General features: G+C 50.5%; 1 protein-coding gene across 1 annotated transcript; it reads left to right on the forward strand.

Annotated features, from left to right (window-relative positions):
* The first annotated feature begins 13261 nt into the window (after nucleotides 1-13261).
* LMCD1 (LIM and cysteine rich domains 1) lies at nucleotides 13262-59208 on the forward strand. Its single transcript, XM_089665916.1, has 6 exons — nucleotides 13262-13317; nucleotides 31156-31244; nucleotides 37736-37991; nucleotides 50349-50654; nucleotides 52295-52510; nucleotides 53552-59208. The coding sequence occupies exons 1-6, from the start codon at nucleotides 13291-13293 to the stop codon at nucleotides 53711-53713; spliced, it is 1056 nt and encodes a 351-aa protein (XP_089522042.1). The 5' UTR covers nucleotides 13262-13290; the 3' UTR covers nucleotides 53714-59208.
* Nucleotides 59209-60948: the final 1740 nt, after the last annotated feature.

The following is a 60948-nucleotide window of genomic DNA, read 5'->3' on the forward strand; positions in this document are numbered from 1 at the left end:
CCGGATTGCCCTGACTACGCTGCCTTCTCCTGCATTTGACCCGGATTGCCCTGACTACTCTGCCTTCTCCTGCATTTGACTCGGATTGTCCTGACTACTCTGCCTTCTCCTGCATTTGACCCGGATTGTCCTGACTACGCTGCCTTCTCCTGCATTTGACTCGGATTGCCCTGACTACGCTGCCTTCTCCTGCATTTGACCCGGATTGTCCTGACTACGCTGCCTTCTCCTGCATTTGACTCAGATTGCCCTGACTACGCTGCCTTCTCCTGCATTTGACTCGGATTGTCCTGACTACTCTGCCTTCTCCTGCATTTGACCCTGATTGCCCTGACTACTCTGCCTTCTCCTGCATTTGACTCGGATTGCCCTGACTACGCTGCCTTCTCCTGCATTTGACCCGGATTGTCCTGACTACTCTGCCTTCTCCTGCATTTGACTCGGATTGTCCTGACAACTCTGCCTTCTCCTGCATTTGACTCGGATTGTCCTGACTACTCTGCCTTCTCCTGCATTTGACTCGGATTGTCCTGACTACGCTGCCTTCTCCTGCATTTGACCCGGATTGTCCTGACTATGCTGCCTTCTCCTGCATTTGACCCGGATTGCCCTGACTACGCTGCCTTCTCCTGCATTTGACTCGGATTGCCCTGACTACTCTGCCTTCTCCTGCATTTGACCCGGATTGTCCTGACTACGCTGCCTTCTCCTGCATTTGACTCGGATTGTCCTGACTACGCTGCCTTCTCCTGCATTTGACTTGGATTGTCCTGACTACGCTGCCTTCTCCTGCATTTGACCCGGATTGTCCTGACTACGCTGCCTTCTCCTGCATTTGACCCGGATTGTCCTGACTACGCTGCCTTCTCCTGCATTTGACTCGGATTGTCCTGACTACGCTGCCTTCTCCTGCATTTGACTCGGATTGCCCTGACTACTCTGCCTTCTCCTGCATTTGACTCGGATTGTCCTGACTACTCGGCCTTCTCCTGCATTTGACCCTGATTGCCCTGACTACTCTGCCTTCTCCTGCATTTGACTCGGATTGCCCTGACTACTCTGCCTTCTCCTGCATTTGACCCGGATTGTCCTGACTACGCTGCCTTCTCCTGCATTTGACTCGGATTGCCCTGACTACGCTGCCTTCTCCTGTGTTTGACCCGGATTGTCCTGACTACGCTGCCTTCTCCTGCATTTGACTCGGATTGTCCTGACTACTCTGCCTTCTCCTGCATTTGACCCTGATTGCCCTGACTACTCTGCCTTCTCCTGCATTTGACTCGGATTGCCCTGACTACGCTGCCTTCTCCTGCATTTGACTCGGATTGCCCTGACTACTCTGCCTTCTCCTGCATTTGACTCGGATTGTCCTGACTACTCTGCCTTCTCCTGCATTTGACTCGGATTGCCCTGACTACGCTGCCTTCTCCTGCATTTGACTCGGATTGTCCTGACTACTCTGCCTTCTCCTGCATTTGACCCTGATTGCCCTGACTACTCTGCCTTCTCCTGCATTTGACTCGGATTGCCCTGACTACGCTGCCTTCTCCTGCATTTGACTCGGATTGTCCTGACAACTCTGCCTTCTCCTGCATTTGACTCGGATTGCCCTGACTACTCTGCCTTCTCCTGCATTTGACTCGGATTGTCCTGACTACTCTGCCTTCTCCTGCATTTGACTCGGATTGTCCTGACTACTCTGCCTTCTCCTGCATTTGACTCGGATTGTCCTGACTACGCTGCCTTCTCCTGCATTTGACTCGGATTGCCCTGACTACGCTGCCTTCTCCTGCATTTGACCCGGATTGTCCTGACTACGCTGCCTTCTCCTGCATTTGACCCGGATTGTCCTGACTACGCAGCCTTCTCCTGCATTTGACTCGGATTGCCCTGACTACTCTGCCTTCTCCTGCATTTGACCCGGATTGTCCTGACTACGCAGCCTTCTCCTGCATTTGACTTGGATTGCCCTGACTACTCTGCCTTCTCCTGCATTTGACTCGGATTGTCCTGACTACGCTGCCTTCTCCTGCATTTGACCCGGATTGCCCTGACTACGCTTTCTTCTCCTGCATTTGACTCGGATTGCCCTGACTACTCTTCCTTCTCCTGCATTTGACCCGGATTGTCCTGACTACGCTGCCTTCTCCTGCATTTGACTCGGATTGTCCTGACTACGCTGCCTTCTCCTGCATTTGACTTGGATTGTCCTGACTACGCTGCCTTCTCCTGCATTTGACCCGGATTGTCCTGACTACGCTGCCTTCTCCTGCATTTGACCCGGATTGTCCTGACTACGCTGCCTTCTCCTGCATTTGACTCGGATTGTCCTGACTACGCTGCCTTCTCCTGCATTTGACTCGGATTGCCCTGACTACTCTGCCTTCTCCTGCATTTGACTCGGATTGTCCTGACTACTCTGCCTTCTCCTGCATTTGACCCTGATTGCCCTGACTACTCTGCCTTCTCCTGCATTTGACTCGGATTGCCCTGACTACGCTGCCTTCTCCTGCATTTGACCCGGATTGTCCTGACTACTCTGCCTTCTCCTGCATTTGACCCGGATTGTCCTGACTACGCTGCCTTCTCCTGCATTTGACTCAGATTGCCCTGACTACGCTGCCTTCTCCTGTGTTTGACCCGGATTGTCCTGACTACGCTGCCTTCTCCTGCATTTGACTCGGATTGTCCTGACTACTCTGCCTTCTCCTGCATTTGACCCTGATTGCCCTGACTACTCTGCCTTCTCCTGCATTTGACTCGGATTGCCCTGACTACGCTGCCTTCTCCTGCATTTGACCCGGATTGTCCTGACTACTCTGCCTTCTCCTGCATTTGACTCGGATTGTCCTGACTACTCTGCCTTCTCCTGCATTTGACTCGGATTGTCCTGACTACGCTGCCTTCTCCTGCATTTGACTCGGATTGCCCTGACTACGCTGCCTTCTCCTGCATTTGACTCGGATTGCCCTGACTACGCTGCCTTCTCCTGTGTTTGACCCGGATTGTCCTGACTACTCTGCCTTCTCCTGCATTTGACCCTGATTGCCCTGACTACTCTGCCTTCTCCTGCATTTGACTCGGATTGTCCTGACTACTCTGCCTTCTCCTGCATTTGACTCGGATTGTCCTGACTACTCTGCCTTCTCCTGCATTTGACTCGGATTGTCCTGACTACTCTGCCTTCTCCTGCATTTGACTCGGATTGCCCTGACTACGCTGCCTTCTCCTGCATTTGACCCGGATTGTCCTGACTACGCAGCCTTCTCCTGCATTTGACTCGGATTGCCCTGACTACTCTGCCTTCTCCTGCATTTGACCCGGATTGTCCTGACTACGCTGCCTTCTCCTGCATTTGACTCGGATTGCCCTGACTACGCTGCCTTCTCCTGCATTTGACTCGGATTGTCCTGACTACGCTGCCTTCTCCTGCATTTGACCCTGATTGACCCTGACTACGCAGCCTTCTCCTGCATTTGACCCTGATTGACCCTGACTACGCAGCCTTCTCCTGCATTTGACTTGGATTGTCCTGACTACGCTGCCTTCTCCTGCATTTGACTCGGATTGCCCTGACTACGCTGCCTTCTCCTGCATTTGACTTGGATTGTCCTGACTACTCTGCCTTCTCCTGCATTTGACTTGGATTGTCCTGACTACTCTGCCTTCTCCTGCATTTGACTTGGATTGTCCCTGACTACGCTGCCTTCTCCTGCATTTGACCCGGATTGTCCCTGACTACGCTGCCTTCTCCTGCATTTGACTCGGATTGTCCTGACTACGCTGCCTTCTCCTGCATTTGACTCGGATTGTCCTGACTACGCTGCCTTCTCCTGCATTTGACCCGGATTGCCCTGACTACTCTGCCTTCTCCTGCATTTGACTCGGATTGTCCTGACTACGCTGCCTTCTCCTGCATTTGACCCTGATTGACCCTGACTACGCAGCCTTCTCCTGCATTTGACCCTGATTGACCCTGACTACGCAGCCTTCTCCTGCATTTGACTCGGATTGTCCTGACTACGCTGCCTTCTCCTGCATTTGACTCGGATTGCCCTGACTACGCTGCCTTCTCCTGCATTTGACTTGGATTGTCCTGACTACTCTGCCTTCTCCTGCATTTGACTTGGATTGTCCTGACTACTCTGCCTTCTCCTGCATTTGACTCGGATTGTCCTGACTACTCTGCCTTCTCCTGCATTTGACTCGGATTGCCCTGACTACTCTGCCTTCTCCACTCCTGATCCTCGGCTTGTTTGACCTATCTGCGGACTGACTTATCCTGCTGACCTGCGTGTGACCTGACTACCCTTGGCTTGCCGATTCTGTACCTCGCTTACCCCACGGGACTGCTGCTCGTGACCCATCCTGCTAGGTCCCGCCGTCCTCCTCACATCTGGCTCTCCCAGTACCTATACATCCCCGGAGGTTGCCTCTGCCACTGGTGGGCCTGCTCGGAGGTCGTGACCTGGCCCTGGTCTGTTACAAGTCCATCCCCACCATCAGGGGCCCTGGTGAAAGCACAGACCGGGACTTAGATTCCATGCTTCGGGTAGGTCTGTCCAGTGGACTGCCAGAGGCACCACCTGGCAGATCATAACAATTAGTTGCAGAGAGATGAAAATACTTCCTTCTGATTGGACACTCTGTGGGCTACATCTGCATGTAAAAACCGTATTTGTGGACTATGTAGAATCCCAGAGAAACGCAGAAAACGGTTATGTGGCACTGGATTGCGACAGCTGAACATTGATTGGTACTGTCGCGATCGGACTGATAAAATTTAATCCCCGACTTGGTGATTCAAACCGCTCCTGGTCCAATCGACTTTGGGCATTTTATCACCCAGAACATTCTGTGGGCGGGTACAGGAACACCCCCCAGGGTTGATTGGCCAAGGACTAATGTCCCGCCTACGTCCATCTTCCCATAAATTGAGGACTTGAGGTATGGTCGTGGTGATTTGTAAGGAGCCGGTCCTATTGACTGACGGATTGCTGACTTTCTCTGACTTGCTCCAGTCACAGGATAGATCTCGGTAAACGTTTTCTGTTTTGTTTCCCTTTTTATTTTATAGTGAAGTAATTTGTGTGTCTTCTCGTATTTCTTGTAACTTTTTATACTTTGTACATATTTTATGCTCCGCCCACTTTCATGGATATTAAATCTTAAAATTAATTAGTGACTTCTGTGTATTTAAGCTCGGGCTCATATCTCCGGAGAGATTGGATTGGAGAGATTAGATTGCAGAGATTGGATTGGAGAGATTAGATTGGAGAGATTGGATTGGAGAAATCAGATTGGAGAGATTAGATTGGATTGGATTTTAGTGCCTTTATACACTCGGTCAAGCTCATTGCCAATCTGTATGCAATTGCTCTGTGTGTGGGCAGATTGAGTGCAGATTGTAAAAGGTAACAGATCGGCCAGACGGAGATCTGTGTGTGTGTGGTGTCCCAGCAGACCGTTCTGTGGATAAACTGTTGGGTGGTGGCAGGCTACCGTTTGTGATGTGTCTGGTGTGGGGGTGTGTGTGGGGGAGGGGTGTGTCTGGTGTGGGGGGGTGTGGACAGTGGAAGGGTGATAACATCGGGGTTCAAGCTGTAGGTAGCTGGAGGGACTCTAGAAGGGTGTGATTACTAAGCTGCTCCTCAACTCTAATCAGTGCAGCAGATTGTATGTAAGATTTGTATCTGCCAGTGTGTGGTCAGCCCTCTGGATTGGAGTGGAGTCTCCCCCCGGTGGTGGGCAGAGGTAGTGCGGGCTGAGGACGGATATCACGGCTGATCTTATATACGGTTTTATATATTAGAAGTTAAGGCCCCCTTATTCCCTCTTACCCCAAGTCATGGCCGCACGTGCGTGCCTCGGTTAGCTAGTCGCTGTGGGCGTGGCTTGTGGGGTGAACCGTGACAACTCCAAAGCCCCGAAACTCCAAAGCCCCGAGGAGTGGCTTCCTCAGGATCCGGAGACGTCAGGGGGGTCCGGAGGAAACCTCTAATCCTGAGACCAGGACACTGTGCAGGTGGGTTCCGGGCTCCTCCCACCTTAGGAATCCAGGTGTATGTAAGGGAGGAGCCAGAGGGGGGGGTGTGTTCTGACAGAGGTGGAGTCCAAGCCTGAGGACCAGAGCTGCGGGGGGCAGTGTTGGCAAGGGAGTGGTCTGGAGGGGACAGAGGGGGGCAGACAGGGGAGGGGGGGACAGAGGGGGGGCAGTGTTGGTGGGGAAGTGGTCCGGGGGGGGGACAGGGGGGGATGGGGGGACAGGGGGGGCAGTGTTGGCGGGAAAGTGGTCAGGGGGGATGGGGGGGACAGAGGAGGGGCAGTGTTGGCGGGGAAGTGGTCTTGGGGGGGCAGTGTTGGCGGGGAAGTGGTCTGGGGGGGGACAGGGAGGGCAGTGTTGGCGGGGAAGTGGTCTGGGGGGGGCAGATGGGGACAGGGGGGGGCAGTCTTGGATGGGAAGTGGTCTGGGGGGATGGGCGGGGCATGTGGGGAATGGGGGGGGCCTGAGCAGAATGCTGCAAGCCAGGAGGCAGCTGTTTGTGTGTTGATGGTGGAACCCCCTGCCTGGGAATCACACATTGTGCGGACACACATAGCACCAACAAGCCCGCCAACGGTCATTTCTGGCGCAGACTCCCTGCTGAGTGCCACCCTGAGCTCAGACATGGCAGCCGGGAGCGTTCACCTGCGTCACATGTAATACATTCTGAGAATAAAGGAAGGTGAAATGCGCAGAAATGCCCAAAACACGCAGGGAAAAAACCGCAGCTGCAAACATCATGTAGTGTCACAGAGAATACAGTGTGCATGTGACCTCAGTGACCCCATTGACACTTTAGTGACAGTTCAGTGACAGTTCATTGACAGTTCAGTGATCTCAGTGACCCCATTGACACTTTAGTGACAGTTCAGTGACAGTTCAATGACAGTTCAGTGATTTCGGTGACACCTTAATGACAGTTCAGTGATCTCAGTGACACCTCAGTGACAGTTCAGTGACAGTTCAGTGACCTCAGTGACAGTTCAGTGACCTCAGTGACAGTTCAGTAATCTCAGTGACAGTTCAGTGACACCTCAGTGACAGTTCAGTGACCTCAGTGACAGTTCAGTAATCTCAGTGACAGTTCAGTGACACCTCAGTGACAGTTCAGTAATCTCAGTGACAGTTAAGTGATCTCAGTGACAGTTCAGTGACACCTCAGTGACAGTTCAGTGACCTCAGTGACAGTTCAGTAATCTCAGTGACAGTTCAGTGACACCTCAGTGACAGTTCAGTGACCTCAGTGACAGTTCAGTAATCTCAGTGACAGTTAAGTGATCTCAGTGACAGTTCAGTGACAGTTGTGACATTCCGGCAGAAGTTGGGGTCGTCTCACCCGGAGCGATGAATGAGATTTCAAAGATTGGAACCATTCCCAGAATTCCAGACAGAAGATCCGGAGCTGGAATTAGCCGAGACGTTCCGGATTCCCCGAAGACCCCGGTGTGATCCGTTGGACTTGCGCCAGTCCGGCCGGTTGTGAGGTGTCGGAGGACGATTGTCTGCGTCTTTCCCGGGAACATTTATTGTCGTCTCTCCGATCTCTCGGCTGGACACATTGTACCTCTGAGGACTCGGCTCCGCGGGGTCAGGGCTCCGCACCAGATGGTGACAAGGGCCCCCCCGGCTGGCCTCCCCCTGGCACTGACGTCGGGTATTTGTTGGCCGGAACGCGCTCTAATTATAGCCGCAGAATTCAGAAAATATCCAAAAGAAACATTCCTCCCGGATTACCCAAAACAACAAAAATATTTCTCAGCACCTCTGCTGCAAACAAAGACGTAACCATGGCGATAGAGGAGGGCGTCGTCTCTGGGGGAATTCGGATGAAAAATCTGGAACATTTTTAGAGTATCAGTGACAGTTCGGTGACAGTTCAGTGATGTTTCAGTGACAGTTCAGTGTCAGTTCAGTGACAGTTCAGTGACATTCAGTGACAGTACAGTGACGGTTCAGTGACATTCAGTGACAATTTAGTGACGGTTCAGTGACAGTTCGGTGACAGTTCAGTGATGGTTCAGTGACAGTTCAGTGACGGTTCAGTGACATTCAGTGACAGTTTAGTGACGGTTCAGTGACAGTTAGTGACGGTTCAGTGACAGTTCGGTGACGGTTTAGTGACGGTTCAGTGACAGTTCAGTGATGGTTCAGTGACATTCAGTGTCAGTTCAGTGACAGTTCAGTGACAGTTCAGTGACGGTTCAGTGACATTCAGTGTCAGTTCAGTGACATTCAGTGACAGTTCAGTGACAGTTCAGTGACGGTTCAGTGACATTCAGTGTCAGTTCAGTGTCAGTTCAGTGACATTCAGTCCGCTTCATCTAATGAAATAAGAACTGTCTGTGATGCCCAGAAATCATGTGGTCAGCTGACTGGGAAGATGCAGGATTATCACTAGACGGCCAACCAGATTGTCTGACACCATTCACTGCAATGGCTGCTAGAAAAGGTGTCACAGAGAATACAGTGTGCATGTGACCTCAGTGACCCCAGTGACACCTTAGTGACAGTTCAGTGACTTCAGGGAGTTCAGTGACAGCATAGGAAGGGACCTCAGGGGGGTAAATGAAGGGGCCCTGGGGGGGTATATGAAGGAGCCTTGGGGGGGTTGGGGTGTATTTGAAGGGGCCCTAGGGGGTGGGGGGCATTTGAAAGGGCCGTGGGGGGTATATGAAGGGGCCCTGGGGTTTGGGGGGTATATGAAGGGGCCCTGGGGGGTATATGAAGGAGCCCTAGAGGGGTATATGAAGGGGCCCCGGGGTTTGGGGGGAATATGAAGAAGCCCTGGGAGGGTGTATGAAGGGGCCCCGGGGGTGGGGGGTATATGAAGAGGCCCCGGGGGGTATATGAGGGGGCCAGAAGTACAGGAGGCTCCGCCTACAGAAGGTGCTTCATTCGGAGGATCTCCATATTTGCAGTGTAATGAATGAAGTCTCCGGAATCTGGGGGGGATGGATTTTTTTACCGGGGGGAAATTAAAGGGGAACTCCGACTTTTCTGCGTGTCGTCTATAATCTACACGGCTGGCAGGACGAGGACTTTGTAATATATGGAAATGAAAAGGTTAACTCCGCCCAGCTGAGATGTGGCATGGAGGCTCCTCCCCCCATGTTGGAGGGCCCCCCATATTATTATACAGCATCGATATAACGCCAGCAGTTTGCTCAGCACTTCACAATATAAAGGGGGCAGTACAGGGACTATACAGGGGACTGGGAGGGCCTTGCTCATGAAGCTTACAATCTAAAGGGAGGAGGTGTCATGGCTGACTGGAAGGTTATATGAACAATGTCAGAGTGAGCCTGTCCCAAGTCTGTCCTCATTAACATACAATGGAAGAAGCCCCGCCCTTAAACCTTTAACCCTTGGTTAGGACAGACCGTGTTACAACTGATAATGAAGACGGGGTTAATGATGGCCGACAGCTGCCCCTCCCCCTCATATACAAAGAGAACTTTGCGGGATTTTTCCCTCCCGGAGGCTCCAGGACAGAGAATCCGGAATGAGGAGCGAAGAGCGACTTTTATACATCGATCCTTCGGGTTCTGCTCTGTGATTGGGGGACAGGGAACAGACGTGCAGGAGGTGTGTCCTGTGTGTCCTGTGTGTGTGTGTCCTGTGTGTTATGTGTGTCCTGTGTGTTATGTGTGTCCTGTGTGTGTCCTGTGTGTCCTGTGTGTGTCCTGTGTGTTATGTGTGTGTTGTGTATGTCCTGTGTGTGTTGTGTGTGTCCTGTGTGTGTCCTGTGTATGTTGTGTATGTCCTGTGTGTCCTGTGTATGTTGTGTATGTCCTGTGTGTGTCCTGTGTGTGTCCTGTGTGTGTTGTGTGTGTCCTGTGTGTGTTGAATGTGTGTTGTGTATGTCCTGTGTGTGTTGTGTGTGTCCTGTGTGTCCTGTGTGTGCTGTGTGTGTCCTGTGTGTGTCCTGTGTGTGTCCTGTGTGTGTCCTGTGTGTGCTGTGTGTGTTCTGTGTGTCCTGTGTGTGCTGTGTGTGTTGTGTGTGTCCTGTGTGTGCTGTGTGTGTTCTGTGTGTCCTGTGTGTTATGTGTGTTGTGTGTGTCCTGTGTGTGTCCTGTGTGTGTTGTGTGTGTCCTGTGTGTGTCCTGTGTGTGTCCTGCGTGTGTTGTGTGTGTGTTGTGTGTGTCCTGTGTGTCCTGTGTGTGTTGTGTGTGTCCTGTGTGTCATGTGTGTTGTGTATGTCCTGTGTGTGTCCTGTGTGTGTTGTGTGTGTCCTGTGTGTGTCCTGCGTGTGTTGTGTGTGTGTTGTGTGTGTCCTGTGTGTGTTGTGTGTGTCCTGTGTGTTATGTGTGTTGTGTGTGTCCTGTGTGTGTCCTGTGTATGTCCTGTGTGTGTCCTGTGTGTTATGTGTGTTTTGTGTGTCCTGTGTGTGTTGTGTGTGTCCTGTGTGTGTCCTGTGTATGTCCTGTGTGTGTCCTGTGTGTTATGTGTGTTTTGTGTGTCCTGTGTGTGTTCTGTGTGTCCTGTGTGTGTTGTGTATGTCCTGTGTGTTATGCGTGTTGTGTGTGTCCTGTGTATGTCCTGTGTGTGTGTTGTGTGTGTCCTGTGTGTTATGTGTCCTGTGTATATCATGTGTGTGTGTTGTGTGTGTCCTGTGTGTGCTGTGTGTGTCCTGTGTGTGTTGTGTGTGTCCTGTGTGTTGTGTGTGTCTTGTGTGTGTCCTGTGTATGTCCTGTGTGTGTCCTGTGTGTGTTGTGTGTGTCCTGTGTGTTATGTGTGTTGTGTGTGTCCTGTGTGTTATGTGTGTTGTGTGTGTCCTGTGTGTGTTGTGTGTGTCCTGTGTGTTATGTGTGTTGTGTGTGTCCTGTGTGTTATGTGTGTCGTGTGTGTCCTGTGTGTGTCCTGTGTATGTCCTGCGTGTGTTGTGTGTGTCCTGGGTGTCCTGTGTGTGTTGTATGTGTCCTGTGTGTGTCCTGTGTGTGCTGTGTGTGTCCTGTGTGTGTCCTGTGTGTGTTCTGCGTGTCCTGTGTGTGCTTTGTGTGTCGTGTGTGTCCTGTGTGTGTTGTGTGTGTGTCCTGTGTGTGTTCTGTGTGTCGTGTGTGTTGTGTGTGTGTCCTGTGTATGTCCTGTTTGTTCTGTGTGTGTTCTGTGTGTATCCTGTGTGTGTCCTGTGTGTGTTCTGTGTGTCCTGTGTGTGTCCTGTGTGTGTGTTGTGTGTGTCCTGTGTGTGTTGTGTGTGTCCTGTGTGTGTTGTGTGTGTTGTGTATGTCCTGTGTGTGTCCTGTGTGTGTTGTGTATGTCCTGTGTGTGTTGTGTGTGTCCTGTGTGTGTTGTGTGTGTTGTGTATGTCCTGTGTGTGTCCTGTGTGTGTTGTGTATGTCCTGTGTGTGTTGTGTGTGTCCTGTGTGTCCTGTGTGTGTCCTGTGTGTCCTGTGTGTGTCCTGTGTGTGTTTTGTTCATGTCCTGTGTGTGTCCTGTGTGTGTTGTGTGTGTCCTGTGTGTGTTGTGTGTGTCCTGCGTGTGTCCTGTGTGTCCTGTGTGTGTCCTGCGTGTGTCTTGTGTGTTGTGTGTGTCCTGTGTGTCCTGTGTGTGTTGTGTGTGTTGTGTGTGTCCTGTGTGTTTTGTTCATGTCCTGTGTGTCCTGCGTGTGTCCTGTGTGTCCTGCGTGTGTCCTGTGTGTTGTGTGTGTCCTGTGTGTGTTGTGTGTGTCCTGTGTGTGTTGTGTGTGTTGTGTGTTATGTGTCCTGTGTGTGTTCTGTGTGTCCTGTGTGTGTTGTGTGTGTTGTGTGTGTCCTGTGTGTGTTGTGTGTGTTGTTTGTGTCCTGTGTGTGTTGTGTGTGTTGTGTGTGTCCTGTGTGTGTCATCTGTGTGTTGTGTGTGTTGTGTGTGTCCTGTGTGTGTCCTCTGTGTGATGTGTAAAATAGCGCCTCCAACTGGCCACTGAGAGAAGACCAGAGATAATGAGGAGTTCTAGAAATTGCAGCTTCATCTGGAAACAGAGACGGTGCAACTCAATGTCATGCTAAGTCCATACATGTTCCATACCGTGCCCCCTTCCAGGTATTATTCCCTCTCACAGAGATCACAGGACGGCACCATCTCTGTTCCGGCATCATCCAGGTTCACCTTCCACTTCCTGGACTGAAATTCCGGATCAGAGATGACACAATCCTGGAGATCCTGGTGTCTGTGATCCGTGTTCACGAATGTCTGACACGGATCAGCCCCTGCCTCACATGAATGTCTGACACGGATCAGCCCCTGCCTCACACGAATGTCTGACACGGATCAGCCCCTGCCTCACATGAATGTCTGACACGGATCAGCCCCTGCCTCACACCAATGTCTGACACGGATCAGCCCCTGCCTCACACCAATGTCTGACACGGATCAGCCCCTGCCTCACACGAATGTCTGACACGGATCAGCCCCTGCCTCACACAAATGTCTGACACGGATCAGCCCCTGCCTCACACGAATGTCTGACACGGATCAGCCCCTGCCTCACACGAATGTCTGACACGGATCAGCCCCTGCCTCACACGAATGTCTGACACGGATCAGCCCCTGCCTCTCCCCTCGGTGGCCCTCTGCGGGTCCAATGATAAGAGTTCCACTTATATGAAGAGGCGGTTCAGTGGTCACAACTTCTGCCTGCAGCACTCAGTTCATGGCCAGGACAACATCTGCATGGAGTTTGCATGTTCTGCCTGTGCAGCTTTTCTCCGAGTACTCCGGTTTCCTCCCACACTCCAGAGACATGCAGGCAGGTAATTGGCTCCTGTCTGCACAGTGTCTGTGATATGGGGAGATTAGATTGTAAGCTCCTGGGGTCAGGTCAGTACAGTGCTGTGTACATAGATGGCTCACAGCCGACAGATCTGAGGTGACAATGGAACATGCGGTGCCTCTGGGGGTCATCGGAAAGCCCAGCACTACTCCGGGGCCCTCGGGGACACAAGCCACCCATTAGCCAGGTCACCTGGACTGGTCAGTTCTGGGCTTTCTCCTCACAGAGCTGCCATTCCAATTCCTTTAAAGGAAGAACTAGAAATGATGGAGGAAGTGGAGTGTGAATCATTCCTGGACTCCTCTGAGCTCAGCCAGCCAGGGTGTTCCCACCATAGGGAAGGGCCCCACCCTGATTGGCTGGAAAGTTTCCCTGGCCCTGGGATTGGCTGGCTGAGTTCTCACCTCTTTGTTATAGTGAGGAGCAGAAAGTGGAGCTCATAGAGATCCCAGCCAGAGGAGGACAAGGAACAGAATCCCGGAGTCCTGGAATCACCGGGATGGAGCTCAGAACTGGAGTGCAGAAGGTGAGTCCTGACCTCCATATACCCAAATGTACAGAATATACAGAGAGGGGGGGAGGGGTACTAATAATATCGGGGAAGAATGTCCCTTACATTGGGGGTCAGTGGGAAGAATGTCCCTTACATTGGGGGTCAGTGGGAAGAATGTCCCTTACATTGGGGGTCAGTGGGAAGAATGTCCCTTACATTGGGGGTCAGTGGGAAGAAGTCCCTTACATTGGGGGTCAGTGGGAAGAATGTCCCTTACATTGGGGGTCAGTGGGAAGAATGTCCCTTACATTGGGGGTCAGTGGGGGGAAGAATGTCCCTTACATTGGGGGTCGGTGGGAAGAATGTCCCTTACATTGGGGGGTCAGTGGGAAGAATGTCTCTTACATTGGGGGTAAGTGGGAAGAATGTCCCTTACATTGGGGGGTCAGTGGGAAGAATGTCCCTTACATTGGGGGTCAGTGGGAAGAATGTCCCTTACATTGGGGGTCAGTGGGAAGAATGTCCCTTACATTGGGGGGTCAGTGGGAAGAATGTCTCTTACATTGGGGGTCAGTGGGAAGAACGTCCCTTACATTGGGGGTCAGTGGGAAGAACGTCCCTTACATTGGGGGTCAGTGGGAAGAACGTCCCTTACATTGGGGGTCAGTGCGAAGACTGTCCCTTACATTGGGGGTCAGTGGGAAGAACGTCCCTTACATTGGTGGTCAGGGGGAAGAACGTCCCTTACATTGGTGGTCAGTGGGAAGACCGTCCCTTACATTGGGGGTCAGTGGGAAGAATGTCTCTTACATTGGGGGTCAGTGGGATGAATGTCCCTTACATTGGGGGGTCAGTGGGAAGAATGTCCCTTACATTGGGGGGTCAGTGGGAAGAATGTCCCTTCCATTGGGGGTCAGTGGGAAGAATGTCCCTTCCATTGGGGGTCAGTGGGAAGAATGTCCCTTACATTGGGGGTCAGTGGGAAGACTGTCCCTTACATTGGTGGTCAGTGGGAAGAATGTCCCTTACATTGAGGGTCAGTGGGAAGAATGTCCCTTACATTGGGGGTCAGTGGGGGGAAGAACGTCCCTTACATTGGGGGGTCGGTGGGAAGAACGTCCCTTACATTGGGGGTCAGTGGGGGGAAGAATGTCCCTTACATTGGGGGGTCGGTGGGAAGAACGTCCCGTACATTGGGGGTCAGTGGGAAGAACGTCCCTTACATTGGGGGGTCAGTGGGAAGAACGTCCCTTACATTGGGGGTCAGTGGGAAGAACGTCCCTTACATTGGGGGTCAGTGGGAAGAACGTCCCTTACATTGGGGTGGTCAGTGGGAAGAATGTCCCTTACATTGGGGGTCAGGGGGAAGAACGTCCCTTACATTGGGGGTCAGTGGGAAGAATGTCCCTTACATTGGGGGTCAGTGGGAAGAATGTCCCTTACATTGGGGGTCAGTGGGAAATACGTCCCTTACATTGGGGGTCAGGGGGAAGAACGTCCCTTACATTGGGGGTCAGTGGGAAGAATGTCCCTTACATTGGTGGTCAGGGGGAAGAACGTCCCTTACATTGGTGGTCAGGGGGAAGAACGTCCCTTACATTGGGGATCAGTGGGAAGAATGTCCCTTACATTGGGGGTCAGTGGGAAGAATGTCCCTTACATTGGTGGTCAGGGGGAAGAACGTCCCTTACATTGGTGGTCAGGGGGAAGAACGTCCCTTACATTGGGGATCAGTGGGAAGAATGTCCCTTACATTGGGGGTCAGTGGGAAGAACGTCCCTTACATTGGGGGTCAGTGGGAAGAACGTCCCTTACATTGGGGGTCAGTGCGAAGAACGTCCCTTACATTGGTGGTCAGGGGGAAGAACGTCCCTTACATTGGTGGTCAGGGGGAAGAACGTCCCTTACATTGGTGATCAGTGGGAAGAACGTCCCTTACATTGGTGGTCAGGGGGAAGAACGTCCCTTACATTGGTGGTCAGGGGGAAGAACGTCCCTTACATTGGTGGTCAGGGGGAAGAACGTCCCTTACATTGGGGGTCAGTGGGAAGATTGTCCCTTACATTGGGGGTCAGTGGGAAGAATGTCCCTTACATTGGGGGTCAGTGGGAAGAATGTCCCTTACATTGGTGATCAGTGGGAAGAATGTCCCTTACATTGGGGGTCAGTGGGAAGAATGTCCCCTACATTGGGAGTCAGTGGGAAGAATGTCCCTTACATTGGGGGTCAGTGGGAAGAATGTCCCTTACATTGGTGATCAGTGGGAAGAATGTCCCTCACATTGGGGGTCAGTGGGAAGAATGTCCCTTACATTGGGGGTCAGTGGGAAGAATGTCCCTTACATTGGGGGTCAGTGGGAAGAATGTCCCTTACATTGGTGATCAGTGGGAAGAACGTCCCTTACATTGGGGGTCAGTGGGAAGAACGTCCCTTACATTGGAGGTCAGTGGGAAGAATGTCCCTTACATTGGGGGTCAGTGGGAAGAATGTCCCTTACATTGGGGGTCAGGGGGAAGAATGTCCCCTACATTGGTAGTCAGTGGGAAGAATGCCCCTTACATTGGGGGTCAGTGGGAAGAACGTCCCTTACATTGGTGATCAGTGGGAAGAACGTCCCTTACATTGGGGGTCAGTGGGAAGACTGTCCCTTACATTGGGGGTCAGTGGGAAGAACGTCCCTTACATTGGGGGTCAGTGGGAAGAACGTCCCTTACATTGGGGGTCAGTGGGAAGAACGTCCCTTACATTGGGGGTCAGTGCGAAGAACGTCCCTTACATTGGTGGTAAGGGGGAAGAACGTCCCTTACATTGGTGGTCAGTGGGAAGAATGTCCCTTACATTGGTGGTCAGTGGGAAGAACGTCCCTTACATTGGGGGTCAGTGGGAAGAACGTCCCTTACATTGGGGGTCAGTGGGAAGAACGTCCCTTACATTGGGGGTCAGTGGGAAGAACGTCCCTTACATTGGGGGTCAGTGGGAAGAATGTCCCTTACATTGGTGATCAGTGGGAAGAATGTCCCTCACATTGGGGGGTCCGTGGGAGGAATGCCCCTTACATTGGGGGACAGTGGGAGGAATGTCTCTTACATTGGGGGGTCACTGGGAAGAATGTCCCTTACATTGGGGGGTCAGTGGATAGAATGTCCCTTACATTGGGGGGTCAGCGGGAAGAATGTCCCTTACATTGGGGGTCAGTGGGAAGAATGTCCCTTACATTGGTGGTCAGTGGGAAGAATGTCCCTTACATTGGGGGGTCAGTGGGAAGAATGTCCCTTACATTGGGGGTCAGTGGTGGGAAGAATGTCCCCTACATTGGGGGTCAGTGGGAAGAATGTCCCTTACATTGGGGGTCAGTGGGAAGAATGTCCCTTACATTGGTGGTCAGTGGGAAGAATGTCCCTTACATTGGTGGTCAGTGGTGGGAAGAATATCCCTTACATTGGGGGTCAGTGGGAAGAACGTCCTTTACATTGGGGGTCAATGGGAAGAACGTCCCTTACATTGGGGGTCAGTGGGAAGAATGTCCCTTACATTGGTGGTCAGTGGGAAGAATGTCCCTTACATTGGTGGTCAGTGGGAAGAACGTCCTTTACATTGGGGGTCAGTGGGAAGAATGTCCTTTACATTGGGGGTCGGTGGGAAGAATGTCCCTTACATTGGGGGTCGGTGGGAAGAATATCCCTTACATTGGGGGTCGGTGGGAAGAACGTCCTTTACATTGGGGGTCAATGGGAAGAACGTCCCTTACATTGGGGGTCAGTGGGAAGAATGTCCCTTACATTGGGGGTCGGTGGGAAGAATATCCCTTACATTGGGGGTCAGTGGGAAGAACGTCCCTTACATTGGTGGTCAGTGGGAAGAACGTCCCTTACATTGGTGATCAATGGGAAGAACGTCCCTTACATTGGGGGTCAGTGGGAAGAATGTCCCTTACATTGGTGGTCAGTGGGAAGAATGTCCCTTACATTGGGGGGGTCAGTGGGAAGAATGTCCCTTACATTGGGGGTCAGTGGGAAGAAAGTCCCTTACATTGGGGGTCAGTGGGAAGATTGTCCCTTACATTGGGGGTCAGTGGGAAGAATGTCCCTTACGTTGGGGGGTCAGTGGGAAGAATGTCCCTTACGTTGGGGGGTCGGTGGGAAGAAAGTCCCTTACGTTGGGGGGTCAGTGGGAAGAACGTCCCTTACATTGGGGGGTCAGTGGGAAGAATGTCCCTTACATTGGGGGTCGGTGGGAAGAATGTCCCTTACATTGGGGGTCGGTGGGAAGAACGTCCCTTACATTGGGGGGTCAGTGGGAAGAACGTCCCTTACATTGGGGGGTCGGTGGGAAGAATGTCCCTTACATTGGGGGTCAGTGGGAAGAATGTCCCTTACATTGGGGGTCGGTGGGAAGAACGTCCCTTACATTGGGGGGTCAGTGGGAAGAATGTCCCTTACATTGGGGGTCAGTGGGAAGAATGTCCCTTACATTGGTGATCAGTGGGAAGAATGTCCCTTACATTGGGGGGGTCAGTGGGAAGAATGTCCCTTACATTGGGGGTCAGTGGGAAGAAAGTCCCTTACATTGGGGGTCAGTGGGAAGATTGTCCCTTACATTGGGGGTCAGTGGGAAGAATGTCCCTTACATTGGGGGGTCAGTGGGAAGAATGTCCCTTACGTTGGGGGGTCGGTGGGAAGAAAGTCCCTTACATTGGGGGGTCAGTGGGAAGAACGTCCCTTACATTGGGGGGTCAGTGGGAAGAATGTCCCTTACATTGGGGGTCAGTGGGAAGAATGTCCCTTACATTGGGGGTCGGTGGGAAGAACGTCCCTTACATTGGGGGGTCAGTGGGAAGAACGTCCCTTACATTGGGGGGTCAGTGGGAAGAATGTCCCTTACATTGGGGGTCAGTGGGAAGAATGTCCCTTACATTGGGGGTCGGTGGGAAGAACGTCCCTTACATTGGGGGGTCAGTGGGAAGAATGTCCCTTACATTGGGGGTCAGTGGGAAGAATGTCCCTTACATTGGGGGTCAGAGGGAAGAATGTCCCTTACATTGGGGGTCAGTGGGAAGAATGTCCCTTACATTGGGGGTCAGTGGGAAGAATGTCCCTTACATTGGGGGTCAGTGGGAAGAATGTCCCTTACATTGGTGGTCAGTGGGAAGAATGTCCCTTACATTGGTGATCAGTGGGAAGAATGTCCCTTACATTGGGGGTCAGTGGGAAGAATGTCCCTTACATTGGGGGTCGGTGGGAAGAATGTCCCTTACATTGGGGGTCAGTGGGAAGAATGTCCCTTACATTGGTGATCAGTGGGAAGAATGTCCCTTACATTGGGGGTCAGTGGGAAGAATGTTCCTTACATTGGGGGTCAGTGGGAAGATTGTCCCTTACATTGGGGGTCAGTGGGAAGAATGTCCCTTACATTGGGGGTCAGTGGGAAGAATGTCCCTTACATTGGGGGTCAGTGGGAAGAATGTCCCTTACATTGGTGATCAGTGGGAAGAATGTCCCTTACATTGGGGGTCAGTGGGAAGAATGTCCCTTACATTGGGGGTCAGTGGGAAGAATGTCCCTTACATTGGGGGGTCAGTGGGAAGAATGTCCCTTACATTGGGGGGTCGGTGGGAAGAATGTCCCTTACATTGGGGGTCAGTGGGAAGAATGTCCCTTACATTGGGGGTCAGTGGGAAGAATGTCCCTTACATTGGTGGTCAGTGGGAAGAATGTCCCTTACATTGGGGGTCAGTGGGAAGAATGTCCCTTACATTGGGGGTCAGAGGGAAGAGTGTCCCTTACATTGGGGGTCGGTGGGAAGATTGTCCCTTACAATGGGGGTCAGTGGGGGGAAGATTGTCCCTTACATTGGGGGTCAGTGGGAAGAATGTCCCTTACATTGGGGGTCAGTGGGAAGAATGTTCCTTACATTGGGGGTCAGTGGGAAGAATGTCCCTTACATTGGGGGTCAGTGGGGGGAAGATTGTCCCTTACATTGGGGGTCAGTGGGGGGAAGATTGTCCCTTACATTGGGGGTCAGTGGGAAGAATGTCCCTTACATTGGGGGTCAGTGGGAAGAATGTCCCTTACATTGGGGGTCAGAGGGAAGAGTGTCCCTTACATTGGGGGTCGGTGGGAAGATTGTCCCTTACAATGGGGGTCAGTGGGGGGAAGATTGTCCCTTACATTGGGGGTCAGTGGGAAGAATGTCCCTTACATTGGGGGTCAGTGGGAAGAATGTTCCTTACATTGGGGGTCAGTGGGAAGAATGTCCCTTACATTGGGGGTCAGTGGGGGGAAGATTGTCCCTTACATTGGGGGTCAGTGGGGGGAAGATTGTCCCTTACATTGGTGATCAGTGGGAAGAATGTTCCTTACATTGGGGGTCAGTGGGGGGAAGATTGTCCCTTACATTGGGGGTCAGTGGGAAGAATGTTCCTTACATTGGGGGTCAGTGGGGGGAAGATTGTCCCTTACATTGGGGGGTCAGTGGGAAGAATGTCCCTTAAATTGGTGATCAGTGGGAAGAATGTTCCTTACATTGGGGGTCAGTGGGGGGAAGATTGTCCCTTACATTGGGGGTCAGTGGGAAGAATGTTCCTTACATTGGGGGTCAGTGGGGGGAAGATTGTCCCTTACATTGGGGGGTCAGTGGGAAGAATGTCCCTTACATTGGGGGTCAGTGGGAAGAATGTCCCTTACATTGGGGGTCGGTGGGAAGAACGTCCCTTACATTGGGGGGTCAGTGGGAAGAACGTCCCTTACATTGGGGGGTCAGTGGGAAGAATGTCCCTTACATTGGGGGTCAGTGGGAAGAATGTCCCTTACATTGGGGGTCGGTGGGAAGAACGTCCCTTACATTGGGGGGTCAGTGGGAAGAATGTCCCTTACATTGGGGGTCAGTGGGAAGAATGTCCCTTACATTGGTGGTCAGTGGGAAGAATGTCCCTTACATTGGTGATCAGTGGGAAGAATGTCCCTTACATTGGGGGTCAGTGGGAAGAATGTTCCTTACATTGGGGGTCAGTGGGAAGATTGTCCCTTACATTGGGGGTCAGTGGGAAGAATGTCCCTTACATTGGGGGTCAGTGGGAAGAATGTCCCTTACATTGGGGGTCAGTGGGAAGAATGTCCCTTACATTGGGGGTCAGTGGGAAGAATGTCCCTTACATTGGGGGTCAGGGGGAAGAATGTCCCTTACATTGGTGATCAGTGGGAAGAATGTCCCTTACATTGGGGGTCAGTGGGAAGAATGTCCCTTACATTGGGGGTCAGTGGGAAGAATGTCCCTTACATTGGGGGGTCAGTGGGAAGAATGTCCCTTACATTGGGGGGTCGGTGGGAAGAATGTCCCTTACATTGGGGGTCAGTGGGAAGAATGTCCCTTACATTGGTGGTCAGTGGGAAGAATGTCCCTTACATTGGTGGTCAGTGGGAAGAACGTCCTTTACATTGGGGGTCAGTGGGAAGAATGTCCCTTACATTGGGGGTCGGTGGGAAGAACATCCCTTACATTGGGGGTCAGTGGGAAGAACGTCCTTTACATTGGGGGTCAATGGGAAGAACGTCCCTTACATTGGGGGTCAGTGGGTAGAATGTCCCTTACATTGGGGGTCGGTGGGAAGAATGTCCCTTACATTGGTGGTCAGTGGTGGGAAGAATATCCCTTACATTGGGGGGTCAGTGGGAAGAATGTCCCTTACATTGGGGGGTCAGTGGGAAGAACGTCCCTTACATTGGGGATCAGTGGGAAGAACGTCCCTTACATTGGTGATCAATGGGAAGAACGTCCCTTACATTGGGGGTCAGTGGGAAGAATGTCCCTTACATTGGTGGTCAGTGGGAAGAATGTCCCTTACATTGGGGGGGTCAGTGGGAAGAATGTCCCTTACATTGGGGGTCAGTGGGAAGAAAGTCCCTTACATTGGGGGTCAGTGGGAAGATTGTCCCTTACATTGGGGGTCAGTGGGAAGAATGTCCCTTACATTGGGGGGTCAGTGGGAAGAATGTCCCTTACGTTGGGGGGTCGGTGGGAAGAAAGTCCCTTACATTGGGGGGTCAGTGGGAAGAATGTCCCTTACATTGGGGGTCAGTGGGAAGAATGTCCCTTACATTGGGGGTCGGTGGGAAGAACGTCCCTTACATTGGGGGGTCAGTGGGAAGAACGTCCCTTACATTGGGGGGTCAGTGGGAAGAATGTCCCTTACATTGGGGGTCAGTGGGAAGAATGTCCCTTACATTGGGGGTCGGTGGGAAGAACGTCCCTTACATTGGGGGGTCAGTGGGAAGAATGTCCCTTACATTGGGGGTCAGTGGGAAGAATGTCCCTTACATTGGGGGTCAGAGGGAAGAATGTCCCTTACATTGGGGGTCAGTGGGAAGAATGTCCCTTACATTGGTGGTCAGTGGGAAGAATGTCCCTTACATTGGTGATCAGTGGGAAGAATGTCCCTTACATTGGGGGTCAGTGGGAAGAATGTCCCTTACATTGGGGATCGGTGGGAAGAATGTCCCTTACATTGGGGGTCAGTGGGAAGAATGTCCCTTACATTGGGGGTCAGTGGGAAGAATGTCCCTTACATTGGTGGTCAGTGGGAAGAATGTCCCTTACATTGGTGATCAGTGGGAAGAATGTCCCTTACATTGGGGGTCAGTGGGAAGAATGTTCCTTACATTGGGGGTCAGTGGGAAGATTGTCCCTTACATTGGGGGTCAGTGGGAAGAATGTCCCTTACATTGGGGGTCAGTGGGAAGAATGTCCATTACATTGGGGGTCGGTGGGAAGAATGTCCCTTACATTGGTGATCAGTGGGAAGAATGTCCCTTACATTGGGGGTCAGTGGGAAGAATGTCCCTTACATTGGGGGTCAGTGGGAAGAATGTCCCTTACATTGGGGGGTCAGTGGGAAGAATGTCCCTTACATTGGGGGGTCGGTGGGAAGAATGTCCCTTACATTGGGGGTCAGTGGGAAGAATGTCCCTTACATTGGGGGTCAGTGGGAAGAATGTCCCTTACATTGGTGGTCAGTGGGAAGAATGTCCCTTACATTGGGGGTCAGTGGGAAGAATGTCCCTTACATTGGGGGTCAGAGGGAAGAGTGTCCCTTACATTGGGGGTCGGTGGGAAGATTGTCCCTTACAATGGGGGTCAGTGGGGGGAAGATTGTCCCTTACATTGGGGGTCAGTGGGAAGAATGTCCCTTACATTGGGGGTCAGTGGGAAGAATGTTCCTTACATTGGGGGTCAGTGGGAAGAATGTCCCTTACATTGGGGGTCAGTGGGGGGAAGATTGTCCCTTACATTGGGGGTCATTGGGTGGAAGATTGTCCCTTACATTGGGGGTCAGTGGGAAGAATGTCCCTTACATTGGGGGTCAGTGGGAAGAATGTCCCTTACATTGGGGGTCAGAGGGAAGAGTGTCCCTTACATTGGGGGTCGGTGGGAAGATTGTCCCTTACAATGGGGGTCAGTGGGGGGAAGATTGTCCCTTACATTGGGGGTCAGTGGGAAGAATGTCCCTTACATTGGGGGTCAGTGGGAAGAATGTTCCTTACATTGGGGGTCAGTGGGAAGAATGTCCCTTACATTGGGGGTCAGTGGGGGGAAGATTGTCCCTTACATTGGGGGTCAGTGGGGGGAAGATTGTCCCTTACATTGGTGATCAGTGGGAAGAATGTTCCTTACATTGGGGGTCAGTGGGGGGAAGATTGTCCCTTACATTGGGGGTCAGTGGGAAGAATGTTCCTTACATTGGGGGTCAGTGGGGGGAAGATTGTCCCTTACATTGGGGGGTCAGTGGGAAGAATGTCCCTTACATTGGTGATCAGTGGGAAGAATGTTCCTTACATTGGGGGTCAGTGGGGGGAAGATTGTCCCTTACATTGAAGGTCAGTGGGAAGAATGTTCCTTACATTGGGGGTCAGTGGGGGGAAGATTGTCCCTTACATTGGGGGGTCAGTGGGAAGAGTGTCCCTTAAATTGGGGGTCAGTGAGAAGAATGTCCCTTACATTGGGGGGTCAGTGGGAAGAATGTTCCTTACATTGGAGGTCAGTGGGAAGAATGTCCCTTACATTGGGGGTCAGTGGGAAGAATGTCCCTTACATTGGGGGTCAGTGGGAAGAATGTCCCTTACATTGGTGATCAGTGGGAAGAATGTCCCTTACATTGGTGATCAGTGGGAAGAATGTCCCTTACATTGGGGGTCAGTGGGAAGAATGTCCCTTACATTGGGGGGTCGGTGGGAAGAATGCCCCTTACATTGGGGGTCAGTGGGAAGAGTGTCCCTTACATTGGGGATCAGTGGGAAGAATGTCCCTTACATTGGGGGTCAGTGGGGGGAAGATTGTCCCTTACATTGGGGGTCAGTGGGGGGAAGAATGCCCCTTACATTGGGGGTCAGTGGGAAGAATGTCCCTTACATTGGGGGTCAGTGGGAAGAATGCCCCTTACATTGGGGGTCAGTGGGAAGAATGTTCCTTACATTGGGGGTCAGTGGGGGGAAGAGTGTCCCTTACATTGGGGGTCGGGGTTTCTGCTGATTGCTGCGGAACCCCTGAACAAGCTCTGGTGGGTCCTGTGGAGTTCGGTGGATTTGGGTGCCTCTGGTTGGGTGAAGTTCCCTTCAGTGACATTTTGTGCAGTACATTGGTCACGGAGAATGTTGGGATGATGCGATTGTCTTGTTCCGGAAGATATATTCGGTGTGTCTGTCTCTCTGTCTATTGGATACATTGATCAGTGAAGATATATGAAGAGGAATTCACACTCGATTACTTTTCTTCGTATTTCATTCGATGTCAGAACTTCTCTCGGCTCCATACAATGAGGGCTCCAGATTCCTCCATCTTCTGATCGATCGATCTATAAGGCGATCTCTGATTTCCTATCTCATCCAATGAGGGATCATTTCTGACTCTCAGCCGGGACTTTTCTTCTTTATGATGAATAAATTCTTTTCATATTCCGCATTCCAGGCGTTCCTGATTATCCGGCAGGAGGAGAGGAGCTCCCAGCATGCCTCAGAAAGTTCCTTCATGTGTTCCGGGAACATCGGCTCCTGTAGAAATTTCACTTTCTTTTTATGATCTCAGAAACACCAACAGCCCATAATTCCCCTCCCCCCACCATGAGGGCAGCGTGGCCCTTTAGTGTCCTCGGCTCACAATCTGTGGCCCCAACATGGAACTACAAGTCCCAGCATCTCCTCCCATGCACTCGGTTCCGGAACACGCACGCGCGGTCTGCGTATATGAAATGTTCCGCCATATTAGAAGGAGAATTCCCACTTATATCAGGAAAATGTCCAATTCTATCCCAATCTATATCCTGCGATCCTTGCCCCGCCTCCTGCGTCCGGATCGCCATAGAACATCATAGAGGCCTCGGGGGGGGCGGTCATGTGATCCCAACAACGCCAGGCCAAGAAGTAGAAGGATAGATACACAACCGGAAACCTCCGGAACCATCTCTGGCCCAACCTGCCTGTCCGGCCCCCGGGGGGAGATTTCACTTCACTTCCTGTGCTGGAGGATGGAGGAGGAAAACCTCCAGTGACAGGAATTCCCCCTGAGGGGTAATGGAGGAGAATGGAGCGGGGATCGCACACCCTCCATGTACAGACCCCCCCATGTACAGACCTCCCCCATGTACAGACCCCCCTTCCATGTACAGACCTCCCCCATGTACAGACCCCCCTTCCATGTACAACCCCCCCATGTACAGACCCCCCTTCCATGTACAACCCCCCCATGTATAGTCCCCCCCCATGTACAGACCCCCCATGTACAGTCCCCCCCATTTACAGACCCCTCCTCCATGTACAACCCCCCCATGTACAGACCCCCCCATGTACAGACCCCCCTTCCATGTAAAACCCCCCCATGTACAGACCCCCCCTCCATGTACAACCCTCCCATGTACAGTCCCCCCCATGTACAAACCCCCCATGTACAGTCCCCCCATGTACAAACCCCCCCCCCACCATGTACAACCCTCCCATGTACAGTCCCCCCCATGTACAGACCCCCCCCTCCATGTACAGACCCCCCATGTACAGTCCCCCCCCATGTACAGTCCCCCCCCCTTCCATGTACAGTTCCCCCATGTACAGACCCCCCTCCATGTACAGACCCCCCATGTACAGACCCCCCATGTACAGACCCCCCATGTACAGACCCCCATGTACAGACCCCCCATGTACAGACCCCCCATGTACAGACCCCCCCATGTACAGACCCCCCTTCCATGTTCAGACCCCCATGTACAGTGTTATTATAGAGGAGCCCCCCCCGTGTTAGTATGAAGGACCCCCGTAATGGAGGAATTGGTTCCAGATGCAGATTTTGGGGTGTGCATTCAGTGGGCGTGTCCTGTAATTGGTTGTTCATTGGATGGATCTCTGACCCCCCTCCCCCTCTTCTCATTATATATAGATCTGTAGCTCCGCCCTCTAGTGGTTGTCTATCACACTGCAATTATTCAGCTTTTCCGATCAGCAACTGCTGAGATAAAACCATTCAGCCACCTGGGGCCCATGTACTCGGAGTGAGCGTTCTGCGCATGCTTTCACGCCTTTCTGCTTCTTGCACCCTGAGGTTGTGTGGATCGATGTGCGTAGATCCGAAGGTCAGATCCGTCCAAGATTCACCCGACTTTCACCTTGTTTTCACAGCATCGCATCTGTTGCATGGAAATCTCCATGTGCCTAGGCTCATCCCCTCGGCAGGCAGACATGTTGTGGGCCCCACAGATGCCACCCTCACTTTAATGCCACCCCACTTTGGTTGCTAGGACACTGGCACAGCAACCAATGACAATGTGTGACACTGGTTGCTAGGACACTGGCGGCTGGGCTGCACAGCTTCATTGGTTGCTAGGATGCTGGCAGCAGACCTGTCATTGGTTGTTATAGTGCACCAGCAACCAATGACAGCGTGCAGTTCAGCCACCAGTGTCCTAGCAACCAACCAGCTCAGTATGGTTAGTGGTATGGATACTCCGGCCTCAGTGCTGCCCCCCCCCCCATCCCCCACTACCCCCCCCCCCCCCCAGTACCATCTGAGCTGGTTGCCTCCTCTGGCCTCAATGGTGTCACCACCCCTCAACCAACCAGCTTTGTCAGCTTTGTTTCCTGCTGCTGGACTACCAATCACCTCCCTTCCTCCTCCTATCACATGAGGTGTTCTGTAGTCCAGCAGGGGAGGGCTCAGGGAAGGAGAGTTGTCACCATAGGAGGGGAGGAGATGATTGGATTCCTGGCAGGATCATCAAATATTGTTTTCATACATGGGGATTGGATGGGGTGTTGGGGGAGGGGTTTGCCCAGATACACATTTTGAAGGAGAGCGCCCCCTCCAGTGCTGGGTATATGCAGGCCGGTGCAGTCTGCTTCCCCCTCAGTAGGTGGCGCTCAGCTGGAGAGGAAGTCAATAGAAACTTGTTTTCTTTATGATTTCCTGTGCCTCTGGGGAAGCGTTCTGGTTGGCTACGCTGCGTTCAGGTGACCCCTGGCGGCCATCTTGGGTGAACACAGCCTTTTTAGGTCCCTGTTCCCAGGTTTTGTGTGCAGTGGGTAGCGCTCCTACCTGACAGGGAAAGTGATTAGCGGCAGGGAGAGGTTCCGGACGAGTAGGGACAGGCTAGGGACAAGTCACCCCTTTTTGGAAGCCTCTCTGTTGGGATGAGCCCAGCCACATTCCTTCCTCTGAGACAGACGCTGTCGGTGCATCTGAACCTTCTCCGCTCTACCAGCTGCACTGACCTGTGAGTGTTGGCGGGTGGCGCTCTCCCGCTGGGCTGTGTGTGGAGTTGAGTTGTTCCTTCAATACAAGTTCTCGTTCTCTGACCCCAGACTGTCCCACCTCCCCAGCAGTGGGCGGAGACTGAGCAGAGCTCCTATATCTCATTGGTCCATATATGGATGGAGGAGAAATTGATTGGAAATGATGAGCTGACTTCTCTCTGAACTCCCCTTCAGGAGGGTGACACTGCTGGACTGTCATGACCGCCATCACTCCATCCTTTCCCACAATTCCCTGCTGTTGGGTGTATGGGGCGGCACTGCGCACAGCTCGTCACTCACCCTCCTCCAGGCCCAGTTGGGTGATAAGCCGGGAATGCAGAACAAACAAGTCCAGGAATTTGTATTGGGGGAGGGAAAAGCCTCCGGAGACATCTGTATCTTCCATGTTGGTGGAGGTTTGTCAGCTCCTGGGGGGAGGCTGATATCTGTCGGACGCATGGAGTATGTATGACACAGAATAGCTCTGTCTGAGCTTCCAGAAGCCTAAACTCCTGGGGGCCCAAATATCTTCCACCCAACACAATCCGCTGTGACAATGGCGTGCGGCCCAGACAGGTGAGGGGATTACCGCCCCCCGCTCTGATTTCATCCTCCCGAAAATAGACGTCGGAAGGTGACATTGCCCAACGCCGACCCCGGGGAACATTCCCGGCCAAAGGAGTCAGTGATATCAGATTAGAGATGGGGCCATACATCTGCCCTTATATGGGGCAACAGAAGAAGTCCCCCCTTATATGGGGCAATAATGGAGGTCACCCCTTATATGGGGCAATAATGGAGGTCACCCCTTATATGGGGCAATAATGGAGGTCACCCCTTATATGGGGCAATAATGGAGGTCACCCCTTATATGGGGCAATAATGGAGGTCACCCCTTATATGGGGCAATAATGGAGGTCACCCCTTATATGGGGCAATAATGGAGGTCACCCCTTATATGGGGCAATAATGGAGGTCACCCCTTATATGGGGCAATAGAAGATGTAACCCCTTATATGGGGCAATAGAAGAGGTCCCCCCTTATATGGGGCAATAATGGAAGTCCCCCCTTATATGGGGCAATAATGGAGGTCACCCCTTATATGGGGCAATAATGGAGGTCACCCCTTATATGGGGCAATAATGGAGGTCACCCCTTATATGGGGCAATAGAAGAGGTCACCCCTTATATGGGGCAATAGAAGAGGTCCCCCCTTATATGGGGCAATAATGGAGGTCACCCCTTATATGGGGCAATAATGGAGGTCACCCCTTATATGGGGCAATAATGGAGGTCCCCCCTTATATGGGGCAATAATGGAGGTCCCCCCTTATATGGGGCAATAATGGAGGTCACCCCTTATATGGGGCAATAGAAGATGTAACCCCTTATATGGGGCGATAGAAGAGGTCCCCCCTTATATGGGGCAATAATGGGGGTCCCCCCTTATATGGGGCAATAATGGAGGTCACCCCTTATATGGGGCAATAATGGAGGTCCCCCCTTATATGGGGCAATAATGGAGGTCCCCCCTTATATGGGGCAATAGAAGAGGTCACCCCTTATATGGGGCAATAGAAGAGGTCCCCCCTTATATGGGGCAATAATGGAGGTCACCCCTTATATGGGGCAATAATGGAGGTCACCCCTTATATGGGGCAATAATGGAGGTCACCCCTTATATGGGGCAATAATGGAGGTCACCCCTTATATGGGGCAATAATGGAGGTCACCCCTTATATGGGGCAATAATGGAGGTCACCCCTTATATGGGGCAATAGAAGAGGTCACCCCTTATATGGGGCAATAATGGAGGTCACCCCTTATATGGGGCAATAATGGAGGTCACCCCTTATATGGGGCAATAGAAGAGGTCACCCCTTATATGGGGCAATAATGGAGGTCACCCCTTATATGGGGCAATAATGGAGGTCACCCCTTATATGGGGCAATAATGGAGGTCACCCCTTATATGGGGCAACAATGGAGGTCCCCCCTTATATGGGGCAATAATGGAGGTCACCCCTTATATGGGGCAATAGAAGAGGTCACCCCTTATATGGGGCAGTAATGGAGGTCACCCCTTATATGGGGCAATAATGGAGGTCACCCCTTATATGGGGCAATAGAAGAAGTCCCCCCTTATATGGGGCAATAATGGAGTTCACCCCTTATATGGGGCAATAATGGAGGTCCCCCCTTATATGGGGCAATAGAAGAGGTCACCCCTTATATGGGGCAATAGAAGAGGTCCCCCCTTATATGGGGCAATAATGGAGGTCACCCCTTATATGGGGCAATAATGGAGGTCACCCCTTATATGGGGCAACAATGGAGGTCCCCCCTTATATGGGGCAATAATGGAGGTCCCCCCTTATATGGGGCAATAGAAGAGGTCACCCCTTATATGGGGCAATAATGGAGGTCACCCCTTATATGGGGCAATAGAAGAAGTCCCCCCTTATATGGGGCAATAATGGAGGTCACCCCTTATATGGGGCAATAATGGAGGTCCCCCCTTATATGGGGCAATAATGGAGGTCACCCCTTATATGGGGCAATAGAAGAGGTCCCCTCTTATATGGGGCAATAGAAGAGGTCCCCCCTTATATGAGGCAATAATGGAGGTCACCCCTTATATGGGGCAATAATGGAGGTCATCCCTTATATGGGGCAATAATGGAGGTCACCCCTTATATGGGGCAATAGAAGAAGCCCCCCCTTATATGGAGCAATAGAAGAGGTCACCCCTTATATGGGGCAATAATGGAGGTCACCCCTTATATGGTGCAATAATGGAGGTCACCCCTTATACGGGGCAATAGAAGAGGTCCCCCCTTATATGGGGCAATAATGGAGGTCACCCCTTATATGGGGCAATACAAGAGGTCACCCCTTATATGGGGCAATAATGGAGGTCACTCCCTATATGGGGCAATAATGGAGGTCACCCCTTATATGGGGCAATAGAAGTGGTCACCCCTTATATGGGGCAATAGAAGAGGTCACCCCTTATATGGGGCAATAGAAGAGGTCCCCCTTATATGGGGCAATAGAAGAGGTCCCTCCTTATATGGGGCAATAATGGAGGTCACCCCTTATATGGGGCAATAGAAGAGGTCACCCCTTATATGGGGCAATAGAAGAGGTCACCCCTTATATGGTGCAATAATGGAGGTCACCCCTTATATGGGGCAATAATGGAGGTCACCCCTTATATGGGGCAATAGAAGAGGTCCCCCTTATATGGGGCAATAGAAGAGGTCACCCCTTATATGGGGCAATAATGGAGGTCAGCCCTTATATGGGGCAATAGAAGAGGTCCCCCTTATATGGGGCAATAGAAGAGGTCTCCCCTTATATGGGGCAATAATGGAGGTCAGCCCTTATATGGGACAATAGAAGAGGTCCCCCTTATATGGGGCAATAGAAGAGGTCCCCCCTTATATGGGGCAATAGAAGAGGTCACCCCTTATATGTGGCAATAGAAGAGGTCCCCCCTTATATGGGGCAATAGAAGAGGTCCCCCTTATATGGGGCAATAATGGAGGTCACCCCTTATATGGGGCAATAGAAGAGGTCTCCCCTTATATGGGGCAATAATGGAGGTAAGCCCTTATATGGGGCAATAGAAGAGGTCCAACCATATGGGGCAATAGAAGAGGTCCCCCCTTATATGGGCCAATAGAAGAGGTCACCCCTTATATGGGGCAATAGAAGAGGTCCCCCCTTTTATGGGGCAATAATGGAGGTCACCTCTTATATGGGGCAATAATGGAGGTCACCCCTTATATGGGGCAATAATGGAGGTCACCCCTTATACGGGGCAATAGAAGAGGTCACCCCTTATATGGGGCAATAATGGAGGTCCCCCCTTTTATGGGGCAATAATGGAGGTCACCCCTTATATGGGGCAATAATGGAGGTCACCCCTTATACGGGGCAATAAGGGGTCACTCCTTATAGGAGGTAATTAGGGGTGACCTCTTATATTGGACCATAGAGGGGTTACTGGAGATCCTCTTAAAAGCCAATAAAATACTGTTAAGAGTTTGTGAATTCTGATTGGCTCTGCATCCTGACTTAGGCTCCTCCTTTTTCTTCCAGATGTCCCTCGGACAGCCGCCAGTTGACAGAGGACCGCCCTGTGTGAAGTGCAAACGAGCATGTGCGGGATTCCAGCAGCACCCCTGGAGGTAAAGTGATGTCACTGCAGACAATGATGGAAATGATCGGAGGGGCGTGGCTGTGTCCTCTTCTGAATGGCGTCATATAAAGTGACTTTTTTTCCCACCATCATTGGAATACAGAGGCCATGCTGGTTGTTGTAGTTCTTTAACAATTAGGAAGAACCCCTCCTATTCCTCCGCATTTCCACCCACATTTCGTCTCATTCAGCTGCGGCGCTCGCCTCCACCTATGTATTATTAATGATGATATGTTGTGGCGGAGAGGCTTCTATTCAGGCCGATGATAAATACTCCGACAATGAATGAGGACAAGCCATGAATATTCCGTATCAATCATGGCGCTCGATAGTGCGGTGATTTATGGCGTATCTGTCCCTGGAAGTAATCCGAGGAAACGTATTGACTCGTTCGGCTCCTTTAATCTGTATGTTTAAGCGCTCATCCAGTTGTTGGCGGAACGCGTCAGTCTCAGTCGGCTGTTGACTGTGTAGTCAACAAGCCAACGCCACGCAACGCACTCCGCAACGCGCTCCACAAGGCCGTCACATGCAGATATTTGCAGGTATATGAAGGCCTCAAATGTTCTGCTGGTGTTCAGTCCTCAGAAAACGAGGTACGGGCGGAAGGGGCGATGGTGGCCACATATGAGTGATGGGATGTGAGCAGATGATGTCACAGGGGGTGGGGCTAGGTTTAATACCAATGAGACCCCATGTTCAGATGAGCTGGAGATATAATCATGATGATGACTCCAGATTCTGGCCATGGACTCGGGATTGTTGTCTGCTCACCGTCCGGCCATGGACTCGGGATTGTCTGCTCACCGAGGGTCAGGTTCAGGAGAGAGGAACCTTCATTCTCTTCTGTTCTCCTATTTTTCTGGGTATCTGGCACCCCTGGACCCAACCTGTAGCCTGAGAAGTGCACCCCAGAGGGTGGAGCCTGATTATCATCAGAGGTTGGTTGGTGAACTGATGGGTCCAGATCCAGGGCAGGTAGCCATGAGAGGACCCAGCTATTTCTAGTCCTTCCCTATGGTGTTATCTCCATATACGTGTACATGTGATCTGGTGCCGGGGACATCATAAAACATCTCCAATATTCATACAACCTCCTAAAACGATCATATAATGGATCTACTAACTGTCCAATCAATATATTTCCCTTTAGATAGGCTCCTATTGGTAGATCTAAAGTAGATGGGGGAGGGGAACCAAGTCTCAATCTTTACAGACCGAGGTCATTGTGTTCTTCTTCCCTCCTCCTTTACCTTCTTGATGGGCGTGACTGGAATAGTAAATTACTTAAAGTGAACCTTCACCCCCCCACCCACTTTCTGTCATCCACACACCCCCTTCCTCCCTCCCTAAGAATCTGTGTTTTTATTTTTAAAGGAGCTCTCCCAGAACCCCCTGATATACAGTCTAGGTGAGAATGACATATGCAGTAGATATGGATATCTGAGGAGGCCTCGGGGAACTCTGCTCTGCCTTGGAGCATCATCAGGGGCCTCCTGTCACTTACCCCTGAAGATGTCCTTCAATGCATGTGTGTCACCAGGCCGGCTGCAAGAACCTGGAAGATATAGGCCAGCTTCTAATGACATCAGAGAAGAAGATGGTGGCAGGGGATGGGTGTACAGCAGCAGAACATTGGCGTCCCCTGGTCAGGCACGTCTCTCCCTGGTCAGGCATGCTTTTCTCTGGTAAGACACACCCCCCTGGTCAGAGGTCAGACACACCTCTCTCTGGTCAGACACACACCCCCCGATCAGACACGCCTCTCTCTGGTCAGACACACCTCTCCCTGATCAGACACGCCTCTCTCTGGTCAGACATGCCTCTCCCTGGTAAGACACACCCCTGGTCAGACATGCTTCTCCCTGGTAAGACACACACCCCTGGTCAGACACACCTCTCTCTGGTCAGACACACCTCTCCCTGGTCAGACACACCTCTCTCTGGTCAGACATGCCTCTCTCTGGTAAGACACACACCCCGGTCAGAAACACCTCTCTCTGGTCAGACACGCCTCTCCCTGCTCAGATACGCCTCTCCCTGGTTAGACATGCCTCTCTCTGGTCAGACACGCCTCTCTCTGGTCAGACACGCCTCTCTCTGGTAAGACACAAACCCCGGTCAGACATGTCGCTCCCTGGTCAGACACGCCTCTCCCTGGTCAGACACGCCTCTCTCTGGTCAGACACGCCTCTCTCTGGTAAGACACACACCCCGGTCAGACACGTCTCTCTTTGGTCAGACACGCCTCTTCCTGGTCAGACACACCTCTCCCTGGTCAGACACTCCCCTTCTCTTTCTTCTACGTACAAGTGTATGTGAGGATACTTGTGATTGGGGGTGTGGCCATTACTCAGCTCTGCCAACATAAAGCCCTGGAGTGGGAGAACAGGAAGCTGCAATTTCACAAGGAAATCCTAACATAGGACAATGAATAGGAAAGAAGTCGGGAGACTTTAGGCAGCTGCCAGCATTCTTAACGTATTCCTGAATTTGTTGTGTGCCGTAAGGGGTGGAGCTGGAGGAAAAGGGGGGGCAGAGTTCAGGCATACATGGGGCCATGTGTTGTGCAGAGACATGTCAGTGCTCCGCCCAGAGATGACCCCCACGAAGGTGGGATGTCGGCAAGATGTCGGCGGGATGTCACTGGGTGTCAGTGGGATGTAGGCGGGGTGTCGGCGGAGTGTTGGCGGAGTGTCGGCAGGATGTCGTCGGGGTGTCGGCGGGATGTCGGTGAGGTGTCGGTGGGATGTCGGTGGGATGTCGGCAGGATGTCGTCGGGGTGTCGGCGGGATGTCGGTGGGATGTAGGCGGGGTGTCGGCGGGATATCAGCGGGGTGTCGGCGGGGTGTCGGCGGAGTGTCGGCAGGATGTCTTTGGGGTGTCGGCGGGATGTCGGTGAGGTGTCGGCGGGGTGTCGGCAGGATGTCTTTGGGGTGTCGGCGGGATGTCGGTGAGGTGTCGGCGGGGTGTCGGCAGGATGTCTTTGGGGTGTCGGCGGGATGTCGGTGAGGTGTCGGCGGGATGTCGGTGGGATGTCGGCAGGGTGTTGGCGGAGTGTCGGCGGGATGTCGGCGGGGTGTCGGCGGAGTGTCTGTGGGATGTCGGTGGGATGTAGGCGGGGTGTCGGTGGGATGTCGGCGGAGTGTCGGCAGGATGTCTTTGGGGTGTCGGCGGGATGTCGGTGGGATGTCGGCAGGGTGTTGGCGGAGTGTCGGCGGGATGTCGGCGGGGTGTCGGCGGAGTGTCTGTGGGATGTCGGTGGGATGTAGGCGGGGTGTCGGTGGGATGTCGGCGGAGTGTCGGCAGGATGTCTTTGGGGTGTCGGCGGGATGTCGGTGGGATGTCGGCAGGGTGTCGGCGGGATGTCGGCGGAATGTCGGCGGGGTGTCGGCGGGATATCGGCGGGATGTCGGCAGGGTGTCGGCAGGATGTCGTCGGGGTGTCAGCGGGATGTCGGTGAGATGTTGGGGCTCCAGCTGTATCCTCCCAGCACAGACACAACCGAATGATGAGGATCGGTGTAGCCGACACTCATCTTCCCGAATAGTAAACCTTGTTGAGTAAAATGTGCCGATAAAATGGTTTACGCGTTTCAGCAATAAGCCTTAGTCACAGCCAATGAGGTGAAGAGACAGGTAAGTTTCTTATCCCAGGTGAACCTACCTATGTACAGTTCATAGACAACTGCAGACTGATGAGGCCACACCCCTAAACATGACGCAAAGCCAGAGCTCCGAGCCCCGTCTCTTCCTCCAATGTCTCTACAGACGGAACGGATCACAATTGGGAATTAAAACTATTTCCAGATATGAAGTTCTGACCGCCCGCCTGGCTGTATTGGGTTTGCTGGACGGGTGGAGTTATCCTTTAAGGCTGAGCTGTAAGTCCGGCCTGATCCCTTCCAAAGGTCCCGACATTCAACAAACCCCGTCACCTCTCTGGGATGGGAGAAATGCAGGGGACTCCGGGGAGAGGAATTCCTGGATCCTGATAAAGGTCAGGACTGGATCTCATCCCCGAGGTGGAAGGAATTCCCTGCACAAAGCTTCTGCCACATATGTGTGCCAGTATACAGAGACATCCCATAATATGTATACCGTCACATATGTGTGCCAGTATACGGAGACATCCCATAATATGTATACCGTCACATACGTGTGCCAGTATACGGAGACATCCCATAATATGTATACCGCCACATACGTGTGCCAGTATACGGAGACATCCCATAATATGTATACCGCCACATACGTGTGCCAGTATACGGAGACATCCCATAATATGTATACCGCCACATACGTGTGCCAGTATACGGAGACATCCCATAATATGTATACCGCCACATACGTGTGCCAGTATACGGAGACATCCCATAATATGTATACCGTCACATACGTGTGCCAGTATACGGAGACATCCCATAATATGTATACCGCCACATACGTGTGCCAGTATACGGAGACATCCCATAATATGTATACTGCCACATACGTGTGCCAGTATACGGAGACATCCCATAATATGTATACCGCCACATACGTGTGCCAGTATACGGAGACATCCCATAATATGTATACCGCCACATACGTGTGCCAGTATACGGAGACATCCCATAATATGTATACCGCCACATACGTGTGCCAGTATACGGAGACATCCCATAATATGTATACCGCCACATACGTGTGCCAGTATACGGAGACATCCCATAATATGTATACCGCCACATACGTGTGCCAGTATACGGAGACATTCCATAATATGTATACCGCCACATACGTGTGCCAGTATACGGAGACATTCCATAATATGTATACCGCCACATACGTGTGCCAGTATACGGAGACATTCTATAATATGTATACCGCCACATACGTGTGCCAGTATACGGAGACATCCCATAATATGTATACCGCCACATACGTGTGCCAGTATACGGAGACATCCCATAATATGTATACCGCCACATACGTGTGCCAGTATACGGAGACATCCCATAATATGTATACCGCCACATACGTGTGCCACTATATGGAGACATCCCATAATATGTATACCGCCACATACGTGTGCCAGGATACGGAGACATCCCATAATATGTATACCGCCAGATACGTGTGCCACTATATGGAGACATCCCATAATATGTATACCGCCACATACGTGTGCCACTATATGGAGACATCCCATAATATGTATACCGCCACATACGTGTGCCAGGATACGGAGACATCCCATAATATGTATACCGCCACATACGTGTGCCAGTATACGGAGATATCCCATAATATGTATACCGCCACATACGTGTGCCAGTATACGGAGACATCCCATAATATGTATACCGCCACATACGTGTGCCAGTATATGGAGACACCCTATAGTCTGTATACTGACCCTACCACTGACCCTGACCCTACCACTGACCCTGGCCCTACCACTGACCCTACCACTGACCCTGGCCCTACCACTGACCCTACCACTGACCCTGACCCTACCACTGACCCTACCACTGACCCTGGCCCTACCACTGACCCTACCACTGACCCTGACCCTACCACTGACCCTACCACTGACCCTGGCCCTACCACTGACCCTACCACTGACCCTGACCCTACCACTGACCCTACCACTGACCCTGGCCCTACCACTGACCCTACCACTGACCCTGGCCCTACCACTGACCCTACCACTGACCCTGACCCTACCACAGACACTGATCTTGACACTACCCTAGTCCATGCCCTTGTCTAGTTTATCTTTCTTGATTCGTGGTTGGGGATCCTCCACAGGTTACATTGTTTCTCCCAGTGGATGTTCGGTGGAGGATTCTCCAGCAGGTGATCAGTGCGGTGGTCAGGACCTGTCCTTCCGGCTCCCATTCATTACTCTCAATGACTGCTCAGTCTCCATGCTTGGGGCGTACAACTGAGCGTGCTCCCAGTGCAGACACAGGTACGCCTATATACGGCTGCCACATACTTGTGTACAACTGGCAGGGAGGGGATAAATGTGTAGCAAAATGTACAAACTATCTGCTGATCAGCCAATCATAATGGAAGCTCCGGGGGATGGAAACCAGAATTGTAGAGCCGCGTCCATAGCGCTCTCTTGGCCTCATATATGAAGCTGTGCCGACCACCAGCCTCCAATGTTGAAGAACTGTGGTCACCCTGCGTCATCCAATCAGCTTCAGCCAATTCCACCTGCTGGATGATGGACAGCTGCTCTGACCAATCACTTTTGCAGAATAGCTTGGCCTGTTACAGGAAATATCAGATCTCCTGGCGGGATCAACAGGTGAGTTATGTTTTGGGGTGGGGCGGTGTCCCCGGTGCTGATGGACCCCTCAGATTTCTCCTCTGCATATATCATCCCGCCGGAGTCCCTGGAAAGTTCTGACTCCATACATGGAGATCGATGGAATATTGGATGGATCGACTATTAAATACGACTTCTATGCTTTGTGTCCCATAGGAAATCCTGCGAGCTTTGCCACTGCCTACGTGAGGAGCATGCCCTGCCCACCGAGGTGGAAGAAGATCACCGGATTGGGCAGCTACTCTCCGACACCGCCTACTCAGGACTGACCGCTCGCGTCAAGGGCAGCGATGGGCTCCGCGTCTACAAGAGGAACCGCATGATCATCACCAACCCCATCACCTCCCGTAAAGACCCCACCTTTGTCACCGTCACCTACGAATGGGCCCCTCCGGGGATCAGCCAGAAACTGGTAATTACATCCCATGTACGAGGAGGAAAATGGGGATAGAGGATGGGAAGGAGAGGAGAGGGAGAGGAGAGAAGAGGAAGAGGAGAGAGGAAGAGGGGAGAGAGAGGAGAGAAGAGGAAGAGGAGAGAGGAAGAGGGGAGAGAGAGGAGAGAAGAGGAAGAGGGGAGGGAGAGGAGAGGAGAGAGAGAGGAGAGGGAGAGAGAGGAGAGGTAGTGGAGAGAGAGGAAGAGGGGAGGGAGAGGAGAGGAAGGAAGAGGGAGAGGGAGGGAGAAGAGAGGAAGGAAGAGGGAGAGAGAGGAGAGGTAGTGGAGAGAGAGGAAGAGAGGGAGAGAGAGGAGAGAAGAGGAAGAGGGGAGGGAGAGGAGAGAGAGAGGAGAGGGAGAGAGAGGGGAGGGAGAGGAGAGAGGAAGAAGAGAGGGAGAGGAGAGGAAGGAAGAGGGAGAGGGAGGGAGAGGAGAGGAAGGAAGAGGGAGAGAGAGGGAGAGGAGAGGAAGAGGGGAGTGAGAGGGGAGGGAGAGGAGAGAGGAAGAGGGGAGGGAGAGAGAGGAGAGGTAGTGGAGAGAGAGGAGAGGTAGTGGAGAGAGGGAGAAGAGAGGGAGAGGAGAGGAAGGAAGAGGGAGAGGATAGGAAGGAAGAGGGAGAGAGAGGAGAGAGGAAGAGGGGAGGGAGAGGAGAGGGAGAGGAGAGGGAGAGAGAGGAGATGGAGTGGAGAGAGGGAGAAGAGAGGGAGAGGGGGGAAGGAAGAGGGAGAGAGAGGGAGAGAGAGGGAGAGGAAGAGGGAGGGAGAGGAGAGGAGGAGAGAGGAAGAGGGGAGGGGGATGAGAGGGGACGGAGAGGAGAGGGAGAGGAGAGGGTGAAAATGAGGGGAGGGAGAGGAGAGAGGGAGAGGAGAGGGAGGGAGGGGAGAGGGAGGGAGGGAGAGGAGAGGGAAAGAGAGAGAGGAAGAGAGAGGAGAGGGAGAGGAAGAGAGGAGAGGAGAGATAGAGGGGAGGGAGAGGAGAGGGGAGGGAGAGAGAGAGGAAGAGGAGAGAGGGAGAAGGTAGGGAGAGAGAGGAAGATGAGAGAGGGAGAGGGAGGAGAGAAGAGATGGAGAGGAAGAGGAGAGAGGGAGAGGGAGGAGAGAAGAGATGGAGAGGAAGAGGAGAGAGGGAGAGAGAGGAAGAGGAGAGAGAGGAAGAGGAGAGGAGAGAGGGAGAGAGAGGAAAAGGAGAAAGAGGAAGAGGAGAGGGAGAGAGAGGGAGAGGAGAGAGAGGAAGGGGAGAGGAGAGAGAAAGAGGAGAGGAAGAGAAAGAGTAGAGGGAGAGGGGGAGGGGAGAGGGAGAGGAGACCTTGATGGTAGTGATGATAATGGTAATGATGATGATGATGCTGATGGTGATGATGATGGCGGTGATGGTGATGATGATGGCGGTGATGGTGATGATGATGGTAATGATGGTGATGATGATGGTAATGATGGTGATGATGATGGCAGTCATGATGATGGTGGTGATGATGATGGTAGTGATGATGATGTTGATGATGTTGACGATGGTGATAGTGATGATGATGACAGTGATGAAGATGGTAATAATGGCGGTGATAATGATGATGATAGTGATGGTGATGATGATGGTGATGATGATGGTAGTGATGGTGATGATGATGGCGGTGATGGTGATGATGATGATGATGGTAGCGATGATGATGATGGTAGTGATGATGATGATGATGGTAGTGATGATGGCGGTGATGGTGATGATGATGATGGTAGTGATGGTGATGATGATGGTAGTGATGGTGATGATGATGAGTGTGATGATTATGGTGATGATGATGACGGTGATGATGATGGTCGTGATGATGATGATGATGATGATGGTAGCGATCATGATGATGATAGTGATGGTGATGATGATGACTGTGATGATTATGGTGATGATGATGAGTGTGATGATTATGGTGATGATGATGACGGTGATGATGCTGGTAGTGATGATGATGATGATGGTAGTGATGATGGTGATGATGGTAGTGATGATGATGATGGTAGTGATGGTGATGATGATGACTGTGATGATTATGGTGATGATGATGACGGTGATGATGATGGTAGTGATGGTGATGATGATGGTAGTGTCATGGAAATTTTGTATTGTTGGTCGAACTTTAAATGTGTCATGTATTCGTGTTATTCATATGTCTCTCGTGTGGCTTAATTAAAGCTCTGAAGGCTGCAATTGGGCCATGCGCATGTACAATGTATGTATTACAGTACTCAGCTTGGTAATGGATGAGATGGCAGATCTGCGCTTATAGACCGGCGTGTATACCACCACGGCATTCCATGCGAATGCCGCTGTCAGTAGACCGTGGGCCTGTATCCACATATCAGCAGCATGGTACCACGTGGGCTTCATAACGCAATGCGCAAGCGGTGTGAACTCCACGTGTAGGCTTATGCATATCTTACAACCCATTACCAACTTGAAACTGTATCTGGGATGGATGTGTTTTAATAAAGATCGTATCGGGCCCATCCAGGTACAGACTGATATTTTTAGAGAGTGCTTGTACAGAGAATGTACATACCAATAGAAGATAGTAGGACAGGAAATATGACCTCAGATGGCTCATAGGGGGGAAGGGGAGGAAGTCTGCTGACCTCAGAAGGTTCATGGGGGAGGACCAGTGATAGATAATAGCAAAGGCTATGCTCCAATTGGAATGTACATCCTCTGTATAAGCAATCCCCATTGTATTGTTCGGTGGGAGGGATTGACTTTATTCATGTGGGGGGCATGTGTGTATTCTTAATAAAACAGAGAGCTGAGCCTAAAATCACCCCTTATGTGAGTTGCAACCAGCCTTAGAGTGTCGTGTGATCATTCCAGGGTAACGGAGCTCCATCACCCACAAATTCAACAGAACCAAAGTATTTGGATGGGCAGGAATCGTGTAGTTTAGCTGCAGTCGTGGTAAGCGAGATTCGCACAGCTTTATGGGGGATTTCTGCGCATCCAACTGCGAGTACTCACGGTAAGGAGAAATTCGTTAAAGCGAATTTCCAAGACAGTTTGGCGAGCCTGGTGGATACTAACGCGTATTCTTGCGTAGCTAACCTAGAACGAGGGGGGAATGGCCATCATGAACTAGCAAAAAGTATGCCGGCACATTTCAGGTCTCTCTGCCATTAAGAGGATCGCTTTTTGCGTGTTCGTGTGGCTGATTTCGCTCTCTGTTAGCTAACAAGAAATACCGCTTAACAAGGACCTCGTTTTTTGTCCTAAACTCTTGATTTGTGGGTGAAAGACGAGGGTTTGTCTCTGCGGAGAGCAGCAGAGGGGTGGGTTTGGTTGGCTGGATTTGGTCAAGTTTAAAAATCTTCCAACCAAAAATTAAACGGGTATATGTTTTAGTGGGTAAAAGTTGTTGCATAGTGTTAGGTAAGTATTTGTGGGCTGTAGGTACTGTGGTGATTGCTTTACCCCCCTCCACGTGAGGTAATTATTACAGTGCTGAAAGGCTTAGGTTAATTGTTAACTGTTGTAAGATCTGTGTACAATGTTTTGTGGAACTACTGCTCCCAGCAAGCATGCAGCAGGGGGTCCTTTCTGTTACATGTGCATGTTAGTGTGATATGTTGGTGTTTTATGTCCGTTCTGTGATTGTGCCCAAATTGTGTTGTATGTGTACTTCATATTGTTGTGTAATTGTCCAGTGTATGTTCTGTTCAAAAGTCTGTTTTATGTAAGAGGCAATTTTGAGGCTAGAGGCTGCCGTGTGCTTCCCTGTGGGGGGCCATTCTAGTGTTACCATGTGCTCCTCTGTGGGGGGTCATTCTAGTATCTGCCATGTGCTCCTCTGTGGGGGGTCATCTTCTTGACTAAACCACATGGACTCCTTTTGTTTGGTGGCCATTTTGTTAATGACCATGTGCTTTCCCTGTTGGTGGCCATTTTGTTGGCTACCATATGTGCAGTAATCTCTATGCAATGTGCATGAAGTTTCCTATATGCATTTGACCCATATTGTGTTTTTAATCCAAATTTTTTACAGTTTCATTTGTTTGCTTTTAGCTTTAAATTTGCGTATTGCCAGCCAATTTAAAGTGTGTTAAGCGAGTTTTCCCTTCACGTGTTCCACATTTAATGAGCGCGGTGTAGTCTGGGTTTTTGCACATAGATTTCTTGTATAGTGATTATGTTTTTCTTGTGTTTTTCCTGTTAAAAGTAGTTCCTTATTGTAAAGCGGGTTTGTTTTAAGCTGCTGTGTCGCGTGTTTCACGTCCAGCAGACTTTTTGTGTAAACGGTTCTAGGTGGTTGCAGTAAAGATTGCGTGTATAACGTGGATCGTTTAGCGGTGCTGATAGGAGTGATTTTTGCGTCAGCAACAAGGTTACTTTTGGCGCAGTTTTTCGGTTTACCTCTGTGTAATTGTTTTACTGTGAAACGTCCCGTGTTTTTTTATAAGGATCCACTTTGTCCTTTTTAACAGTTTTTCAGGTTGAAAAGGGTTTTTTTCTGTGTGTATTAGGAAAGTTTTTTCTTTACACAAATTTCCTAAAGGTCAGTTAGCAGGTTTCTGCCCAACCAGTGACCCCTAAGTAACATCCAAGAACCCCTCTTTTTGTTTTGACTTGTGTTAGCTTCTGTGTGCAGGGAGAGAAAAGCCACTTTCATCATTGTGCGGTGTGGCCTGCCAAACACAGTGGGTGATGAGAGCCACATAAATTACGCTGTGCGAGTGGGCGGTCCAGGGAAGTAACACTTAGCCTGGTTACCACAAACACTTCGGGTGGTCAGGATCACACAAATTACGCTGTGGGAGTGGGAGGTGTGCTCTCAGTCTGACCGCCACTTGATGCGCTTCGGGTGATCGATAAGTATCACATAAATTACGCTGTGCTGGGAAAGTGGTGGAATCAGGCCTCTCGGTAGGATCCCACCGAGTGCTCCAGGGGGTAAACAGGTACCCGGACGCGGGATATATACCAGTGACTAGTCACGATGGGCAGTAGTCAGTCCATGAAGAGAGAGGGGGAAGCAGCCCTCTTCAGGGTAAGGACAGCTGCACAACTGATGAAGGTGAGTTTGGGGGGGAAGTCTACAGAACCCCTCAAAAGGTGGAATAAATGGTCGAAGGGTACCAGATGGGAAATTCCCCGGGAAGGTACATTTGACGCATGGAGGTGGGAAAAATTCATCTCTGAATTTGAACCACGGATGCAGGCGTCAGAACTAGAGATCGCACAGCTATGGCTTCACAGGTCAATCCAATTAGGGAAGCAGGGCATACATAAACTGGTGTCTGTCCGGAAGAACCAGGTGATGTATACCTGGCCTCCAGAGGGAATAAAACAGGAGGATCCAGTGTCAGAGGTGGAGGAAGCTCTTTCAGGGCTGACTCTACTAAGGCAGGCAGGATCAGGGTCTGCTGGGGTCCCCCAACAACCAACAGTGGCTGAGATAAGTATAACTGCACCTGTCTCTTCTGTTAGTGACGTCACTCTTGATGTACCTTCTGTGTCTTCTGTCTCTATCCCTCAGCCTCTGCCTCTACCTCTCCCTTCTTCCTGCTTCACCCCAGCTCCTTCTGTTTCCAACTATGAAGCCTTCTCAACAACCGATTTGCAGACCATCTGTGAATCAAGGGGAATAGACACCCGGTTAAAAAACAGGGCGGATTGCATCAAAGCGCTACGAACCACTGATCAGACCCCTGCCCCCCAGCTATACCCTGATCTGAGGGACCTCAAACCTGAAGGTGCAGTAAGCGAGGTGGTTAATCTAAGCCCACCGATGATGCTGGGTCAGCCCTTGCACTCTTCCCGGACCGAGGCCTATCCAGTCAGGGTGCAGCAATTTGAAGGTCCTCCCAATGCACGGGGGGAACGGACTTTAGGGGAACGGGTAGTTTGGCATGTCCTTTTCACCCCGGCAGAGATCCGCACTATTCTGGCTGAGCTCCCGGACTATCGAGTCAATCCGAGAGGATTTGCTCGAATGTTTGGACAAAACCAGTTCAGCTATGGTATGAGCGGGTCAGATTGTGCACAGATCCTACGGGCAAAGGTGGGCATGGAAGTGGCCAGTACAGTGATTGCAGGGTGCTCTATAACCACGCATGAGGAGATGACTTCAGGGGGCAAAGAGTTCTGTACACAGCTAAAGGCAAAGCTTCCAGAAATGTATGGTGCTACCTCTACTACGGACATGATGAAGCTCACCCAGGGTCCTAATGAGGAAAGCGCCTGCTTCTGGCGCCGTCTCAAGCAGACGGCACTGGATGCGGATCTGGAAGTTGGACCTGATGCTCCAACTGAAGGGGTAAAGGTGACCGCGACGCACATTCTGTTGCGGGCCAAATTTTTGGAAGGCATCGATACTAAAATTCGGGAAAGGCTGGTTCTGGCCCGACCCGAATATAATGAGATGTCTATCCCTGCTATCCTTTCCACTCTTGCGGCAATAGAGAGGGAAATGGATAGAAGAAAACAAGACAAGGCCAAAGTTCTTATGTCCCAGACCCCACACGAAAAACCAAGGGATCTGGGTCACAGGAAGGATAGGCCCCCACCCAGGTGCTTCCAGTGCCACCAAACGGGGCACATGAGGAGGAGCTGTCCCCAATTACCTAAAGGTCGGTGGCAGTTCATTCCTGATGAGTCCTCCGCCCCTATGACCACCATGGTAAGTAACTCCTATGAATTCTCATAGGAAGTTGACAAATCGGTGTCGGCCCAGATCCATCTTTTTCTAGAGGAATTAAAATATCCCCTCCCTTGCCTCACCGACACCAGTGCAGCAAGAACGGTCCTGCGAAAACAGGACATCCAAGGCAAGGTACCCCTCTCAGGGGAAAACCCTCCTAACCCCTACTAACCTCACTATCAAACGATGCACTATTCTTAACCCAGCTTCTCTTCTTCCTGTGTCGGAAGATGAGAAGGGGGGGAGGACAACAATGACAGTGCTGAATTTTGCAACACGACTAACAATACTAACACCTCTTCTGCTAACATGTCTTCTTTGTCCACTACTAATCTCTCTTCCAAAGGACACGACTGCATTTCTTTGGTGGAACTGGAGTCAGCGGCGACACACCCCATATCACCCCGAGAGTAGCGGTAAGGTTGAACGTCTTCCGATACCCAAAAACCTTGGCCTGAGTGTCTCCCCATTGCCCCCTATTCCATCCGGAATGCCCCTCGGCAACCACATGGGCTGTCACCCTACGAGGTGTTGTTTGGGGGACTTCCCAAAACAGGGTTGTACTTTCCTCAACAGTTGTCGTCTTTGCATTCACAGCTTACAGGTTATGTGCAATCTCTGCAACGGGAGCTGCAGAAGATACACCATCGGGTTCGCGAATCGCTCCCCGATCCAAATACAATAACAGGTGTTCTTTCTATTGAGCCAGGTGATTGGGTCGTCCTAAAGAAACATCAAAGAACCGGACTCGAGCCACGGTTCACCGGACCATACCAAGTCCAGCTGACGACACCTACCTCACTCAAACTCGAGGGACGAGACAACTGGGTGCACGCAAGCCACTGCAAGAAGCTTTTCAGCTACACCAGAGAATGAGGGGTGTCATTTTCCTTTTTCTTTTTGTTTGTATGTCATACATGTGTGTGAACGGAGGAAAAGACGGCAGATACCCCAACCTTTTATTTAAAATGCACCTGCGTTTAGCCAGAACCGCCAACAAAACCAACTGTTGGGTATGCTCTAAGCCCCCACCCAGTCATCACATGTCCGCAATGGCCGCTGTTCATGCCCTATATGACATCCGCGTCGGCATGAAAAAGCAAGGGACCCCTGGTCAGCCCCCACGTAGACATTTGTCGGTAGAACTTAATGACACATTTTTAGCAGGTAACATCAGTTTCAGCACCAATATTAGCTCTAGCTCCTGTAGGGCCCTCACCAGTCCATTATGGGTAACTGGGCAGCTAGGCAGCCCTCAGGTGTGCTTTAACATCAGCTTTGGCACAGGTAACAAGTTTGTTGGGACTACCACCTGCGAGGGAGGTATAACTGTCAATCTGACTAACCAGACTTCCTTTCTGAGTAACCACACTGACCGACCAGACCACGTGTATTGGAAGGACGGATGTGATGTGCAGACTGAGGGAGCAATCCCCCAGTCTGTGCAACTGTTGCTCAGTACCAGAGGCCGAACGAGGAACTCCTCCTGTTCTGCTCTGACAGGTCCATACTATTTTCTGTGTGGTTCGGCAGCCTATAGAACATTTCCCCAGAACGCGAAAGGTTCGTGTGCCCTCATAAAGCTAGTCCCCGCATCCTATGTAGTGATGGACCATGAAGAGTTGATGGTCCACAAGAAGGTAAGGATGGCAGGGAGAGTTCGCAGGGAGCTGTTCTCTGAGGGCGACCAGGCATGGGCTTGGTTCCCCTCATGGACAGGATGGGGAATAGAACTTATGAAGCGCCTGAACAATTTTTCTGTCATCGTGGATAGTATGTTTAACGAGACCGTAGAGGCTGTCAGAGAAATTGCCCAAGAACAACGGCAGATGGGAATTTTAGTGCTTCAGGAGAAGATGGCCCTTGATTATCTTTTAGCCGCCAAAGGGGGGTTCTGTGAGTTCATCGGAGAGGATTGTTGTACTTGGATAGAAGACACCGATGACAAGGTCCAGGCCCATATGGACAAAGTTAGTGAACTACAGGGAAAAGCTAGAGCTATAGCTAGTGAGGGTTGGAATCCGTTCAAGGGTTTGGGAGGATTGGGAGATTTCCTGTTCTCCATCGGATCTTGGTTGAAGGAAGTGGGAGTGTATGTCCTGATGCTTCTCTTTTTCATCTGCCTTTTATATGCCGCGGTGAGATGTTCCTGTTGCCTCATCGACCGTGTAAACCAAGCTCGGGCAGACGACCACATCTCCATGCCCGCTCCTGGGATCCCACTCCAACCACTGATCGGAGGAAGACCTCACCAACCATCCACCTTCTCTACAGATTACGTCCTGGCTTCCCTCTAATTTATCTCTCTGAAGACCACATTCTCCAAGACCTTCAAGCAAGCTTCAAGCCTCATCATTGTTTGTGTCTGCGATTTGGAAAACTGTCTGGGTCGAGACCAGCCTTGTGTGGCCCCGTCTGCAGGGGCAATTTGAGAATCTGTTGCTGGATCTCCCCAGACCACCGTGGGATCACAAGCTTTATTCATACCACAAGTCTGTTTGTGGTTTTTGCAAGAGCCTTCATGTAGTGAAGGTTCCAACGCTCTTGAGGATCATCGCTTCAATCAAGCCTGTTTGCGCCGAGTCTGCGTCGGGTCTTGTTGTTTCAGGTACCCCGTGGAGCTTTATTCTCAGGGACAACTACAGGAACTCTTTGAAGTTTGAGACTACACCCATCAAGCTGAAGAAGATCAAGAAGGGACACGAGGAGAATATGATAAAACAGGAGGGAATGTCATGGAAATTTTGTATTGTTGGTCGAACTTTAAATGTGTCATGTATTCGTGTTATTCATATGTCTCTCGTGTGGCTTAATTAAAGCTCTGAAGGCTGCAATTGGGCCATGCGCATGTACAATGTATGTATTACAGTACTCAGCTTGGTAATGGATGAGATGGCAGATCTGCGCTTATAGACCGGCGTGTATACCACCACGGCATTCCATGCGAATGCCGCTGTCAGTAGACCGTGGGCCTGTATCCACATATCAGCAGCATGGTACCACGTGGGCTTCATAACGCAATGCGCAAGCGGTGTGAACTCCACGTGTAGGCTTATGCATATCTTACAACCCATTACCAACTTGAAACTGTATCTGGGATGGATGTGTTTTAATAAAGATCGTATCGGGCCCATCCAGGTACAGACTGATATTTTTAGAGAGTGCTTGTACAGAGAATGTACATACCAATAGAAGATAGTAGGACAGGAAATATGACCTCAGATGGCTCATAGGGGGGAAGGGGAGGAAGTCTGCTGACCTCAGAAGGTTCATGGGGGAGGACCAGTGATAGATAATAGCAAAGGCTATGCTCCAATTGGAATGTACATCCTCTGTATAAGCAATCCCCATTGTATTGTTCGGTGGGAGGGATTGACTTTATTCATGTGGGGGGCATGTGTGTATTCTTAATAAAACAGAGAGCTGAGCCTAAAATCACCCCTTATGTGAGTTGCAACCAGCCTTAGAGTGTCGTGTGATCATTCCAGGGTAACGGAGCTCCATCACCCACAAATTCAACAGAACCAAAGTATTTGGATGGGCAGGAATCGTGTAGTTTAGCTGCAGTCGTGGTAAGCGAGATTCGCACAGCTTTATGGGGGATTTCTGCGCATCCAACTGCGAGTACTCACGGTAAGGAGAAATTCGTTAAAGCGAATTTCCAAGACAGTAGTGATGATGATGATGGTAGTGATGGTGATGATGATGATGATAGTGATGATGATGGTAGTGATGATGATGATGATGATGACTGTCATGATTATGGTGATGATGATGATGACGGTGATGATGATGGTAGTGATGGTGATAATGATGATGATGGTAGTGATGGTGATGATGATGGTAGTGATGGTGATAATGATGGTGATGATGATGATGATGGTAGCGATGATGATGGTGATGATGATGATGGTAGTGATGATGATGATGATGATGACTGTCATGATTATGGTGATGATGATGATGACGGTGATGATGATGGTAGTGATGGTGATAATGATGATGATGGTAGTGATGGTGATGATGATGGTAGTGATGGTGATAATGATGGTGATGATGATGATGATGGTAGCGATGATGATGGTGATGATGATGATGGTAGTGATGGTGATGATGGTAGTAGTGATGGTGATAATGATGGTGGTGATGGTGATGATGATGGTAGCGATGATGATGATGGTAGTGATGGTGATGATGATGGTAGTGATGGTGATAATGATGGTAGTGATGATGATGATGGTAGCGATGATGATGATGATGGTAGTGATGATGATGATGATGATGGTAGTGATGGTGATGATGATGACTGTGATGATGATGATGATGGTAGTGATGGTGATGATGGTGGTAGCGATGATGATGATGGTAGTGATGATGATGGTAGTGATGGTGATGATGATGATGGTAGTGATGGTGATGATGATGACTGTGATGATGATGATGATGGTAGTGATGATGATGATGATGATGGTAGTGATGATGATGATGATGATGGTAGTGATGGTGATGATGATGACTGTGATGATGATGATGATGGTAGTGATGGTGATGATGGTGGTAGCGATGATGATGGTAGTGATGGTGATGATGATGATGATGGTAGCGATGATGATGATGGTAGTGATGATGATGGTAGTGATGATGATGGTAGTGATGATGATGGTAGTGATGATGATGATGGTAGTGATGATGATGATGATGGTAGCGATGATGATGATGGTAGTGATGATGATGATGATGGTAGTGAAGGTGATGATGATGGTAGTGATGATGATGATGATGACGGTGATGATGATGGTAGTGATGGTGATGATGATGGTAGTGATGATGATGATGATGGTAGTGATGATGATGATGGTAGTGATGATGATGATGATGGTAGCGATGATGATGATGGTAGTGATGATGATGATGATGGTAGTGAAGGTGATGATGATGGTAGTGATGATGATGATGATGACGGTGATGATGATGGTAGTGATGGTGATGATGATGGTAGTGATGATGATGATGATGGTAGTGATGATGATGATGATGGTAGTGATGATGATGATGGTAGTGATGATGATGATGATGGTAGTGATGGTGATAATGATGGTGGTGATGATGATGGTAGTGATGGTAGTGATGGTGATGATGATGGTAGTGATGGTGATGATGATGATGATGGTAGTGATGATGATGATGATGACGGTGATGATGATGGTAGTGATGATGATGATGATGGTAGTGATGGTGATGATGATGATGATGATGGTAGTGATGATGATGACGGTGATGATGATGGTAGTGATGATGATGATGGTAGTGATGATGATGATGATGGTAGTGATGGTGATAATGATGGTAGTGATGATGATGATGATGATGGTAGTGATGGTGATAATGATGGTGGTGGTGATGATGATGGTAGTGATGGTGATGGTAGTGATGGTGATGATGATGATGATGGTAGTAGTGATGGTGATAATGATGGCGGTGATGGTGATGGTGATGATGATGGTAGTGATGGTGATGATGATGATGATGGTAGTAGTGATGGTGATAATGATGGCGGTGATGATGATGATGACGGTGATAATGATGGTAGTGATGGTGATGATGATGATGATGGTAGCGATGATGATGATGGTAGCGATGATGATGTAACTCTTCTCTCCTAAGGCCATGCGGTACATGGAGCTAATCCCCAAACAGTTGCAGCCCCTGGCCGGCACAGAGGGGGCCCACCATCGCCGCGTCCAGCTGTTCAGACAGCTCCCACCGTATGACAACGACCCGGCCCGTTGTGGAGGTTTGGCGGACGGCGAGACACCAGCTATGGTTGCCTTTGTGAAGCAGTATAAGGAGAGGGCCATGGGGGTGGGGGAGGTGGTGCTGCCTGGCGGTATGAAGGTGGAAGAAGGAAAGCCCAACGCAGAGAAGACCACCAACGGAACCGAGGAGGAGTGTAACGGGAAGACGGACCATGTAAGTGTTCTGATCTGCTGATCTGTCTGCATTCATCCAGAGAAGGAGGTCCCCCAGAATGAGAACCAACAGGTTCCCCCTTATCCAGAAACACTGTGAAAGTCCTGCTCATTATGGATGTATCTCCCCCAGGAAGGTTTTGTTCTGTGAAGTGGGATCCCATGCTGGATCTTATCTCATATCTTTCTGCAGAACTGAGATTTCTCCTCCAGACTCTCTAATGCAGCTGAACTCCGTGGCCATTACAAAGGTCAACCAATGGTGTCAGTGACAGCCAATGGTTTCTATATAATTCCAGCTGGAAGAGTGACATCATCGTTATGGCCTGTGGGCGGGGCGGGGCGGGGCGGGGCGGGGCTGAGAGACACCAAGGGGTTATTTACTAAAGCTGGATCACCCTGAATCCGGTGCAGCTGTGTGTGGCGGCCAATCAGCTTCTAATCTCAGCTTGTTCAATGAAGCTTCGGCAATAAAAGCCGGAAGCTGATTGGTTTCCATGGAGAAATGCGCCAGATCCTGAATGAACCCCCAAGAATCAGCTAATGATTATCTTAAAGGTCAACCTCACCCGAAGGTGTCAGTAAATCAGTAAAGTGGACCTGGCTTCAGGTCGTGTCCGTGTCCCTCTTCCAGGTATGCATTCCCTCTCACAGAGATCACAGGACTCCCCCTGACAATGACTTCATCCGCTGTTCTCTCCAGAAAGACAGCGCCATCTTTGTTCAGGCATCAGGGTTTACAATCATGTCAGTTCTGGTGCCTGTGCAGTTCTTGGCTGTGTTCACAAATGTCTGACACAGATCAGCACCTTGCCTCCTGTCCTTGCTGTTGCCGTATGTTGTGGCGTGTCAGACGTGTGTCAGACGTGTGTCCATGCACATTTGTACATTTACTTTTTTACTTTACAACTCCAGCTGAAGCTTCCAGGTGCCTAAGACTACCCAAACCTTTGGGCCCTCAGATCACCTGAACCCCCGGGCCTAAGACTACCCAAACCTATGGGCCCCCAGATCACCCGAACCCGGGCCTAAGACTACCCAAACCTATGGGCCCCCAGATCACCCGAATTCCCAGGCCTAAGACTACCCAAACCTATGGGCCCCCAGATCACTCAAACCCGGGTCTAAGACTACCCAAACCTATGGGCCCCCAAATCACTCAAACCCGGGTCTAAGACTACCCAAACCTATGGGCCCCCAAATCACTCAAACCCGGGTCTAAGACTACCCAAACCTATGGGCCCCCAAATCACCCGAACCCCCGGGCCTAAGACTACCTAAACCTATGGGCCCCCAAATCACCCGAACCCCCAGGCCTAAGACTACCCAAACCTATGGGCCCCCAAATCACCCGAACCCCCAGGCCTTAGACTACCCAAACCTATGGGCCCCCAAATCACCCAAACCCCCAGGCCTAAGACTACCCAAACCTAAGGGCCCCCAGATCACCCAAACTTTTGGGCCCCCAGATCACTCAAATCCCTATGCCCCAGATTACCCGAACCCCCAGATCAGCTGAACCCCTGGGCCCCCAGATCACCCCCAGGCCCCCAGATCAGCTGATCCCCTGGGCCCCCAGATCGTCCGGGCCCACAGACTGCTATGACTGCTCTGAGTGTCTTTGTCTCTTCTGTTTCCCAGCTCTGTGAGTTGTGCCAGCAGTTGTTGCCAAGAGATGCTCCTGCTGTCCGTTCGGACCGTGCCGGCACCAAGAAGCAATGGCACCCGGCCTGCTTTGTCTGCTCCCATTGCAGAGAGCCCCTGGTGAACCTCATCCATTTCTGGAAGAACAGTCGCCTCTGGTGTGGGCGGCACTACTGTGAGAGCGAGAGGCCACGCTGCGCTGGCTGTGATGAGGTAGGTGGAGCTACCACAGAAAGAAAGCTACTGTATTTACCATCCCCCGACAATGTCCACTTTATTTAAATAGTCCCCTTCCCCAGCAACAACCCCCCCCCCCCCATTTCCATCCCATGTTTCAGGTTTCAGTGATGTGATACTTTGACTGACAATTACTCTGTCACTCTAAACTGGACCCCGATCAGTTTGATGATATTTAGACCCCACTCAGGGACCCCACACCCGCCAAAGGTCTCTTTTTGGAAAGTAAACTCCCCTGGGTGATCTTAATTTTTTCCACAGCTTTTGGGAAATGAAGACGCATGTCAGCATTGAAGCATGGCGATGGTAATGGTGCCCCAGATACAAGTCACTGAGATAAGGGAGGTGAGGGGTTAATATACCAGAGGCAGCCTGGAGATCAGATGTTCTGGAGGGGGGTGGAGGGTGAAAGGCTTCAAAAAAACTTCTATGAAGGAACTTTGAGTCCAATTAAACACCTTGTACTACATGTAAGTCCTGATGAAGGGAGACGGTTGGCCCCTGAAACGTGTTGGATGCCTTTTGTTTCCCTTGTGTTACTCGTGTAGCTATAAAGGACACAACCCTCTGGAGGCAATTGTTTGGAACCCTTTTGACTTTTTTTACATTGAGATTTTTCAGGTCAGGTGGCCCCCATTTCTCTGGGGTTCCCCAATTTGTGGACAGCTGTCAATCCTAGGCCATCATGCTCAACCAATGGCTCCTTCTCACCAGTTAAAGATTTGCATCCATCACTTCACCCTCACCTCCCTTTGGATTACTTTGTCACATGACCTTGTACTGTGTCTCCCAGCCCCTGAGTGTACGGAGTATATGGTCAAATCAATGAAGTCAGGTGACCTTCCACCACTTGACTCCATCAGAAGAGTCCAATACAGACAAAGCATAGAAGACAAATAACGGGGCAGTTATGATTCTTACATAATTACTACATTGGCCCAGTCATGACTGGTTCTCTTTAAAGGAATTGTCTACCTATTACTAGCTGACATGTTTCTGGTCTCTGTTGTCCTTCAGATTATCTTCTCAGAAGACTTCCAGCAGCTGGATGGCATGTCTTGGCACAAAGAACATTTTTCCTGCCCAGTGTGCGAGCAAACACTGACTGAGCGCCCCTACGTGCTGGACTGTGGCCAACTCCTGTGTGTCGCCTGCAGCAAGGACAAAGCCACCCATTAGACCACGAAGCAATGAGATGATCTACGAGCAGAACGCAGAGAGCAGCAATGTGCAGTAATCCATAGACAGTAGAGATTGTCCATAGACAAGGTGATCACAATCCATACTCCACCCCAATCAATGCTCCACCCCAATCAATGCTCCACCGCAATCAATGCTCCACCCCAATCAATGCTCCACCCCAATCCATACTCCACCCCAATCAATGCTCCACCCCAATCCATACTCCACCCCAATCAATGCTCCACCCCAATCAATGCTCCACCCCAATCCATACTCCACCGCAATCAATGCTCCACCCCAATCCATACTCCACCGCAATCAATGCTCCACCCCAATCCATACTCCACCGCAATCAATGCTCCACCCCAATCCATACTCCACCCAAATCCATACTCCACCGCAATCAATGCTCCACCCCAATCCATACTCCACCGCAATCAATGCTCCACCCCAATCCATACTCCACCGCAATCCATACTCCACCCCAATCAATGCTCCACCCCAATCCATACTCCACCCCAATCCATACTTCACCGCAATCAATGCTCCACCCCAATCAATGCTCCACCCCAATCCATACTCCACCCCAATCCATACTTCACCGCAATCAATGCTCCACCCCAATCCATACTCCACCGCAATCAATGCTCCACCCCAATCCATACTCCACCGCAATCAATGCTCCACCCCAATCCATACACCACCGCAATCAATGCTCCACCCCAATCCATACTCCACCGCAATCAATGCTCCACCCCAATCAATGCTCCACCCCAATCCATACTCCACCGCAATCAATGCTCCCCCCTAATCCATACTCCACCGCAATCAATGCTCCACCCCAATCAATGCTCCACCCCAATCTATACTCCACCTCGATCCATAATCCACCCCAATCTATACTCCACCTCAATCAATACCCCATCCCAATCCATACTCCACGTCAATCTATACTCCACCCCAATCTATACTCCACCTCAATCAATACCCCATCCCAATCAATACTCCACCCCAATCTATACTCCACCTCAATCAATGCTCCACCCCAATCCATACTCCACCTCAATCAATACCCCATCCCAATCCATACTCCACCCCAATCCATACTCCACCTCAATCAATGCTCCACCCCAATCCATACTCCACCTCAATCAATGCTCCACCCCAATCCATACTCCACCGCAATCAATGCTCCACCCCAATCCATACTCCACCGCAATCAATGCTCCACCCCAATCAATGCTCCACCCCAATCCATACTCCACCTCAATCAATGCTCCACCCCAATCCATACTCCACCGCAATCAATGCTCCACCCCAATCTATACTCCACCTCAATCAATACCCCATCCCAATCCATACTCCACCGCAATCAATGCTCCACCTCAATCCATACTCCACCCCAATCTATACTCCATCCCAATCAATACTCCATCCCAATCAATACTCCATCCCAATCTATACTCCATCCCAATCTATACTCCATCCCAATCTATACTCCATGTCAATCTATACTCCACCTCAGTCTATACACCTCACCAATCTATACTGCTACCCAATCAATACTCCATCCCAATCCATACTCCATCCCAATCTATACTCCACCCCAATCAATGCTCCATCCCAATCTATACTCCATCCCAATCTATACTCCACATCAATCTATACTCCACCTCAGTCTATACACCTCAGCAATCTATACTCCTCCCCAATCAATACTCCATCCCAATCAATACTCCACCCCAATCTATACTCCACCCCAATTCATACTCCACCCCAATCTATACTCCATCCTATTCTATACTCCATCCCAATCTATACTCCATGCCAATCTGTACTCCACCCCAATCTATACTCCACCCCAATCCATACTCCACCCTAATCTTTACTCCTTCCCAATCAATACTCCATCCTAATCTATACTCTATCCCAAACTATACTCCACCCCAATCAATACTCCATGCTAATCTGTACTCCACCCCATCTATACGCCAAAGACCTGCTGTATTCCAAGGGCAAACCAGATGAGCCTCTAGTTCTAGTTTTGTATGAAGAACAAGATCAGTTCTGGAGGCTGATAAAACCTCATACCAATAGCAGAAGATTTCAGTTTGCAAAATCAGAAAACTGTCTATGTCTTCTGTGACTCCGATGGTAAGTCCCTCTATCTTGGGACTCTAGTGGTGCATCCCTCTCTCCCAGGACTCTAGTGGTGCATCCCTCTCTCCCAGGACTCTAGTGGTGCATCCCTCTCTCCCAGGGCTCTAGTGGTGCATCCCTCTCTCCCAGGACTCTAGTGGTGCATCCCTCTCTCCCAGGACTCTAGTGGTGCGTCCCTCTCTCCCAGGACTCTAGTGGTGCATCCCTCTCTCCCAGGGCTCTAGTGGTGCATCCCTCTCTCCCAGGGCTCTAGTGGTGCGTCCCTCTCTCCCAGGGCTCTAGTGGTGCGTCCCTCTCTCCCAGAACTCTAGTGGTGAGCGCCTCTCTCCTGAGACTTTAGTGGTCAGTTCATCTCTCTCGACTCTACTGGTGAGCTTCTCTCTCCCAGAACTCTAGTGGTGAGTTCCTGTCTCCCGGAACTCTAGTGGTAAGTTCTTCTTTCCCAGGACTCTAGTGGTGAGCTCCTCTCTCCCAGGAATCTAGTGGTGAGCTCCTCTCTCCCAGGACTCTACTGGTGAGATCCTCTCTCCCGGGACTATACTGGTGAGCTCCTCTCTCCTGGGACTCTAGTGGTCAGTTCCTCTCTCCAGGGACTCCAGTGGTCAGTCCCTCTCTCCCATGACTTTAGTGGTGAGTTTCTCTCTCCCAGGACTCTAGTGATGAGTTCCGATCTCCTGGGACTCTAGTGGTGAGCTCCTCTCTGCCAAGCCTCTAGTGGTCAGTTCCTCTCTCCCGGGACTCTAGTTAGTGGTGAGTTCCTCTCTCCCAGGACTCTAGTAGTGAGTTCCTCTCTCCTGGGCCTCTAGTGGTCAGTTCCTCTCTCCCGGGACTCTAGTAGTGAGTTCCTCTCTCCTGGGCCTCTAGTGGTCAGTTTCTCTCTCCCGGGACTCTAGTTAGTGGTGAATTCCTCTCTCCTGGGACTCTAGTGGTGAGCTCTTCTGTCCCGGCACTCTAGTAGTGAGTTCTTCTCTCCTTGGACTCTAGTGGTGAGTTCCTCTCTCCAGGGACCAATAAACAAGGCTCAGCTTACTGACCTTCAGACTTTAATGGGTTCACACGCTCCCTTCTTCAGGACTTATTGCTGCAGTTATTCCTTAAGGTCGTATTTATAAGTTTCTATACCTCCTGTATCCGGACATTTTTGAATTACACAATATATAAGCCCTGATAAAGGGGGAGGGTGTGAACCCCAAATTGTGTTGGCTCTCTTTTCCTATTTGTTATCTAATGAAAGGTCACTCTGGACCCTATCACCATTGAAGTGGCACCCCTCCTGCTTTCTACATACAGTATCTGCATTCTCCAAGGGATCCCCTCCTTGGTTTGGGGTCACTTTGGTACATGGGCGTGGCCTCACTGAAGATGGTCACCTACAGCCTGGACATTGATTCGGAGGTTTAGTGCCTCTTATGTACAGTATATACAGCAAATCTCCCCCACCCCCTCACTATTTTATCTTCCCTTCATGTGTTTTTTCCTGGGGTCTTCTGGAAAGGGTTAGTCATGTGATGTCCCTGGATCCTCCCCAGGAGAGCCTAGGCTCACAGGAAGTGGGCTGAAAGGCGCTAATCATAATTCAACCCAAAAGAGGACTGGCGGCGGATTGGTGAATCTTCAAGGAGCAGCAAAGGGCACAAGGCAATTCATTAGGTCTGGGGGACCCTGGTCCTGAGAGCTCACCATCTAATCAATGTCTTTATAAAACACCCGGGGATCTACAGCTGATGGGACGTTCTGTGTCCAGCTCACCTACAGTAGCAGCTCACTGACTCTTCATACTGGAGGCTCTCTAGAGGTATCTGCACACGGGTCGTGAAATGACCACATTTTGGAGGTTGGGTCCCCGGGGGGATTACTGCCCACAGTTCATGAAATGACCACATTTTGGAGGTTGGGTCCCCCGGGGGGGATTACTGCACATGGGTCATGAAATGACATTTTGGAGGTTTGGTCCCCCGAGGGGATTACTACACATGGGTCATGAAATGACATTTTGGAGGTTTGGTCCCCCGAGGGGATTACTACACACGGGTCATGAAATGACATTTTGGAAGTTTGGTCCCCCCGGGGGGATTACGGCACATCGCTGAACTCTGCAATACGCTGAGTAGATCTCGGGTTGTCTGACGAATCAGATGCAGCTTTTGACTTTTGCACTTTCTGTATCACTTCTGGCCTTTGTGTCCTCTCTCATGTTCTCAGTGGAAAGGAAAACCACCCGCCACCTTCTTACCATCAATGGACCAATAATGTGTCCACAGCCCCCACCAATGGCCTGCCACCATATGCCGTGGTGCTTCAGTGGAGGGCAGTTGTAGAACATTTTAATACCAAGTTCAGACATTCATAAAACAAGAACTGGAAATAACTTGTACAGAGGATAGAAAGTACCAAATATGTAACAACTGTAAATAGGCTATCTACAGGCCGGAGGTATGAACACCACAAAAACTTAACCAAAGGGTAAAATAGATGTAAACCAGCTGGATGACATTTAGTTTGTTGTGAAATAATCCCTTCCAGGCTGTTTTCTATAAATTTCTGTTTCCAACTTATGTATCCTGCCACTGCTGATCTCCTGCAGCCTTTTTTCTCAGGGTGGGTTTTTCTGATGGTGACAACAGTGGACCATGTCTGTCTACTGTGTGTTGAAACCTCCACTTGTCTCCATTTGAAACCCATATGACAGGGTGACAACGCAGGAGCACATTTGTGAGACAGGGACAGAATGTTGTCACCCTATCACAGGAAGTGCCTGAACAAGGAACTTCATGGTAGGATCACCGGTGAATATTTAAGAAACCCTTTAAATTTAAAATGATTAACAAACTACTTTTAAAATGGCGTTCCCGTGGTAAAGATTTGATGAGATTTTAGGTTTACATCTACTTTAATATAAAGAAGGATGGTGGTATTTCTATATACCACATTACATATTTCTGAGTATATAGAAGGAGTTCATGGAGCTTTCTTTGCTTGCCCAGAGTGCTTTGGTAAAATATAGTCCTTGCCTGGCCAAGGTCTGCCGGGATTCATTTGCATTTTACTGGAATACTAACAAGTCTGATATTTATTGTATTTTCTGATTGTCTTCAATATGTGTATATAGTGTATCGGTGCAATAAAACCCGCTATGGAGGCCGACTTCCTTCACTTCTACCATCTCAAAATCCATTTTATTTTTTACTTTTGATCCATAAAGAAGAAATTGTTCTGTAGACTGACTGTCTAACATTTTTTTGTGTCAAACATTTCCTTTGTTTTCACATTCATGACTGTCATAAGAATTGGAAATACTTCAGAAATGTGGAATAAATTACATTATATCTAAATCCAAACTATTGTTCAATTTGGATGAAGTTGGGACGGGTCTAACCTCTGTCAGTTTTTTTATTTATCTTTGTTGTATTGGGGAGATTTCCCTTCACTTTCTGCCCTGAATGTTCTCATGGATCCAGGTCATGATGTATCTGGTAGTAGTTGGTCTCATGGATCCAGGTCATGGTGTATCTAGTAGTAGTTGGTCTCATGGATCCAGGTCATAGTGTATCTAGTAGTAGTTGGTCTCATGGATCCAGGTCATGATGTATCTGGTAGTAGTTGGTCTCATGGATCCAGGTCATGGTGTATCTAGTAGTAGTTGGTCTCATGGATCCAGGTCATGGTGTATCTAGTAGTAGTTGGTCTCATGGATCCAGGTCATGGTGTATCTAGTAGTAGTTGATCTCATGGATCCAGGTCATGGTGTATCTAGTAGTAGGTGGTCTCATGGATCTAGGTCATGGGGTACCTAGTAGTAGTTGGTCTCATGGATCCAGGTCATGGTGTATCTAGTAGTAATTGATCTCATGGATCCTGGTCATGGTGTACCTAGTAGTAGTTGATCTCATGGGTCCAGGTCATGGTATATCTAGTAGTAGTTGGTATCATGGATCCAGGTCATGGTAGATTTAATAGTAGTTGTTGTCATGGATCCAGGTCATGGTGTATCTAGTAGTAGTTGATCTCATGGATCCCAGTCATGGTGTACCTAGTAGTAGTTGATCTCATGGATCCAGGTCATGGTATATCTAGTAGTAGTTGGTATCATGGATCCAGGTCATGGTAGATTTAATAGTAGTTGTTCTCATGGATCCAGTTCATGGTGTATCTAGTAGTAGTTGGTCTCATGGATCCAGGTCATGGTGTATCTAGTAGTAGTTGGTCTCATGGATCCAGGTCATGTTGTATCTAGTAGTAGTTGGTCTCATGGATCCAGGTCATTATAGATCTAGTAGTAGTTGGTTTCATGGATCCAGGTCATGGTGTATCTAGTAGTAGTTGGTCTCATGAATCCACGTCATGGTGTATCTAGTAGTAGTTGGTCTCATGGATCCAGGTCATGGTGTATCTAGTAGTAGTTGATCTCATGGATCCAGGTCATTATAGATCTAGTAGTAGTTGGTTTCATGGATCCAGGTCATGGTGTATCTAGTAGTAGTTGGTCTCATGAATCCAGGTCATGGAGTATCTAGTAGTAGTTGATTACATCTAACTGGGCTTGTTCTGTAATGTTCAAGCCAGTTCATAGCTTCTTGAAATAACTTCTTCAGTTCCAATGTGTCAAGGCAGATGTTGATTGTCCAAGAACAGGACAGGAGATGCAAAAGATGTGGAAGCACCCTGTTCCAACATTTTAACATCTCTACCCCAGCAATCTGACAACAATTCACACCTTCAGCCATGTGATTACCTATGCAGACTTCATGATACCAAGGATGGGATGATGGAAATAGAACAAGGGGGGGGGCTCCATGACCTTCACACCTTCCATCCTGTTCTTGGACAGTCAACAGCAGTCTGGAAACATCTCAGGCTGATTGGTTGAAGGTGCCTGTGCTCCCTGTGTGGATATAAATGTTGGGGAATATTCCTGACACTCAATAGAACTGAGGAATTGTCTCCTTGAACTATCTTCAACATTAGTCCAGATGAATGTGACCAACTACAATTACTACCAGCCTCCTGTTCTGTAGGCTCAACAGGAAGTTTGGGGAAATCTCAGAAAGGTGGAGGAAGTTCCCTCTTCGTTG

This window comes from Staurois parvus, unplaced genomic scaffold (genome assembly GCF_062004578.1).
Source record: "Staurois parvus isolate SC_StPar_1 unplaced genomic scaffold, SC_StPar_1.0 ptg002406l, whole genome shotgun sequence".
In the NCBI taxonomy this organism is placed as follows: Eukaryota; Metazoa; Chordata; class Amphibia; order Anura; family Ranidae; genus Staurois; species Staurois parvus.

Excerpts from the sequence above, each read along its gene's own strand:
- LMCD1 (XM_089665916.1), top strand. The coding sequence starts at position 13,291 with ATGGAGCTCAGAACTGGAGTGCAGAAG. Across the intron at positions 31,245-37,735 it reads TTCCAGCAGCACCCCTGGAG|GAAATCCTGCGAGCTTTGCC; the intron begins GTAAAGTGATGT and ends TGTGTCCCATAG. Across the intron at positions 50,655-52,294 it reads GTAACGGGAAGACGGACCAT|CTCTGTGAGTTGTGCCAGCA; the intron begins GTAAGTGTTCTG and ends TCTGTTTCCCAG.